The sequence below is a fragment of the Nerophis lumbriciformis genome, linkage group LG24 (genome assembly GCF_033978685.3).
Source record: "Nerophis lumbriciformis linkage group LG24, RoL_Nlum_v2.1, whole genome shotgun sequence".
Lineage (NCBI taxonomy): Eukaryota > Metazoa > Chordata > Actinopteri > Syngnathiformes > Syngnathidae > Nerophis > Nerophis lumbriciformis.
The window spans coordinates 21,856,214-21,917,500 of NC_084571.2; the positions used below are offsets into that span (position 1 = coordinate 21,856,214).

Consider the following 61,287-nt stretch of genomic DNA (forward strand, 5'->3'; position numbering starts at 1 on the left):
GTAAGATGAAGAAATACGCCTGTAAGTTCCAAGCCGCAGCTGCGATTGGACCTGGATAGCCTCCGGGAAGAAGTAGTGGACTACCAAGTGCTTGGCAGTGAAGATCTTCCTCAGGAAGCAAGGATTGACCGGGTTTGGGCCATGCTAGGAGAGATGGAAGATTCCAGACTCTAGTGCATTTGATGAAAGCACTTTTGTGCGTGCCACACAGCAATGCATCATCAGAGAGGGTGTTCAGCATGGTTATAAAAATAGTGACAGAGAATATAACAAGGATGGACAATTCAACCCTTACCTCATATATATATATATATATATATATATATATATATATATATATATATATATATATATATATATATATATATATATATATATATATATATAGCTAGAATTCACTGAAAGTCAAGTATTTCATATACAGGTATATGTATATATATGAAATACTTGAGTATTTCCTATATATATATATATATATATATATATATATATATATATGAAATACTTGACTTGGTGAATTCTAGCTGTAAATATACTTCTCCCCTCTTAACCACGCCCCCGTCCCCAACCACGCCCCCCGTGGCATTTTTATTTGGCATTATTTTGCTGTGTTTTCTTGTGAACAGTCCATAAAGCGGTGGCATATTTCCGTGCTTTAACAGTGACATATTATATATATTTTTTATTGTCCCTCACCTAAAAAACTCTGTAGCACAATACAGAGAAAAATACACAAATATTGAGTAAGAATAAAATGAACAGATGCATATAAAAGTATTAATACAACTAGAAGAGGGATGTCAAACTGGTTTTCATTAAGGGCCACATGGCAGTTATGGCTGCCATCAGAGAGCCGCTTGTAACAGTGAATAATGTATACATTTGCCTCTGGATTTCATTATTAATCATATAAATTGTCTTCTAAAGTAAGATTGGTAAATGTATATGAGGCATAACTTCCAATAAGAAATCTCCAGTGAGTGCAATCATTTCATGATATTTAATACACAATTTGGATCACCTTGGATGTGCTGCGGCATTACGCTTCTCCCTGGAGATGACGCTAGCCTGAAACACAGCTATTTATTTTATGGTAGCCGTCACTTATTCGTATTTAAAGTGCGGCCATTAATTGACTGTGTGTGAGTGTGTTCATGTTTGTGGAACTTTAGAGTCGCTGTGCCTCATGTAAAGGCCGCTAAAACAGCGCAACACTTCTCTTAAAGCGACACAGCACCACTGTTGTGTTTTTTGTTTTTTACAGAAAACGTTGGCAGCTTAGTTGCCGGAATTTTACTACTAAATATACATTGTTTTTTACAACATTTTATTGTTAATGAAAAAACAGTACACGTTCCTTTTTTTATTCTGGCAACTTAGCTGCCAGTTTTTCTACCGTAAAAACAAGTGCACCGTCTTTCCATTTACAGTAATACACCGTTAAAAACAAGATTTTACAGTAAAAATATGGCAGCTCAGTCAACAGAATTTTTATGCAAAACATTTTTAAGTTTTTTTTTAATTTACAGTAATATTACAGCCACTGGAGTTAAGGTCACAGTCGGACATTATACTTTTCTCCACAAAACTGAAAAATTGGCTTAAGGAAAATCAGAAGTGTGAGCACTAGAACTGGGTGTAGTACGGACAAATGGGGCCAATTATTTTGAATGTATTTTTATTTTGTACTTGTCTTAATCCTTTTGTAAGTGTTTTTCACTTTTCTCAACTTGTCTTTAAAAGCCTAACCAGGGACAAGGATTGCCAATTAGCCTGTGGCTAGAAGTCCTATGTACTTTGACTTCGGTTACCTATGGGTGACAATGTTTCATTGTACTGACCCTGTCAAATAAATACATAAATAAATAAATCAATCCTGTAAAGAACACCGTAAAATGTATTGTCATTTTTATTAATTTGATGGGTAGTTTGAGGTAAAGTTAAGTATTTTTATTTATTCTTATTTAGACAAAAACATGTTTGAAAAGTATGATAATACACTGTAATGTTTGTTGCAATATTGTATACTATTAAAGTTTAAAAGGTATGCAATTTCAAGCAGTACATATATTTTTTTCTGTCAAAATAAAAAAAATCTATTACATTAAGTGAAAAAAATATTAAGTACTTTATTGACATATATCATTTCCAGGTGTTTGCGGGCCAGATAAAATGATGTCGCGAGCCAGATCTGGCCCCCGGGCCTTGAGTTTGACACCTGTGAACTAGAATAACAATTACGCAATAAAAATGCTAATAAAAAAATAAATACTACCTGGTTTGTGTACGCTTTAATTACTTTATTTATCAGAACAATTAACCAGACAAGTGGATAAAAATAAATTTAAAAAAGCATTTGAAAGTAAAATTGATTGGAAAAAAAAAGTGAATCCAAACGTCGCTATGCTTTTTTTTTTAGACTCTGACTCATTTTCTGGTCCATTTACCAGTTGGGTGATGCTATATTTTCATGTGCATAAAAAAACTGCAAATCTTTGTTCATCGTTGAAATGACTTAATATTTATATTAGGAATCAGGTGTTAGGTGGGAGATCATGCGTCTTTTAATTGGTCTTTACACACATACACGCTTAAACCTCCTGGTTTAATTGAGAAAAGGACACAAGTAAAGGTTTAGTGGCAGTTCAGGACACTTTTGAGCAACTCCTGTGAAAAGTTGGCCTGCTACACTTGCATTCATCCATCCATCCATTTTCTTCTGCTTATCCGAGGACGGGTCGCAGGGGCAGCAGCCTAAGCAGGGAAGCCCAGACTTCCCTCTCCCCAGCCACTTCGTCCAGCTCCTCCCGGGGGAAGCGGTCCCAGGCCAGTCGGGAGACATAGTCTTCCCAACGTGTTTGCGTGGCATGCTGACCAGATGCCCGAACCACCTCATCTGGCTCCTCTCGATGTGGAGCAGCGGCTTTACTTTGAGCTCCTTCCGGATGATAGAGCTTCTCACCCTTTCTCTAACGGAGAGCTCTTGTCCTTTCGGTCATAACCCAAAGCTCATGACCATAGGTGAGGATGGGAACGTAGATCGACCGGTTAATTGAGAGCTTAGCATTCCGGCTCAGCTCCTTCTTCACCACAACGGATCGATACAGCGTCCGCAATACTGAAGAGGCCGCACTGATCCGCCTGTCGATCTCACGATCCACTCTTCCCTCACTTGTGAACAAGACTCCGAGGTACTTGAACTCCTCCATTTGGGGCAAGATCTCCTACCCAACCCGGAGATGGCACTCCACCACTTTCCGGGCGAGAACCATGAACTCAGACTTGGAGGTGCAGATTCCCATCCCAGTCGCTTCACACGCAGCTGCGAACCGATCCAGTGAGAGCTGAAGATCTTGGCCAGATGAAGCCATCAGGACCACATCATCTGCAAAAAACAGAGACCTAAACCTGCAGCCACCAAACCAGATACCCTCAACGCCCTGACTGTGCCTAGAAATTCTATCCATAAAAGTTATGAACAGAATCGGTGACAAAGGGCAGCCTTGGCGCAGTCCAACCCTCACTAGAAACGGGTTCGACTTACTGCCGGCAATGCGGACCAAGCTCTGACACTGATCATACAGGGAGCGGACCGCCACAATCAGACAGTCCGTTACCCCATACTCTCTGAGCACTCCCCACAGGACTTCCCGGGGTACACGGTCGAATGCCTTCTCCAAGTCCACAAAGCACATGTAGACTGGTTGGGCAAACTCCCATGCACCCTCAAAGACCCTGCCGAGAGTATAGAGCTGGTCCACAGTTCCATGACCAGGACGAAAATCACACTGTTCCTCCTGAATCCAAGGTTCGACTATCCGGTGTAGCCTCCTCTCCAGTATGCCTGAATAGACCTTACCGGGAAGGCTGAGGAGTGTGATCCCACGATAGTTGGAACACACCTTCCGGTTCACCTTCTTAAAGAGAGGAACCCCCACCCCGGTCTGCCAATCCAGAGGTACAGCCCCCGATGTCCATGCGATGTTGCAGAGTCTTGTCAACCAAGACAGCCCCACAGCATCCAGAGCCTTAACGAACTCTAGGCGGATCTCATCCACCCCCGGGGCCTTGCCACCAAGGAGCTTTTTAACTACCTCGGCAACCTCAGCCCCAGAAATAGGAGAGCCTACCACAGATTTCCCAGGCACTGCTTCCTCATAGGAAGACGTGTTGGTAGGATTGAAGAGGTGTGTCTGCCAGGTCTGTCCAGCATCCTCCCCCATCATCGCAGCCAACTCACCACCAGGTGGTGACCGGTAGAAAGCTCCGCCCCTCTCTTCACCCGACTGTCCAAAACATGAGACCGCAAATCCGATGACACAACTACAAAGTCGATCATGGAACTGCGGCGTAGGGTGTCCTGGTGCCAAGTGCACATATGGACACGTTTATGTTTGAACATGGTGTTTAATATCGACAATTTGTGACGAGCACAAAAGTCCAATAACAAAACACCACTTGGTTCAGATCCGGGCAGCCATTCTTCCCAATCACGCCTCTCCAGGTTTCACTGTCGTTTTCAATATGAGCGTTGAAGTCCCCCAGTAGAACGAGGGAATCACCCAGGGGAGCACTCTTTAGTACTCCCTCGAGTGAATCCAAAAAGGGTGGGTACTCTGTGCTGCTGTTTGGCGTGTAAGCGCAAACAACAGTCCGGACCCCACACCCCACCCGAAAGCGGAGAGAAACCACCCTCTCGTCTACTGGGTTGAACTCCAACGTACAGGCTTTGAGCCGGGGGGCAACAAGAATTGCCACCCCAGCCCGTCGTCTCTCACTGCTGGCAACGCCAGAGTGGAAGAGAGTCCAGCCCCTCTCGAGAGAACTGGTTCCAGAGCCCTTGCTGTGCGTCGAAGTGAGTCCGACTATATCTAGCCGGAACTTCTCCACCTCGCGCACTAGCTCAGGCTCCTTTCCCCCCAGCGAGGTGACATTCCACGTACCAAGAGCTAGCTTATGTAGCCGAGGATCGGACCGCCAAGTGCCCTGCCTTCGGCCTCCGCCCAGCTCACACTGCACCCGACCTCTATGGCCCCTGCTACGGGTGGTGAGCCCATTGGATGGGGGACCCACGTTGCCTCTTCGGGCTGTGCCCGGCCAGGCCCCATGGGGACAGGCCCGGCCACCAGGCGCTCGCCATCATGCCCCACCTGCGGGCCTGGCTCCAGAGTTGGGCCTCGGTGACCCGCGTCCGGGCAAGGGAAATCTGGGTCCTTCGTTTGTATTTTTCATAGAAGTATTCGATTACCTGCATGACATCCACAATCCATTAATGTCTTCTAAAGTAGGACCGGAAAATTAATACGAGGCACCACTTCCAATCAGACATCTCCGGTGAGTGCAAACATTTCATGATATTTAATAAACAATTTGGATCACCTTGTATGCAGTGCCATTTCATGATAATTCATTGACAATTTGGATCACCTTGGATGCGCTGCGGCATGACGCTTCTCCCTGGAGATGACGCTAGCCTGAAACACGGCCAATCATTTTGTGGTGGCCGTCTCTTATTCGTATTTAAAGTGCGGCCATTAATTGACTATGTGCGAGTGCGTTTATGTTTGTGGAACTTTAGAATCGCTGTGCCTCATGTAAAGGCCGCTAAAACAGCGCAGCACTACTCTTAAAGTGACAGTACTCCTGTTAAAAAATGTAATGGGTTCATGTTGAGGCCCACTCAACTGTCGGAGATATTTCAGAGAAAACAATGAGGAAACCTACTCTTAAAGGACTCATGTTTATATTGAACAACTCAAAAAGGAAGGGAAAAACTATTCTCTTAAAAGCAATTTTTTTCACTATTGTTTAATAGGCAATTATAGATTGCTTGTAGCAATGTCATTAAAAAAATATAAGGCCATACCACTGCTGCTGTAATGGCTGTCAGACACGGGCAGACCCTAAGATCCATCCATCAAGAGAGGGTTAGGGTTACAACTAACTCTAACCCTGTCCTAACAGATCTGGCCTGGGCAAATTGAGGCCCGGGGGCACATCAGCTCAGACGAGGCACCAGGCAGTGTGGGTGGGGAGCGTTTCCACAGAGTGTCAGCCTGAAATGCGTGTCAGGGACAGACGCGGAAGGAGATTTTTACAACGAAGTTCTAAAACTTAGTGATGTATCAGATATACCAGATTGTAGGTGGGTTTGTTTTTACCCTTCGCGTTCATATTTCACTGTGTTTGTTGCCTTTTTGTTGCGTGTGATGTTCATATGTTGTCAATATTCAGTGTTTTATCGTTCATAGTTAATATTGCAAATCCCACATTTCATTTTTTAGTAAAAAAAAATGTAAAACTCCATTCGGATTTTTAAGGCAGTTTGTCATAATGTTTTTATCATTCAGACTTTATTGTGAGGTTTTGTATTAGTGTTCCTAAAAAGAGATCTAGCGGCCCCCAGACACATTGTTTTCTCTAAATGTGGCCACCCAAGTCAAAATAATTGCCCAGGCTTGTAATCGATGGATCAAGGTGGTATAAGGAGTACCGGTGGCACAAGGAGTACTGGTGGCACATGTAATTGAGCAGCTGGAACTAATGTTGGCTCCAGTTACTGTTCAGCTTTGCACAAATAAACGCACTGCAGGACTGGCTGGAGATTATATCGGAAAATTTAGATTCAAGCCAGTATGAACCAATATTTGCTTCTTTTTTTTTTGGCGGATATTGGACGGATCGGAATAGCCCTAACCAAATATGAGCGTTTCATGTCGCCAAGAAACCTAAAATAACTAATGTGTTTGTTTTGTCTGTAGGTCCGGAAGTATGACATCCGTGCCAAAGTCTACAGTACGAGTAAGAAAAAATGACCTATATTGAACTGCGAGCCGCACATTGATGCGTCTTTACATAACAAAATAGCACACACGTTGTTCTGTTACGTGTGCCTCGCGCAGGAAGACAAATTGGACTGCACAATAGACTGGTGTGTAGAGTGCTTTTTTAAATGCAGTGGCCACACACTGTTAAATAGGGCTTCATAAATCCTTCTTCATGAATAAATAATATTGAATATGAGACTTCCAAGCGCAGGAGCGAACATCAAACAAAGATATGTGTAAAAGGGAATATTTAGGAAATGTGCGGAGCACTATTGAAAACATTTTTCAGACAAAGTCTAACAACTGCTGGTAAAGTTAATGTTGTCTTTTGTACAGGAGAAAAGCTCCGGAATAATACAATTGTCCCAATTATGATTTTGAAAATGAGTATGTTACATCTTGTGCAACCAGCCACTAGTGATCTGATATCAGCAATACCGATTCGAAACCGATACGTTGTTGCAAATACATCTAACGTGTCTATTGAAAAGTTGTGTATTTTAATCAACACATCTATCTAAAAAAAAAACTATACAAATGTAAGAAAAAAGAGCAAACAATCAGATTGTAATAAGAAAAGGATTCATAATAATATACTAAGGCACCTGTAACGCAAATTTTGTCTTTGAATATATATACCGTATTTTCCGGACTATAAGGCGCACTTAAAATCCTTTAATTTTCTCAAAAATCGACAGTGCGCCTTATAACTCGGTGCGCCTAGTGTACGGCATAATTCTGGTTGTGCTTACTGACCTTGAGGCAATTTTATTTGATACATGGTGTAATGATAAGTGTGCCCAGTAGATGGCAGTCACACATAAGAGAGATGTGTAGACTGCAATATGATGGCAGTAAACAACACAACTTTAAATGTTCCATTGAGAATATAGAACATTATGTGACGGTGCAGCAGAAGAAGACGGTAGTGAGACAGAAACATCTTTAGCTGTCAGCGTATGTATAAACAGCTGGGTATAATGTGTGTGTAATCCAAATATATGTAGTGTGACTATGTGTGGTAATTATATGTGAGTGGTTACCAGCGGGTGTTGAAGGTGCGTGTTGATATTGAGGCGGAAGTCCAAAGAGGGCAAAGCACGCTTGGAAGTCAAAAGACAGGCGGAAGGTCAAGGACTGAAGCGAGGCGTCGTGGTCAGTGGGCAGGCGTGAGGTCAAAGTCCGGAGAGGCAAGAGGGAGTCCAGAGGGGATCAAGGGAGACGAGACGTGGCGAACCTCATCAGTTCGTGAGGTGTGGGCGTGTGCAGAAGTGGCGCTGCCTCTGAGCAGCGACACGCAAAAGTAGTCGCTCTGTTGTTTGTCCTTTTTTCTTTTTGTTTTATTCTGTTTGTCATGTGCGATCAAGTGTTTTGTGTTATCATCATGAGCTAATGAGCGCACGGGCTTGGCTTTGCGGCCGAGCGGCTCTAATGAGAGGAGCTCTGAATGGCGTTGCCCGAGGGACAGTCACAGCTGAGAACTGACAGCGTGTGTAGCGGCCAGCAGCTCCACCCACTGCAATACAGCCGAGACTTTTTGATCCGCTGTAGAGGCTCAAAAGTCGGGACCTTACCAGCTGGCATTCCGCCGGAGATCTGCAAACCAAGAGTCCGAGACGGGAGGCGGCACGTACGAGGAATCCGCGCACGGTGCTGCGAGGAGCGGTCTCGACAAGGAAGCGAGGGCGGAGAGGAGGAGTGCGAGGGCGGAGAGGAGGAGTGCGACAGCGGTTTCACCGACTTGGATTACGCCGCTTACCCCTTCCCTCCATCATCCTCATTAACGCACAATCACTGAGAAATAAAGTAGATGAGCTTCAAGCTCATGTAAAGTGCATATCCGAATACAGGAACGCTTGTGTGATTGCACTAACAGAGACGTGGTTAAAGGATCACAACTTGAACCAGGACCTGGAAATCACTGATTTCGGGCAGCCTTTTTGGCTCGACAGAGACGCACAGCTGACAGGTAAAACACTGGAGGAGGCGTGTGCTTGTATGTGAACCCGGCCGGCCTGGTGCAAGACTGTCATGGTGCGGGAAACTATATGTTGCCCTGACTTTTAAGTGTCTCACTGCGGCCGTTTTATTTACCGCGAGAAATCCCACAGCTGTTCATGACAGTTGTCTACATCCACCCCAGAACTAATATGGGAGAGGCAACATCCACTATTGTTAAACTTGTGCACCGTCTTCAAAGTATCAGCCCCGAAGCCCCCCATTTTCTATTGGGAGATTTTAATTCATGTAGCCTTAAGAAGTCCCTAGGTCACTTTTACCAGTATGAAACCTGCCCAACTAGGCATGGAAAAATTCTGGACCTGTGCTATGGCACCATAAAAGGCGCTTACAAATCCTGCGGACTAGCACCATTAGGCTCATCTGATCACAATAGCATCATTCTGGCCCCTGTGTATAAACCGGCCCTCAAGAGAGGAAAAGTGGAGTGCAAGGAGGTGGCTGTGTGGACCGAAGGCTCTATTCGTGAACTAAATGGTTGCTATGACAGCACCAATTGGGATGTTTTTAAAGACTCTTGTAAGGACTCTTGTAAGGACTTGAACGAACTGAGTGACACTGTGACAAGTTATAATACATTTTGTGAGGAAATGACTATCCCTAGGAAGATAATTAAAGCATACCCAAATAATAAGCCATGGGTTAGCAAATCCCTTAAAAATTCCTTAAACTTAAAAAAGTTGGCTTTTTATCAGGGTGATATTGGAAAACAAAGAGAAACTCACAAGCTGGTCAAAAAAGAGAGGAAAATGGCCAAGCTACAGTATAAAGATAAGGTAGAGAATTTAAAAAATGATAGTTCACACTCTGCTTGGAGGGGAATTAAGTCCATGGTCGGAATGCAAGACTCCAGAAAAGGTCTGTCTAACCCCCACAAGCCTGATTCTGTACTAGCAGATGAGTTAAACCAGTTCTATTTGAGATTTGATTCTCATGATTTCAGTAATGAACTATCTGAATTCAAAGGTGCCCCTGTGAGCAGTCAGATTCAGATTAATGAAATGGATGTCTGGAGAACATTTGAGCAGACAAATGTGAGGAAAAGCCAGAGGCCTGACTGCATTAGTGGTAAACTACTTAAATAATGTGGTCTGTTTTTATGTGGCATTTACTCTCACATTTTCCAACTGTCTTTATCACAGAACTGTGTCCCCAAATTATGGAAGGAGTCCCTTGTAGTACCTGTTGCAAAGGTCCCATCACCAAGGGGGCTGAATGACTACCGCCTTGTGGCATTGACATCCCTGGTGATGAAAACCTTCGAGAAAATAGTGAAGCATAGTTTAATGGTCATGACCCAGGATGCAATTGACCCACTACAGTTTGCTTATCAGCCCAGGAAAGGTGTGGATGATGCCATAACAACATTACTACACTTTGTTGTCGGGCATCTAGATGGAAATAAAACACATGCACGCTTATGCTTTGTGGATTTCTCATCTGCGTTTGACTGCATGCAGCCACACATTTTGGCTCGTAGACTGCTGAATATGTCCAATATTGACTTTGGTACTATATGCTGGCTAGTGGACTTTCTCACCTCAAGATCACAGAGGACCCGTGTTAATAGTGCACTGTCTGATGTTCGCTTATGCTCCACAGGATCACCCCAGGGACGGGTCATGTCCCCCCTGCTGTTTGTAATGTACACAAATGACTGTCAGAGCACTCTTCAGTCAAGGTACATTATTAAGTTTGCCGACGACTCGGTCATAGTCAGCCTCCTGCAGGACAAAGAGTTAGACCACGGTCCTGTTCTGGAGAACTTTGTAAAATGGTGCGATGATTCGTACCTGGAGCTTAATGGCGATAAAACGAAGGAGATGTACATTGACTTTCGCCGTGATCCCCCTGCCAAAGCACCCATTCTCATTATTGGCTCTGCTGTTGAGATAGTCCGTGATTACAAGTATCTAGGCACAATTTTAGACAATAAATAGACCTTTGAAGCCAACACTGACCGTGTTTGTAAAAAGACCAATCAGAGGCTGTTTTTCTTGAGGAGACTGAGGGGCTTTCAGGTTGATAGGACACTAATGAGGAGGTTCTATTCATTTTGTATTTAATCTATTTGAACTTATTCCATCACTTCCTGGTTTGGTAACCTCAGTGTGGCCAATAAAAATAGACGGCCAACAGCTCCCTGTTGCCCGCAACATAGTTCCTTTCGGCCGGGGAGAGGTGTCTAGAAAAAAATGCACATTTGTGCAACACATTGTTCTCCCCAGATCTTTGGGACAACACAGCTCCAATACCCGAGTCTGATGCATCTACCTCCACCGTGAAAGACCTGTCTGGGTCGGGATGCACCAGTATGGGAGCGAAGCTGAAGCTCCTCTTGAGGCTCTGCAACGCTTGATCTACCTCCCTGGTCCACATGAAAGCTGTAAGAGTTGAGGTTAGTGCGTGGAGAGGTGCGGCTACCTTACTGAAGTCTAGGATGAAGCGACGGTAGAATCCCGCGAAGCCCAGGGACCTTCTGATTTCCATATGAGTAGTCGTCTGTGGCCACTCCACAACTGCTTCCACTTTCTTGGGGTCGGCCCAGATGTTACCCGTCTCAATGATGTGGCCGAGGAAGTTGACAGAAGAGGAGTGGAATTTGCACTTCTCGGCTTTGACGAATAGGCGGTTCTCGAGGAGTCGCTGGAGGACCAGGCGGACGTGCTGCTGATGTTCCTGAAGGTTGTGAGAGAAAACAAGAATGTCATCAAGGTAAACAACCACGAATCTCTCGAGGATGTCCTGCAGCACGTCGTTAACTAATGCCTGGAAAACAGCTGTGGCGTTGGTCAGGTCGAAAGGCATGAACCGGTACTCAAAGTGGCCCAGATGTGTGTTGAAGGCCGTTTCCCACTCATCCACCTCCCTAATCCAGACGAGATGGTAAGCATTGCAAAGATCCAGTTTAGTGAAGACGGTCGCTGGGGCAAGGGGCTCGAAGGAGGAGCTCATGAGAGGTAGAGGGTATCGGTTCTTGACGGTGATGAGATTGAGTAGTAGTCGATGGTAGTCGATGCAGGGCCGTAAAAACCCATCCTTTTTGTTGACGAAGAAGAATCCTGCAGCTACCGGGTACTTGGAGGGAGTGATGAGGCCAGATGCGAATGAGTCCGAGATGTAATCTGACATGGCCTGTTTCTCGTGTATGGAAATGTTCTACAAATGGCTTGAAGGAAGGACAGCGTCGGACACGAGATTGATGGCACAATCGTAGAGTCTGTGCGGAGGTAGGGATAGTGTCTGTGCTTTGCTGAATACGGATCATGGTAGACTATGGGGACTCCAGATAGGTTCGATGGGGATGACGAGCTTAGGGCTCCCCGAGATGGGTGCTGCAGCCTTGAGGCAGTTGGCATGGCAGGCCGTGCTCCAGGCTAGGATCTTTCCAGAGGTCCAAGAAATCTGGGGGTCATGCTGGCGTAGCTACGAGCGGCCGAGGACTAGGGGAGCGACGGGGGCATTGAGGATCAACTGGCTGATCTGCTCAGTATGGTTGCCCGAGAGGGTTAAGTTAAAGTTAAAGTTAAAGTACCAATGATTGTCACACACACTAGGTGTGGTGAAATGTGTCCTCTGCATTTGACCCATCCCCTTGTTCACCCCCTGGGAGGTGAGGGGAGCAGTGGGCAGCAGCGGTGGCCGCGCACAGGAATAATTTTTTGGTGATTTAATCCCCAATTCCAACCCTTGATGCTGAGTGCCTAGCAGGGAGGTAATGGGTCCCATTTTTATAATCTTTGGTATGACTCGGGCGGGGTTTGAACTCCCAACCTACCGATCTCAGGGCGGACACTCTAACCACGAGGCCACTGATAGAGTTACCAATTCTGTACGGTGGGTGATGGGTCACAGGGTATGTCCGTCCAAAGCCTGAGCTGGCAAGGAAGTGTCCAGGGGCAGAAGCTCAATCCCGGCTTGGCGTGGAAATTCTCAGTCCATGAGCAGGGCCACTTTTATGACGTTGTGGTAGGTGGCAGGACGGTCTCGCAGTAGGCCGTCCTTGATCTCATCATTGAGGCCCCGATGGTAGGCACTCAGCAAGGCCTTGTTGTCCCATCCACCGTCGGCTGCAAGGGTGCGGAACTCGAGGGTATAGTCGGCGACAGAGCAAGAGCCTTGCTAGATGGAGTGAAGATGTGAGGCGGCGTCTCCTCCATAGGCGGGGTGACCAAACACCGCCCTCTTTCAGGTCAAGAGTTAAAAAAATAAATGCGATCTTGGCCCCGTCAGACGTGTAGCGGGAGGGCTGGTAACGGAAGACCATGTCGCACTGGACCAGAAAGCCACGGCAGAGTTCAAAATCCCCTTCAAATGCTCTGGGGCTTTCAATCTCCAACTCGCAAGAAGGAGGGAATTGGCAGGGGGTAACGGCTGCGGAAGTGGCTTGTTCGAGCGCCGGCGGAGCGGAAGTGCTCGGGGAGATTGTGTCCAGCCGAATGCAGCCTCAAGTTTGTTCTCCAGTGAACAAAAACACTCTTGGTGCTGCTGGAGTACCGTGTGCATGGCCGCGACGTTGGGGGTCGTGGAGGCCCGGGAGGTGAGCGGGGGTCGCGCCATGTCACTGCTGTCTGGTTCTGTCATGGCCAGAAGTACTGTGACGGTGCAGCAGGAGAAGAAGATGGCAGTGAGATAGTGACGTCATTAGCTGTCAGCGTATTAATAGCTGGGTATGTGCGTGAGATGTGTGTGTAATCCAAATATATATGGTGTGACTATGTGTGGTAATTATATGTGAGTGGTTACCAGTACCAGCAGTACTGTTTTTCCATTTACAGTAATATACACTACATTTTGAGGTGAAATTACCATATTTGTTTTTACATTTTAGTTCTTAAAAAATCTAATAAAATGCATTAAAAAATTGTGTGATAATAGTATTCACTGAAGCGTCCCTCTGGGGCCAAACATAAATGTGATTGGCCCTCAGTGAAAACAACTTTGACACCGCTGAAATAGACCTAGGCCAGTGGTTCTCAGAAAATACTTAGAGCTCTAAATTAAAGTTAAAAGTTAAAGTGCCAATGATTGTCACACACACACTAGGTGTGGCGAAATTATTCTCTGCATTTGACCCATCACCCTTGATCACACCCTGGGAGGTGAGGGGAGCAGTGAGAAGCAGCGGTGGCCGCGCCCGGGAATCATTTTGGTGATTTAACCTCCAATTCCAACCCTTGATGTTGAGTGCCAACTCTACCATAATGACCAACACTAAAATGATATAGCATAGTAGGCCTAAACATTCATCAAAAACAAGGCAGAGGTTTTATTTAACAAGTATATTGTAACATTACACACAGTTTGAACAGTAACACTGTGTTTGAATATATAATTAAGTTATTTTAATTTTTTTAAATTGTTGGTGTCCCGCTAGATCAGGGGTGTCTAATTGCATATAAAATACATATTACAATAACAATTGGGTATATAATTAATAATGATTAAAATGTAATATTAAGAGCACACGGAAGTTCAACTTATACCATGTTTGCCTTCATGACAACGTCATTAAAGTTTTGTAATCAATCAGAAATGTCAAGCAGCTTAAATGCGCCAAACATGGATAAGTATTATATATATTTGGAGAGTTTTTTGCATGTTTTCTATCATGCCTTGCAATTGATGGGTGTCATTTAGATATATTTGTTTATGGTGGTTTTAATGGTGTTTTTTTTAAATACCCTCAAAGTTCAGTGTGCAGGTTATGTTATGTGTGGCCATGTTTTTTGACTTTTTGTGCTGGTTGAATTTTTTTCTTTCTGTGCCATGACTAGGGAAGGTTGTTCGGATTGGGTCGTATAAGTCAATACTGTGCGATCACTGGCCTGAGTCACTCACTATATGTACACAAGATGCTGATTCAAACCGTTCCAACTTCAAACTGTTCAGCCTATTCAGGAATGGCGGGCTTTCCCTTGACTAATTCCATACATTCCCAAATTTCCCAGAATTTCTAGGTTTTCCGGGACATTTTTCCCATTCAAAATGAATTGGCCATTTTTCAAACTTCCACCATTTCCACATTTTTCAACCGATTCAAACCATTCCACTTTCAACATATTCCACTCATCCTGGACATTCAAACTGTTGGTGTTTAAAGTTCCAAAACATTTCAGGATTTTCCAGAATTCCCTTTTTTCAAACCGATTTTTCACCCATCTTTCTGTCGACTACTTCTTCCACATTTTTCAACCCACTTCAGCCGTTCTACCATCAAATCATTCAGGACAAAAAGCTAAGTTGTTTTTTAAACTGGAAAAATTCCCGGTTTTCCTGAAATTCCAGTAATTCCATAATACCATTTCTCAATTAAAAATGTTACTACTCAACATTTCTCGACCAATTTCAAAAATTCCAACAACATCCATTTCAACTCATTCAGAATTGTTTAGTGTTTAAAAAAAAATGCTTTTCCCGAAATTCCCAAATTTCAGTGAAATTCCCATTGAAATGAAAGGGACATTTTTCAAAGTTCCACAATTCCCACATTTTTTATCCGATTCAAATTCAAAAATTCCCTTATTTCCTGGAATTCCCAGTTTTCAGGGACATTTCCCCCATTATAAATTAATTGGCCATTTTTCAAACTTCCACAATTCCCACATTTTTTAACTGATTCAAACTTTTCACCTTTAACACATTCAATTAATCCTGGAAATTCAAACAAACATTTACAGGATTTCCTGTTTTTTTCTAACCTTTTTTCAACCTTTTTCAGTGCGATGACTCTTTTCACATTTTTCAACCAACTTCAACCGTTCCACTGTCAAAACATACCTCTTAGTCAGCACAAAAAAACAAGTTGGTTTAAGAACTTGAAAAATTCCCGTTTTTTCTTGAAATTCCGAAATACCGTTTTTCAATTAAAAAAATTGTTAATAGTTCAACATTTCTTGCCCGATTTAAAAAATTCTAACACCAACCAATTCAGCTCATTAGGACATCCATGCTCTTAATCATTTGGGGAAAAAAAATCCCGCTTTTCCCAAACTTTCCAGGAAGTTTTCATTGAAATGAATGGGACATTTTTCCATGGCGCACAATTCCCACATTTTTCAACCTCTTCAAACCATTCCAACATCAACACATTCCACTCATCCTGACACTTTCCCAAATTACAGTTTTCCTTTTTCAATTCAATTTCAAATTCAAACTCTTCAACATTCAAACCATTCCAACATTCCATTTATTCTTACATTCATACTACATTCTGTCAGCATTTCACCTCAACTTCAGCATTGGAGCATTCACACGCAATTCCTTCAGGAATTGCCTCACCTAGTTTCTGATTATTTTTCTACTTTTAAAAACAACTATTAAATAAAAATGAAAAAAGATCATTCATAACAAGCTTTGATTTGATGCAAAAATGGTAGCTTGAAAAAAGACCAACAATGCCACGGTTGACATGAACACATGGCATGAACACATGCTGAATCAAGTTCAGTTTTTATATAAATTACTATGATTTGCACTTTGTACATACTGTATATTATTGAAAACACAAAATCAAGAACTTCTACTGAGAGGCAAAGCTTCTGTTTTGCAAAAGTGGCGTAGCTCAAATGGTAGAGCGGGCAACCCACACTGGTCGACAATGTAGCTTAAATGCAGATAATGGATTTCTCAAGGGAAAGAGCTTTTAGTCACAAGAATAAAAACACAATGTCATCCACTTCGCTTCAATAAAGCAATTCTGTCAACACAAATGTAGCGTTGCTTGCTGTATGCACATTAAAAGGAATTCCAACAAGGAGATTAAATGACTTGCAATATTTTGTCTTCAAGGTAAACTATTATGCAAAACCAGCTTTTCTTACCTATTGGCACCTTGTACATTTTCGATCTGCAAAAGTCCTGAAAATTTCAAATTAAACCATTGCGGAGATATTTATAAAACACTCTTGCCTTCTTTCATACTTCCGCCAAACAAGCCATCAATAACGTTTTTCCCAATTTGCGCTAGTCCGCTCTGGGGTCAATAAACACCTTCTTTTTATCCATCCTCTTGTTGTGGGGCAGACTGGCTCATACATGCACATGCATCCTCCGCTGTTGCCATTTCTAATACTAAGTAGCGTATAGTTAGAATGTGTATCTGTCAGTAGACTCCATGGGGAGGCGCTAAAAACTACAACATGACCAGCTCAGTGGCCTTGTGGTTAGAGTGTCCGCCCTGAGACTTGGAGGTTGTGAGTTTGAACCCCGGCCGAGTCATACCAAAGACTACAAAAAATGGGACCCATTGCCTCCCTGCATGGCACTCAGCATCAAGGGTTGGAATTGGCGTTTAAATCACCAAATGATTCTCAAGCGCGGCACAAGCTGCTGCTCACTGCTCCCCTTACCTCCCAAGGGGTGAACATGGGGATGGGTCAAATGCAGAGAATAATTTCACCACACCTAGTGTGTGCATGACAATCGTTGGGACATTAACTTTAACTTTAACATGGCTGACAGAGAGAAGACAATGTCAAAGTGGAGGCACGTAAATGACCACTTAACAAAACGCCACAACCTGAAGAAACGGTCAGAAAGCGGCTTGATGACGATTTGTAAAACATCATTTATGCAATTTTTTGACAAAGGAACCACCATTACATGTTATGTAGACCACAAGGAAGGGTTTAAATCTAGAACAAAAATTATATTATGACCCCTTCAAACATATATAGCATTGCACATTGTGTGCAAACAGATTAATAAACTACACAGTGGGATTATTAAAATGCAAACTAAAAACTTCTGTTTTAAATATAACACTTCTGTAAAGAAAAACTTACCATTGCACCTTGTATGCATATAAATAATAATTCCTGACATTGAGGTTAGTAAAATGGAAACTTAAATGTCTTGACTATAACACTTCGGTAAACATTCTTTTAGCATTGCACATTGCATGTATATAAATAGTAATCCCTGACTTTGAAATTAGTAGAATGGAAATTTAAATGTTCTGTCTTAAATAAAACAGTTATATAAACAAAATATAGCGTTGCTCATTGTGTGCAAATAGATTAATAAACTACACACTGGGATTAACAAAATGCTAACTAAAAATGTATGTTTTAAGTATAACAAAAACAAAAAACAAAAACTTTATATTGCGCATTGTTTGCATATAATTGATAATCCCTGACATTGAGATTACTAAAATGTAAATGTAAATGTTCTGTTTTAAGCATAACGCTTCTGTAAACAAACATTTAGCATTGCACATTGTATGCATATAAATAATGAACCCCAAAATGGAGATGAATAAAAGCTTCAAAGTTGGATGGACTGTGTTCACACTTGACCAAACAAGCCCCGCTAGCAGAGTAAAGTCTCTCTTCAACCTAACCAAACATGACAAGTGTTAGCTAACCACAGAGGAGCACTCTCAATGCCTATTTTTTTAATATACAAGCAGACAATATTGCAGTCATCAAACAACAGACAAATGTAGTCTACCCCTCCAATTTTTTTTTATAATAAGGGATTTTAAAAGCAGACTGTAGTTTTATATCTGGGTCAGTACAGTAAGTACAGTACATAGGTTCCATCCATCCATCCATCTTCTTCCGCTTATCCGAGGTCGGGTCGCGGGGGCAGCAGCCTAAGCAGAGAAGCCCAGACTTCCCTCTCCCCAGCCACTTCGTCCAGCTCTTCCCGGGCGTTCCCAGGCCAGCCGGGAGACATAGTCTTCCCAACGTGTCCTGGGCCTTCCCCGTGGCCTCCTACCGGTCGGACGTGCCCTAAACACCTCCCTAAAGAGGCGTTCGGGTGGCATCTTGACCAGATGCCTGAACCACCTCATCTGGCTATCTCGATGTGGAGGAGCAGCGGCTTTACTTTGAGCTCCCCCCGGATGACAGAGCTTCTCACCCTATCTCTAAGGGAGAGCCCCGCCACCCGGCGGAGGAAACTCATTTCGGCCGCTTGTACACGTGATCCTGTCCTTTTAGTCATAACCCAAAGCTCATGACCATAGGTGAGGATGGGAACGCAGATCGATCAGTAAATTTAGAGCTTTGCCTTACGGCTCAGCTCCTTCTTCACCACAACGGATCGATACAGCGTCCACATTACTGAAGACGCCGCACCGATCCGCCTGTCGATCTCACGATCCACTCTTCCCCCACTCGTGAACAAGACTCCGAGGTACTTGAACTCCTCCAATTGGGGCAAGATCTCCTCCCTAACCCGGAGATGGCACTCCACCCTTTTCCGGGCGAGAACCATGGACTCGGACTTGGAGGTGCTGATTCCCATCCCAGTCGCTTCACACTCAGCTGCGAACCGATCCAGTGAGAGCTGAAGATCCTGGCCAGATGAAGCCATCAGGACCACATCATCTGCAAAAAGCAGAGACCTAATCCTGCAGCCACCAAACCGGATCCCCTCAATGCCTTGACTGCGCCTAGAAATTCTGTCCATAAAAGTTATGAACAGAATCGGTGACAATGGGCAGCCTTGGCGGAGTCCAACCCTCACTGGAAACGTGTCCGACTTACTTCCGGCAATGCGGACCAAGCTCTGATCATACAGGGAGCAGACCGCCACAATCAGACAGTCCGATACCCCATACTCTCTGAGCACTCCCCACAGGACTTCCCGAGGGACACGGTCAAATGCCTTCTCCAAGTCCACAAAGCACATGTAGACTGGTTGGGCAAACTCCCATGCAACCTCAAGGACCCTGCCGAGAGTATAGAGCTGGTCCACAGTTCCACGACCAGGACAAAAACCACAGACGTCAGCGCAACCGGCCTGTAGTCATTAAGTCCTGTGATCCGTGCTTTCTTGGGGACGGGGACAATGGTGGAGGTCTTAAAGCAAGACGGCACGCGGCATAGCTCCAGCGAGGTGTTAAAAATGTCAGTGAAAACAGGAGCCAGCTGATCCGCGCAGTGTCTGAGAGTGGAGGGGGAGACACCATCCGGCCCGGGGGCCTTCCGCGTATTCAGCTTCAAAAACTGCCGGCGTACATTCTCCTCTCGGTTGGAGAGGGCCTTTAAAGTCCTGTGATGTTCTTGGAGTCCTGTGATGTTTTTGGAGTTCTTTAAATCCTTTAATGAAGTGCTGGCATTGGTGGGGAGGGTGATGGTGGGGGGAGCATAGCTTTGATGAGCTGAAGGCCGGTCATGACGACAGTAATGTGTGTTGAGGCCCTGAGCGAGAGTCCGGTCATTCAGGGCCTGGGGGGCTTTGGTCTTATAGTTCGTAAGGGCCCTTAGCTCTCTCCAAATGGCCGCAGAATCATTGGAGCGGAACTGTTCCTGTAGGCGGTTAGAGTACACAGATTTAGCTTTCTCCACTTCCCTGTTGAAGTGGTACTTCGCTTCTCTGTAGGTACTCCGGTCCCCACTTCGCCACGCAGCCTCCTTTTTCTTGCGCAGCTGCCGGAGCTTGGGTGTGAACCAGGGCTTGTCGTTGTTATAACAAGCCGTGGTGCGCGTTGGAATGATGCGCGCCTCATTGAACTGAATGTATGAGGTCACAGTGTCCGTATACTCGTCCAGATTGTCCGTGGCCGCTCCAATTGCCTCCCAGTCTGTCGTCTCCAAACATGCACGCAGCTCCTCCACAGCCTCGGCGGTGAAACACTTAATGGTCCTCATAACAGGTTTAGCCAGTTTCAGTCTCTGTGTCTATGAAAGGTTTAAGTGCACCATCACGTGATCTGATATTCCGAGAGCAGCGCGCGGGACTGCATTATATGCCTTGCTTATTGTAGTGTAACAGTGATCCAAAGTGTTCTCCTCTCTGGTCAGGCATTTAATAAACTATATTATACAAATATATATATATATGTGTGTGTGTGTGTGTGTGTGTGTGTGTGTGTGTGTGTGTGTGTGTGTGTGTGTGTGTGTGTGTGTGTGTGTGTGTGTGTGTGTGCGTGTATACATATATAATATTAATATAATGAATATATAATTGATAATAATAAGATGTGCAAAATAAAGATGGTAATTTAAGTTCTGAAATCATTTTCCAGTTTAGTTTTGCAATTTACTCTGCAAGTATCGTGGGAGTTCTGATGAAAAGCATATATTTTGCATATTAATGAAGACAGTGATGCAAAGTGGATTGCACGACTTATTCCGCTCACTAAACAAGCACAAACCACTTTGTTTAGTAGATCAGCTTTGCGTGTGCCATCGAGTTTGCACGTGTTTTAGTACACGCAAACATTTACCTGTGGACATCATTCTTAGGTGCAGAACTATGAAATTAGTGCCAATGTTGTCAGCAATGAAGTAGCAGTAGAGTGGAAAAACAAGTTGCCTCTATATTGAAGCTATTTTCATATATGTCTGACACCAAAAGACTTCCAAAGTTTGCAAGAAAATAGATACATCAAAATAATATCAGGGCTTCACGGTGGCAGAGGGGTTAGTGCATCTGCCTCACAATACGAAGGTCCTGAGTAGTCTTGGGTTCAATCCCGGGCTCGGGATCTTTCTGTGTGGAGTTTGCATGTCCTCCCCGTGACTGCGTGGGTTCCCTCCGGGTACTCCGGCTTCCTCCCACTTCCAAAGACATGCACCTGGGGATAAGTTGATTGGCAACACTAAATTGGCCCTAGTGTGTGGATGTGAGTGTGAATGTTGTCTGTCTATCTGTGTTGGCCCTGCGATGAGATGGCGACTTGTCCAGGGTGTACCCCGCCTTCCGCCCGATTGTAGCTGAGATAGGCTCCAGCGCCCCCCGCGACCCCAAAGGGAATAAGCGGTAGAAAATGGATGGATGGAAAATAATATCAATCTCATGGAGATTTTTGAGCCATTTTGAGATTTATTGAGCAAGCCAGTCACATGATTGCGTGACGTAGCGTTAGCAACCACAGATCCCTTCCCCGTCAACAACAATGCTAATCAAGCAGACTTTGTGAGAGCCAACAACGATTACTTTGGGAAAAATTATAATCAAGAACCTTATATTTTTGAGCCCGATCATAAAGAGGATGAGTAAAAAGTTTTAGAAGCTGCTAAACGGATGTAGCTTTGTTGTGACACTATAGCATCAGCAGCATTGCTCGGTGCTAAACATAAAAACTAATTATAATAAACCATAATAAAACACACACTTACTGTAATATTTCCACTCTCGCTGGGATGCCGACCGATGGGACGCTCACATAATCCCGTTTAGATGAAGATTCAATCGCAATCCTCACGAAGGATTAAAAGAAAAAAAAAGAAACTAGCCTCTTTTTCGCCATTTTTGGGGACGTGAAAGTGGACCAGCCTGTCGGTCCATGGCCACATGTATCTACTAGCAAGTGAGAATTACATGAATTATAATCTAGAATTTACTTTGGGCAAGTTTGAGACCAAGCAGAATCAGCCGCCGTCAACAATAGCAGCGTAAACTAGCATTAGCTCACTGCTATCAATGTGCCGCAAGAATAGGCCGTCTGCGTTAGCGCTTCAATATTGCTCATATTTGGGTAATTTTCAGGTCACAACATGTAAATGGAGTATTTTTGGCGCTTTCTGGATGTTTTAGAGGATTTTATAGGCGCAATAGAGTGATCCGATCTGTTGACTCAATTCTTAGCTATTTATTTACGATTTGTAATGCATAATAAGGGCAAGCATATGTGTGCTTGTCTTACATAAGGCTTGTGAATGATAAACAGCACATCTCTTTACATTTTTGGTGTATTTCCGGTATGACTGATCTAATAATATGGTCAAAGTGCAGAATCATTACTACTGTAATGTCAGTCTACGAAAATAGCCTTTGGTATTCGGATTTAATTTGTGGCATTTTGTGATGTTTAAACTGTGTTTCCATTGTAAATACAATTTGTTTAATGCACAGATGTCAAACTCAAGGCCCGGGGGCCAGATGAGGCACATCACTTCATTTTATTTGGCCCTCTTAGGCCTGTAAATAATATTTATCAATAAAGTACTGTAACATATCTTACTAAATGTATTCTTTTTTTCTATTTTGGGAGAAAAAAAAATGTACTCCATGTATCACAAATTAGGTTAACTTAAATATTGTTTAATTATGCATAAATATATACCAAACATTCCAACCATTTTTTAAATAGAAATAAATACTAATAATAATTATTTCAAAGCAAGTTATCCATCAAATTGTGCAATGTAAATGTAGCAATAGATTTCATGGTAAAATTGTGAAATTTACTGTGGTTTTTACAGCATTTTTCTCTAAATGGGCAGCACGGTGAAAGAGGGGTTAGTGCGTCTGCTTCACAATACGAAGGTCCTGAGTAGTCCTGGGTTCAATCCCGGTCTTGGGATCTTTCTGTGTGGAGTTTGCATGTCCTCCCCGTGACTGCGTGGGTTCCCTCCGGGTACTCCGGCTTCCTCCCACTTCCAAAAACATGCACCTGGGGATAGGTTGATTGGCAACACTAAATGGGCCCTAGTGTGTGAATTTGAGTGTGAATGTTGTCTGTCTATCTGTGTTGGCCCTGCGATGAGGTGGCGACTTGTCCAGGGTGTACCCCGCCTTCCGCCCGATTGTAGCTGAGATAGGCTCCAGCGCCCCCCGCGACCCCAAAGGGAATAAGCGGTAGAAAATGGATGGATGGATGTTGTCTGTCTATCTGTGTTGGCCCTGTGATGAAGTGAAGACTTGTCCAGGGTGTACTCCACCTTCCGCCCGAATGCAGCTGAGATAGGCTCCAGCGCCCCCCGCGACCCCGAAGGGAATAAGCGGTAGAAAATGGATGGATGGATGAAAAAAACAGTAATTTTTTTTACTGTAATAAATTGTGGTGCCGTTTTGGCATTTACAGTAATACACCAAAAAATCTACACTTGTTGATTTGCGGTAAAAAACAAAAAACAAACTGGCAGCTCAGGTGCCAAAAAGGGGGAAGGAGTATATTTATAGCAAGGATTCACTGAAATAAAAGTATTTCTTATATATATATATATATATATATATATATATATATATATATATATATATATATATATATATATATATATATAAATATATATATATATATATATATATATATATATATATATATATATATATATATAAATTATATATATATATATATATATATATATATATATATATATATATATATATATATAAATTATATATATATATATATATATATATATATATATATATATATATATATATATATATATATATATATATATATATATATATATATATATATATAGTACAGTACACAGTAATGAAAACACAGTTGTTCTACTAACTGTACTGTACTTGCTGCTTACTTAAAAAAAAAAAATAACACTTACCTTTCACTATTTGAGTAGCCTTTGTTCTGCCATTTGAGTACTGGCGAGCGATCTCTGAAACCGGGAACATATCCTTCACGGATTTGTTGAAAACATCCCCAAATGAGAACGGGGTGTTGCTTGCAAGGTGGCCCATAATACTGTGTTGCCTCCGCCTTGTGCTTCTCTAACCGTTCATGAGTGACTATATCCATTCGGCCTCCGTGTTATGGGTTATAGATAAACCTATGGATAACGGAGACATATATAATAGTCTCCTTTTCAGGTGAGAGGACGCTAAAGGCAGTGCCTTTAAGGCACGCCCCCAATATTGTTTGTCCGGCTGGAAATTTTGGACATTACTTCTTGCCGTAGTTTGAAGCAATGCATGATGGAAATCCGGATGTTGTTTGTCAGTGTATTAACGTGCCGGCTGGAATAAACACACGCTGAGAAATAGCTCCGTGCCTACCTGCTTTATGGGTTATAGATAAACCTATGGATAACGGAGACATATATAATAGTCTCCTTTTCAGGTGAGAGACGACGCTAAAGGCAGTGCCTTTAAGGCATGCCCCCAATATAGTTGTTCGGCTGGAAATCGGGAGAAATTTGGGAGAATGGTTGTCCCGGGAGATTTTCAAGAGAGGCACTGAAATTCGGGAGTCTCCCGGAAAATTCGGGAGGGTTGGCAAGTATGGATGTGGCCCTCAGTGAAAATGACGTTGACACCTCTGTACTAGACCTAGGCCAGTGGTTCTCAGAAAACGCGCTAAATGCCACCATAATGACCAACACTAAAATTATATAGCATAGTAGGCCTAAACATTCATCAAAAACAAGGCAAAAGTTTTTTATTTAACAAGTATATTGTAACATTACACACAGTCTTACTATTATGTTGGATCCACTATGGACTGGACTCTCACAATATTATGTCAGACCCACTCGACATCCATTGCATTCGATCTCCCCTAGAGGGGGGGGGTTACCCACATATGCGGCCCTCTCCAAGGTTTCTCATAGTCATTCACATCTCCCTCCCACTGGGGTGAGTTTTTCCTTGCCCTTATGTGGGCTCTGTATCGAGGATGTCGTGGCTTGTGCAGCCCTTTGAGACACTTGTGATTTAGGGCTATATAAATAAACATCGATTGATTGATTGAGTTTGAACAGTAACACTGTGTTTGAATATATTAAGTTTTTTTTTTTTTTTTTGGTAAACCGCTAGATCAGGGGTGTCTAAATACATATAAAATACATATTATAATAACATTTGGGTATATAATTAATAATTATTAAAAGTGAATATTAAGAGCACATGGAAGTTCATTTCCTACCACGTTTGCCTTCATGACAACTTCATTAAAGTTTTGTAATCAATCAGTAATATCAAGCAGCTTAAATGCGGCAAACATGGATGAGTATGTGGAGAGTTTTTTTTGCATGATAGAATGGGTGTAATTTAGATTTTTTTATGGTGGTTGGCTGTTTTGTTTTTTTTATAATATCCACAAAGTTCAGTGAGCAGGTTGTGTTGTGTGCCCATGTTTGTTGACTTTTTGTGCTGGTTGAATTTTTAGTTTTTCTGTGCCATGACTAGGGAAGGTTGTTCGGATTGAGTCAATACTGTGCGATCACTGGCCTGTGTCACTCACATTGTCCACAAGATGCCGATTCAAACCATTCCAACTTCAAACTGTTCAGCCTATCTACTAATAAAATGCATTGAAAAATTAATAATAGTACTCACTGTGAGAAGCGGCCCTCTGGGGCCAAACATAACTGCGATGTGGCCCTCAGTAAAAACAACTTTGACACCTCTGCTTTAATGGATACAACAAATAAGCATATTAAGTCAACTTGTTTTTCCACTCTACTGGTACTTTAAAAGGGACCCTTTTAATAAGTACACTAAAACAAGGCGGCGTGACAGAAGCGGTGCCTGATATCTGCGATGGGCGCCCGTATCGGCTGACAGACGAGAACAAATCCAATCGGCGAGACAAAGCCGTGTTCATCATCCTTTGTCTCTCCATGGTTTCTCCCTCTCTCTCCCTGACGTGAAAAGGGAGAGAATATCAAGGTCAGGCCGGCGAGCGCGTGACTGAGCGGGAGAGTGAATTTCCAAAGACTTTCTCTCGACTCGGTGACAGACTGGAGGAATGTAGCCTTGTCAAGCCAGCTGATGTATGACCGGCGAAGGCACGTCGCATGTATTTGTGCTGCCATTTTTTTTTTGTCCCCCTGACACTTGCGTCTTCAAAAGGAGTCGACGTGGTGTTTAATTCATGAGCCGAGAGTCCACGGTCCGCGGTTTAGAGCCTAATCAGGACTGCAAATAGATGGAAGTGAGCAGAGTGTGCGAGCACCTGAGCGAATCAGCACAATTATAGCTCTAATGCAAACAAGTTCTCATTGTCTTTACTCCAATGGGTTAATGAGGTTGCAGACTGGGGGGACCAAAATCCCATCATGCCCTCTGAGGAAAACGAGCTGTCACCCGACCTTAATGGAGACAGGGTTCCAACCTGACTCCCACACCTAACGAACTGGAGGCGGGAAAGCAGCAGGAACCTTTTTGTCCTGCACATCGGGGAGAGAAAAGGCTCGTATTGCGACATCGCTAATGTCCGCCTCCCAAGGGCAATTAGTGAATTTGTAAAATCGTATTTGCTCGTTTTGTGTTCTGCAAATAAAAACAACTTCATTGGGTTTTCGTTTTGCACGGTCTGTCCTCCGTTGTGGAAAAGATGAAAACAGAAACTGTGGGAACAGAACGTGAAACTTAGCACACGTTCATTAAGGAAATCATCACAAATCCCTTCACCATCAACAACAATGCTAAATCAAGCAGACTTTGTGAGAGCCAACAACGATATCAATGCACCGCTAAAATAAGCCGTCTGCGTTAGCGCTTATAATAACAATATCACTCATATTTGGTTAATTTTCAAGTCATCTTACTGGAATATTGTTGGCACTTTCCGGATGTTATTACAGGATTGTATAGGCGCAATAGAGTACCTTTGATCTGTTGACTCAATTGTTGGCTATTTATTTACGATTTCTAATGCATAAATAAGACAAGCATATGTGTTCTTGTCTTACATAAGGATTGTGAATGATAAACAGCACATATCTTTACATTTTTGGCGTATTTCCAGTATGACTGATCTAATATATGTTCAGAGGGCAATTAGTAAATTAATAATATCTTATTTGCTTTTGTTGTGTTCTGCAAATAAAAACAACTTTGTTGGGTTTTCGTTTTGCACGGACTGTCCTCCGTTGTGGAAAAGATGAAAACAGAAACAGTGGGAACATAACGTGAAACTTAGCACATGTTCATTAAGGAAATCATCACAGATCTCTTCCCCATCAACAACAATGCTAATCAATCAGACTTTGTGAGAGCCAACAACGATTACTTTGGGAAAAATTATAATCAAGAACCTTATATTTTTGAGCCGGAAAACAAAGAGGATAACCAATAAGTTGTAGCTTTTTTGTGACACTATTTAGCATCAGCAGCATTGCGAGATGCTAAACATACAAACTAACCATGATAAAACATAATAAAACAAACACTGTAGTATTTCCACTCTCGCTGGGATGCCGACCGACGGGACGCTCACATACTCCCGTTTAGATGAAGGGTTAAAAGAAAATAATTACACTTGCTTCTTTTTCGCCATCTCGGGGGATGTGGAAGTGGACCAGCCTGTCGGTCCATGGCTACATTTGTCTACGACCAGGTGAGATATGCATGAACTATAATCTAGAATTTATTTTTGGCAAGTTTGGCAGCGCAACGTAGTTAGCTTACTGCTACCAATGCGCCGCTAAAATAGGCCGTCTGTGTTAGCGCTGATAATAACAATATTGATCACATTTGGTTAATTTTTATGTCACAACATCTAAATGGAGTTATTTTGGCGCTTTCTGGATGTTTTTAGAGGATTTCATAGGCGCAATAGAGGACTTTTGAGCTGTTGACTCAATTTTTAGCTATTTATTTACAATTTCTATTGCATAAAAAATGTAAGCATATGTGTTTTTGTCTTACATAACATGAAACTTAGCACACGTTCATTAAGGAAATCATTTAAAGAGGATTAATGGAGAGGATAGCAGGTGCCCATGGATCATTTCTGCAGAGGTACCCGTCTGGAAGAGGCACTAGCTGTCCCAAGTCGTGACCCGGGGTGGCCCACTCCCCTATGCATCAGAGGTGTTGTCATGTCGTTGAATTGTCTACATGGAAAAAGATGGCTCGATGACTGATGGACTGCACCAGTGGTCCCCAAACTACGGCCCGCCAGCGTCCAAAATCCAGCGTAGTGTAGTTCCAAGGACAACTTTTTTCTTGCCCGAATGTGGGTTCAGATCGGGGACGCCGTTGTGGTTTGTGAAGCCCTTTGAAGAACTTGTGATTGAGGGCTAAACAAACTTCGAATAACTGTTGTTTGATTGATTAAAAAAAAAAAAAGCTAAAAATAAGCAAAACTGTCCCAACCATTCGAGAATTTTTTTTTTTAACCTGAAAACCAAAATGGCCAGTTCCAGTTCCACTGTTCCTAGTTGGAATTTCAACTGGAGGTGGAAATGTCAACACAACCATCGAAGACATTTAAAGAATGTGAAGTAAATTCTAAAATCATATCGAAAACTTAAAAGTAAGCTCTTAAAATTAATATGTAGGAAATGCTTCATAATGTGTTACAAACTAGTGCAAAGTGTGAAATTGTGAACATAGAAAAACTTAAGAAGAACTATTTTCTGCAGGTTTAGTGCCACGGCTGTGCTCTAAAGGGTGAGCAGGGCTATTACCGGTTTTGGTGAGGACGAGCGCCTTGCATTATTTACAGACCATATTGGTCTGTTTTTAAAAAAAATCAAAAAAACTGTCAAGGTGACTTTTCTTGTTTTATCGACAATTTCTTCTCTCATTGTTACTTTCTCTTCTCACTCAAAAATCAACCGCCAGGCAGCAAGATTGCGCAACCAAACGTGATAGTTGACACTGTTACCTGATTGGCTGTTAGCGTCTCACCCCGACCGATCGCTGACTTCCGCTTTCTTCCGACAAAGACCTCAAAAGAAAAACATCAAATGTGTATCAAACGCGTTTTTTTATTGTTGTCTTGATTACATGTCCATCCAGTTCGGATTTCCTACTCGGAGAGTCGGAGCATTTTCACCACCCCCCTAGTTGGCTTCAAAGATGGCTGTTCTGAATGTAAACAATAATATAGTTAAAAGTCCCAACGATGGTCACACACACACTAGGTGTGGTATAATTACCCTCTGCATTTGACCCATCCCTTTGTTCCACCCCCTGGGAGGTGAGGGGAGCAGTGAGCAGCAGCGGTGGCCACGCCCAGGAATCAGTTGGTGATTTAACCATAATATAATATACACTATATTGCCAAAAGTATTTGGCCACCTGCCTTTACTCACATATGAACTTGAAGTGCCATCCCATGGAATTGTCCAAAATGTTTTGGTATTCTGGAGCATTCAAAGTTTCTTTCACTGGAACTAAGGGGCTAAGCCCAACTCCTGAAAAACAACCACGCATCATAATTCCTCCTCCACCCACATTCACACTCGGCACAATGCAGTCCGAAATGTAGCGTTCTCCTGGCAACCTCCAAACCCAGACTGGTCCATCAGATTGCCAGATGGAAAAGCATGACTCATCAGTCCAGAGAAGGCGTCTCCACTGCTCTAGAGTCCAGTGGCAACACGCTTTGCATTGGACTTGGTGATGTATGGCTTAGATATGCTGCTCGGCCATGGAAACCCATTCCATGAAGCTCTCTGCGTACTATACGTGGGATAATTGGAAGGTCACATGAAGTTTGGAGCTCTGTAGCAACTGACTGTGCAGAAAGTCTTTGCACTATGCACTTCAGCATCCGCTGACCCCTCTCTGTCAGTTTACGTGGCCTACCACTTGGTGTCTGAGTTGCTGTTGTTCCCAAACTCTTCACTTTTCTTATAATAAAGTTGACTTTGGAATATTTAGGAGCGAGGAAATTTCACGACTGGATTTGTAGCACAGGTGGCATCCTATGACAGTTCCACGCTGGAAATCACTGAGAGCGGCCCATTCTTTCACAAATGTTTGTAGAAACAGTCTCCATGCATAAGTGCTTGATTTTTTACACCGGGCCAAGTGATTAGGGCACCTGATTCTCATCATTTGGATGGGTGGCCAAATACTTTTGGCAATATAGTGTCATATATTTAATTTAATATAATGCCTAAGGCCCCGTTTTGCGTGGAAAAAGCACATGTAAAATGTCAACCAACAAATGACAGGGCGCTTTGCCGCAAACATTTTCTTTTATTTTGGGCTGTCAAATAAAACGAGTTAGCAGACGCGATTAATCACAAGAAATGATCGCATTAATCATGTATGAACGCAGATTAATCAGACAATTTGGACGACACATGCTCCTTGACCTTAATGGTGCCATATCTGGTAATGTGGCCAGAAATGGTACTGCAGTCACGGTCAAAATTCTGTAGTCCCCACCCCCTCTCCTGGACTGAGGTTGCCAGATACCAATCCGAATCCTACTCCAAGTAACTTCAAATGGCAATGGACGAGTCCTACGCTGTAGGTTTATCTTGTTGATGCTTTTTGCAAGATGGTTGACTAAGTAATTATGCCACATTTTACTGATGTTGATTAGCCAGATGTATTTGTAAAGTTACCCAGCAAAATTTTAGTCGGGAGTAGGGACACATTGTTGGCATTACCCTGCTAAAATGTCTAGTTTGACTGCACGGACCACCATAGAAATAATTATACAAAACCAGTGAAGTTGGCACGTTGTGTAAATGGTAAATAAAAACAGAATAAAATGATTTGCAAATCCTTTTCAACTTATATTCAATTGAATAGACTGCAAAGACAAGATACTTAACGTTCGAACTGGAAACATTTGTTATTTTTTGCAATTATTAGCTCATTTGGAATTTGAAGCCTGCAACATGTTTCAAAAAAGCTGGCACAAGTGGCAAATAAGACTGAGAAAGTTGAGGAATGCTCATCAAACACTTATTTGGAACATCCCACAGGTGAACAGGCTAATTGGGAACAAGTGGGTGCCATGATTGGGTATAAAAGCAGCTTCCATGAAATGCTCAGTCATTCACAGACAAGGGTGAGGCGAGGGTCACCTGGGGCATGGGCAAATTGTCGAACAGTTTAAGAACAACATTTCTCAATGAGCTATTGCAAGGAATTTAGGGATTTCACCATCTACGGTCCGTAATATCATCAAAAGGTTCAAAGAATCTGGAGAAATCACTGCATCTAAGCGATGATATTACGGACCTTCGATTCCTGCATCAAAAAGCGACATTAGTGTGTAAAGGATATCACCACATGGTCTCAGGAACACTTCAGAAAACCACTGTCAGTCTCTACAGTTTGTCGCTACATTTGTGAGTGGAAGTTAAAACTCTGCTATGCAAAGCCAAAGCCATTTATCAACAACACCCAGAAATGCCGCTGGCTGCGCTGGGCCCGGGCTTATCTAAGATGGACTGATGCAAAGTGGAAAAATGTTCTGTGGTCTGACGAGTCCACATTTGAAATTGTTTTTGGAAACTGTGGACGTCGTGTCCTCCGGAACAAAGAGAAAAAGATACATCCGGATTGTTATAGGTGCTAAGTTGAAAAGCCAGCATCTGTGATGGTATGGGGGTGTATTAGTGCCCAAGGCATGGGTAACTTACACATCTGTGAAGGCACCATTAATGCTGAAAGATACATACAGGTTTTGGAGCAACATATGTAGCCATCCAAGCAACGTTATCATTACGCACCTGCTTATTTCAGCAAGACAATGCCAAGCCACGTGTTACAACAGCGTGGCTTCATAGTAAAAGAGTGCGGGTACTAGACTGGTCTGCCTGCAGTCCAGACCTGTCTCCCATTGAAAATGTGTGGCGCAATATGAAGTGTAAAATACCACAACTGAGACCCCGGACTGTTGAACAACTTAAGCTGAAGGGGAAAGAATTCCACCTGAAAAGCTTCAAAAATGTGTCTCCTCAGTTCCCAAACGTTTACGGAGTGTTGTTAAAAGGAAAGGCCATGTAACACAGTGGTAAAAATGCCCCTGTGACAACTTTTATGCAATGCGTTGCTGTCATTAAATTCTAAGTTAATGATTATTTGCAAAAAAAAGTTATGTTTCTCAGTTTGAACATTACATTTCTTGTATTTGCAGTCTATTCAATTGAATATAAGTTGAAAAGGATTTGCAAATCATTGTATTCTGTTTTTATTTACCATTTATACAACGTGCCAACTTCACTGGTTGTGGGTTTTGTATATAATAATATATATCCATCTATCCATCCATTTTCTACCGCTTGTCCCGTTCGGGGTCGCGGGGAGGGCTGGAGCCTTTCTCTGCTGCATTCGGGCGGAAGGCAGAGTACACCCTGGACAAGTCGCCACCTCATCGCAGGGCCAACACAGATAGACAGACAGACAACATTCACACACACATTCACACACTAGGGCCAATTTAGTGTTGCCAATCAACCTATCCCCAGGTGCATGTCTTTGGAGGTGGGAGGAAGCCGGAGTACCCGGAGGGAACCCGCGCAGTCACGGAGAGAACATGCAAACTCCACACAGAAAGTTCCCGAGCGCAGGATCGAACCCAGGACCTTCGTATTGTGAGGCAGACGCACTAACCCCTCTTTCACCGTGCTACCATAATAATATATAATATATTATAGATGGCATAGGCTTGCTTTGATGGCAAGCCAAGGCCAACAATAAAATTACCGTCACATTTTGTTCAGCATAGCCCCATGTTGCATCCAACCTGACGCACTTAGACAAATTTTATTGATCCAGAAAAGAAATTGTTCAAAAACTCCGCTCCTTCATCTTTGTGCCTGCACGGCATCCCCGGCGCTTTTTCCGTAGTTCCACAGGAATGTCCGGCCACGATCCCCATAGCGCTGGGGGCAAGGAGAGAGCAAACAGCTCCTTGCGTGTGTAAACAAAGGGCCGGCTGCTCAACTGATCAAAGCCAAACACAAAACGGCCCCAAAAGAAAAAGAAAAGTAACGAAAACAAACCTAAGCGCCCAAGAACCCTAATCAGTGGTTTATGGAAAAAGAGAAGTGATAAAAAAAAATCAAGAAAAGTTGAGAAGAATACCAAAAAAAAAAGTAAAATGAAGGAAGTCAAAGGAGCTACTGTGATGTGTTGCCACTCTTTCAGTTGCATCAAAAAAAAAAAACTATTATAAAAATTCCCCGAAAGGGATAAGCGGTAGAAAAATGGATGGATGGATCTTCCATGTACGCACATCACCATCTTTCAGTGCAGAGTGCGATTCTATGAGCCAACCCACGTTACGAAAAAACCACTTTATGCATAAATCATATAGCCTACTAGCATGTCAATACACAAAGTAGAAAATCATTACATGTAATGCATTATATTGTGCCAAGCAAATACCACCCCATATGTGCCTGATGCACATACAGTATCAGAAACCGCAATTAGCCGTGCTAATGTTGGAACCCATTTCCTCAGCGTATCAGCATAATGAGAGGGAAATAGGCACTGACAATACCCACATCCACATAGGTTTTATTTTTCCAAAATATATTTTGCCCTGTCAGTTGGATGACACATTGACATACAGGCTAACGGGCATAGGCACAAGTAATACCTTTTGTTTATGGTGTTCTTTGTTTATTAAAAAAAAAAAAGAAGAATCTATTTAAAGGTGTCATATGTAATAATGTGGCCAGAAATGGTACTGCAATCCTGTTCAAAATTCTGTAGTCCCCTCCCTCTCTCTCTGACTGAGGTTGCCAGATACGCAGCAGAATCCAGCTGGATGGACTGGGCTACTCCAGGGAACTTCAAACTTCCACTGCCTCTTACTAGGGGTTGAGGTGCTGGGACCATAATAGCTGAATAGACAAGCATTTTGTCAATAACAATTATCAAACCAACACACTTTACACAGAAATGAGGCTATTTTCAGGAAGAAGTAGGTCATGCCTGCATACAATATCACAACAAATGGCAAGCATATGGTTATTGTCAGTACTATCAGAAAACAAAGACTAAAACCAACTACAACCAACGCTAGCAATGGTCATACTGGTAAAAATAGGTGGAGCATGCTTAGCAGCCGAATATAGGCCCAAAACTAAAGAGGAGACATTTTATAGGTATGCCTATAGGCTACACCAATGAATGATTTGGTTGTCTCCATACATTTCCCATTGCCATGATGACTAATGTTGGAACTCATTTCCTCAGCGTATCAGCTTATTGAGAACGAAATAGGCACTGACACTACCCATATCCACATACTGTAGGTTTTATTTGTCGAAAACATATTTTGCCCTGTCAGTTGGATGACACATGGACATACAGGCTAACGGGCATATATTTCCCCCGTTAGCCTGTATGTCCATGTGTCATTGACCAGGCTAGCATGCTAAGCATTACACTAGGAGCTAAGCACCATCACACCAAGCATTCTTTGCAGGAACATACTGGCTTTGTTAGACAAGATCATAGACTGTATTGGACAACATAGTTTACACAGCAAATGTCCATTTCCATTTATTACAAGTAATAAGAAAATGTAAATGCCTGACTTACCTATCAAGGAGGAAATTAGCAAGTTTTACGTCAGATGAAAAAAATCTTCTCTGCATTCAATGGTCTCCATCTTTCAAAGGCATCCCCGATACAAATCCTGGTTTTGTTCCTGGCTTTGTCATGAATAAGTTGAGAATGGTAACTTTTAGATTGACTGAGGTCTGACATGTTTAGTAACTTTACCAGTGGCAGTAGCCAAACGAAAGTGGCGGTGCGTAACTGACAACCTGGATGTGACACACTCACGGACTTTCTAATTGGTCAATAGGTGGATGACGGGGCATCAAAAAGAAAACAATAACAAGATTTTGAGCGTTGTAAACTATTGGTGGTGAACCCCAAGATGCAGAGATCGCCGCAGGAAAACGTGACATTAATATGATAACAAGAGACAGGAACCAGGAGACAGGAAACAGGAAACAGGATACCATGAAACCAATCATCGAGCACTGACTGGAGGGCGAGGCAGGCATAAATAGCAGCCAGCTGATTGACAACAGGTGTGGCCAGGCTGCCAATCAGCAGCAGGTGAGGGGAAACAGTGTTTAGGGAGACAGAAAGGAAAAGGAACCAAAATAAGAGCACTGAGGGGAAATATACACCAACCAAGTAGCTTTGGAAGTTTGTAAAATCCAATGCAATATGAATTTTAGAGGGTAAAATATTTGGTAAAAATTAGTGCTGCTAAACGATTATGATGTTTATCAGATTAATCAATTTTATCTTTATTTTGATGCAATATTAATCACAGTAAATTAGTTACTTGCATAATATAAATGATCTTAAAAGGGCCTTATTATGCAAAACCAACTATTCTCCACTATTGCTACAGTAAGAATACATTTTTAGAGTCGTGGTGAATGGAGAATCGATTTTAAAATCGAAAAGTCGCTCCAAAAATTGGAATCTAATGGAATGGTAAATTGTTGTAAGATTCATACAACATTATTATCCACTGGCTTTACAAGCAATTTAGACAATAATGACTTTGTTTTGTGAGTAATTCCCATCAAATAACTCAAGTATGGACGAGGGATGTGAACCTTACTACAACTCATGATTTAATATGATTAAGATTCTTGGGGTGACAATTTAATACAGAAACAATTCTCGATTCTGCAAAATTCCAGATTTAGACTGGTTCTGACAATATACTATTTGGTATATAAACTATAAAAACTAGTGGTTAAAGTGTCCGCCCTGAGATCGGTAGGTTGCGAGTTCAAACCCATTACCTCCCTGCTTGGCACTCAGCATCAAGGGTTGGAATTGGGGGTTAAATCACCAAAAATGTTTCCCGGACACGGCCACCGCTGCTGCCCACTGCTCCCCTCACCTCCCAGGGGGTGAACAAGGGGATGGGTCAAATGCAGAGGACACATTTCACCACACCCAGTGTCAGAATAATTGTATATAAGTTATCACACAACTTGTTTTCCAATGAGTTCAGGTTGCCCTGCGAGAGGACAAAAGCTGTCTTTGAGCTTTTCAAGCAAAAGGCCTATCGCTTGTAAAACTCCAATGTGTGCGATGGAATGCGACGTGGAGGTGTCGGTTTCTTTGATCTATTGGACAGCCACAGGAAGACCCGAAATCTACAAAGCAGAGAGGGGGCAAACCTGGCACCGCTCCAAGCATCTTTTTGTTTAAACTGTTTATGACCCAGCGCAGCAGCTGTTTATGACCCCTCCCCTTAGAAGCAGCTGCAGCTATGTAATCAGAAAATGCCCAAATAAAAGTGGAGGCGTGGAACCCTTTCCTCACAGCGTGGGGCGACATTGTACGAGGGGGCAAGTGCACGCGGTCTCCTCATGAGCTAAACTGAATCCTATCTCTATTTGATTCCTTGCTTCTTGTCTTTGTTTAATAGATAGTTCGGTGTTTGAACCTGACACCCAGTGTGTGTGACAATCATCGGTACTTTAACTTTAACAAAAGCAAAACAGTTTACAGGTACAGTAGGGCTGGGCAATATGGCTGAGAACTGTATCAGGATGTAAGTGTTTTTTTATATTGGTCAATATCAATCATTGATATGTATTATGATCCAAGGCAAGTAAGAACCAGGGGGAAAATATATTCAATGTAAAAAAAAATTATTTTAAATGTTTCCTTCCTCTGATTTCAATCCCCTCAGCTATCAAGGCAGAAAGGAAATGCGAGCATTGAAAACATTTAAAGAATGTAAACAAAATGATGAAATCACATTGAAGACATAACAATAAACTGGGAAATACGACCCGACGTGAATGTGACAGGTCGTCACATCGGGGCTGTAAATCTCATTTTGAAAGGAGCACATCCTGGCTGACTACTGTTATCAGTCATAGAGGTATTGGAAAACAACATGATTTATTAATGCATTTTGACATATCAGGGCCATTTAATGATGACTTGACATGAAAGCATATGCGTGAATGCTCCAACATTCACACATATGCTTTTTTACACCAAAATTCATCTGTTTATTCTTCTTCTTCGTCTCCAGATTTTCGTGCGCTCGACCTTCCATAGTTTTCATCTGACTCAAACCGTTCTAACTTCAAACTGTTCAACATATTCGGGAATCGCAGGCTTTTCCATGACAAATTCCCAAAATTCCCAGATTTCCCAGAATTCCAGGTTTTCCGGGACATTCTTCCTATTCAAAATGAATTGGCCATTTTTCAAAAATCCACCATTTCCACATTTTTCAACAGATTAAAACCATTCTACCTTCAACACATATCACTCATCCTAGAAATTATAATTATATTTTTTTCAAGTTAAAAAAAATTCCAGGAATTTACAGAATTCCCTTTTTTTCCAAACCCTTGTTTGACCCTTTTTTCTGGCGACTACCTTTTCCACATTTTTCAACCCACCTTAAACGTTCTACCGTCAAAACACTCCTCTTAATCAGGACAAAAAACTAAGCTGTTTTTAAACTGGAAAAATTCCCGGTTTTCTCGAAATTTTAGGAATTCCTTAATATCATTTGTCAATTAAAAATGTTACTACTTCAACATTTCTCGATCGATTTGAAAAATTCAAACACCAACCCATTCAGGACATTAAAGTTTTTTACAATTAAAAAAAAAAAATCCCCCTCTTCCCGAAATTCCCAAATTTCCATGAAATTCCCATTGAAATGAATGGGACATTTTTCAAAGTTCCACAATTCCCACATTTTTAATCCGATTAAAACCGTTCCAACTCCAAAATATTCAGCTTGTTTTAAAATTGCGTGCTTTCTTTCATTATTATTTAAAAATTCCCGAATTTCCAAGAATTCCCAGTTTTCAGGGACATGTTCCCCATTCAAAATGAATTGTCTATGTTTTAAACTTCCACAATTCGCAAATATGTCAACCTATTCAAACCATTCTAACATCAACACATTCCACTCATCTTGGACATTCAGATTATAATTTTCTCAAGTTAAAAATAATTCCAGGAATTTACAGAATTCCCTTTTTTTTCCAAACCCTTGTTTGACCCTTTTTTCTGGCGACTACCTTTTCCACATTTTTCAACCCACTTTAACCGTTCTGCCGTCAAAACACTCTTCTTAATCAGGACAAAAAACTAAGCTGTTTTTTAAACTGGAAAAATTCCGGGTTTTCCCGAAATTCTAGGAATTCCTTAATATCATTTGTCAATTAAAAATGTTACTACTTCAACATTTCTTGATCGATATGAAAAATTCCAACACCAACCATTCAGGACATTTAAGTTTTTTACAATAAAAAAAAAAAAATCCCGCTCTTCCCGAAATTCCCAAATGTCCATGAAATTCCCATTGAAATGAATGGGACATTTTTCAAAGTTCCACAATTCCCACATTTTTAATCCGATTAAAACCGTTCCAACTCCAAAATATTCAGCTTGTTTGAAAATTGCGTGCTTCCTTTCATCATTTTTTTTTTTTAATTCCCGAATTTCCAAGAATTCCCAGTTTTCAGGGACATGTTCCCCATTCAAAATGAATTGTCCATGTTTTAAACTTCCACAATTCGCAAATATTTCAACCTATTCAAACCATTCCAACATCAACACATTCCACTCATCTTGGACATTCAAATTATAATTTTTTCAAGTTAAAAATAATTCCAGTAATTTACAGAATTCCCTTTTTTTCCAAACTCTTGTTTGACCCTTTTTTCTGGCGACTACCTTTTCCACATTTTTCAACCCACTTTAAACATTCCACCGTCAAAACACTCCTCTTAATCAGGACAAAAAACAAAGTTGTTTTTTTAAACTGGAAAAATTCCCGGTTTTCCCGAAATTCCAGGAATTCCTTAATATCATTTGTCAATTAAAAATGTTACTACTTCAACATTTCTCGATCGATTTGAAAAATTCGAACACCAACCATTTAGGACATTCAAGTTTTTTACAATTAAAAATAAAAAATTCCCGCTTTTCCCGTAAACCCCAAATTTCCATGAAATTCTCATTGAAATGAATGTGACATTTTTGAAAATTCCACAATTCCCACATTTTTCATCCGATTCAAACCGTTCCAACTTCAAAATATTCAGCCTGTTTGAAAATTGTGTGCTCAAATTGAATTGTCCATTTATTTAAATTTCCACAATTCGCACATTTTTCAACCTATTCAAACCATTCCAACATCAACACATTCCACTCATCCTGGAAATTCAAATGAACAATTTTCCAAGTTCCAAACCAAATTCCGGTTTTCCTGGAAATTCAAACTCTTCAACATTCAAACCATTCAAACTATTCTTACATTCATACTACATTCTGTCAGCATTATACTTCAACTTCAGGATTGGAGCATTCACACACAATTCCTTCAGGAATTGCCTCATCTAGTTAAATATGGTTCCTTAACTGCGGATTGATTAGTAAACATGTGATGTAAAGTATCATTCACCAAACACCTTCTCATCATGTGACCTGATATGAAAATACTCCTCTTAGTGTCCCCAACTCATTAACTCCAATTAAGGCTAATCCCGCTGTAATGGCGACCGCCCTAACATTCCAATTAACGGAGGAAGTCACTTAGGGCCTTTCTGATCCATGCAGGATGAAAAGAGCGGTTCCTCAGGCTGGGGAGTCAAAGCCTTCTGAGAGCCGACAGCTTGACTCATTTCATTACTGTCAGGAATTAAAGATCTTCAATCTTCCGTTGGCATGACAATAATCCCCGCCCGGGTTCATTTACAGTCGCGGCTTGTCCCCCCGGCCCCCAGCCTCAAAGCACCTGTGACAATTTACCTGCCTGTCCTTTTTCCACTTTCTGCTGCATATGATGGTGACACACCACAATTGAATACGCTAAAATTCAGGTACCTGCTCTATTTTAACACCTTTGTTCGGTATTGGATGGAACCCTGGTGGTTTCTGAAGGAGGGATTCCAAAGTGTGAGGCAGCATCTAATAATTATTGGTGTCCTCGTCTTATAATCCATCTTTCCTGTTTGTTTTTGCCCTGATGATTTTTGAAAATTATTCTCAAAAAAAGAGGAGAACTATAATCTTAGAGAACATTTGTGCGCACGTACAACACTTAAGACCTTCAGTATACAGTATCTGTATGTGGAATTCAATGATGGAATGGAGTAAGCAAAGCAATCAAACAATGTACTAATATGATCCACTTCAAGAAACTCTTCAAACTTAAAGTGTTTACAAAGTACAAAGAAGAAGAACCATGACAAACATTCTGAATTTATTTCATCCATCCATTAATTTTCAAAATAATCTTACTCATCTCACTATACACCTACTCAGTGGCCTAGTGGTTAGAGTGTCCGCCCTGAGATCGGTAGGTTGTGAGTTCAAACCCCGGCCGAGTCATACCAAAGACTATAAAAATGGGACCCATTACCTTCCTGCTTGGCACTCAGCATCAAGGGTTGGAATTGGGGGTTAAATCACCAAAATGATTCCCGGGCGCGGCCACCGCTGCTGCCCACTGCTCCCCTCACCTCCCAGGGGGTGATCAAGGGTGGTGGGTCAAATGCAGAGAATAATCTCGCCACACCTAGTGTGTGTGTGACAATCATTGGTACTTTAACTTGGTACTTTAACTTTAACTTTAACTTTATATGAAATGTAACTTACTTCACCGAGTATTATTTATTTATTTATTTTTATTGGGATTACTTATGGATTATATTGTGAATAAATTGAGAACGGGAAGTGAACGAAAGTTTTAGCGACTGTTATGTAAAGAAAAAGGGGTAGGATTAAATAAGCTCTGCTTCTTCCTACTCCTTTTCGAACTTGTTGAAAAGAGAAACTGGAAATTGTGATGTATCATGTTGTATGCATGCATGTTCGAAATAAACTCAAACTCAACTCAACTCAACTCAACCCGGAGAAAGCAAACCACAAGGTTTTAGTAAATAATGGTTGAGAAAGAGCCTTAGATGGACATTGGCATGTGGACTGGAATTAGCTCTCTCACAAGAAGGAGCAATAAAACCAGGCTTCGGAATGCAAAAGTGATAGCTCTATCCTGGAGGAGAGATTCCATGTTTATCTTAAACGTCAAACCTACAAGTTATGGTATACATCTGTTGTTTTCCAGTCACTACACGCGGAAACCTCCTTACATGATCAGGTTGTACTCTCCCACACACCCAGAGACAGAGAAAGAAGGAATATATAACCAGAGGTGGGTAGTAACGCGCTACATTTACTCCGTTAAATCTACTTGAGTAACTTTTGGGATAAATTGGACTTCTAAGAGTAGTTTTAATGCAACATACTTTTACTTTTACTTCAGTATATTTATAGAGAAAAAACGCTACTTTTACTCCGCTCCATTTATCTACATTCAGCTCGCTACTCGCTACTGATTTTTATCGATCTGTTTATGCACGCTTTGTTTGTTTTGGTTTGTCAGACAGACCTTCAAAGTAGGATCTATCACATGCCTGCGTTTCACCAATCAGATGCAGTCACTGGTGACGTTTGACTTCGTTTCACCAATCAAACAGAGCCAGGCGATCACATGACCGTCACACGTGGACCCCGACTTAAACAAGTTGAAAAACTTATTTGGGTGTTACCATTTAGTGGTCAATTGTACATAATATGTACTGTACTGTGCAATCTACTAATAAAAGTTTCAATCAATCAATCAAAAGTGTGAAGGAAAAAATACACTTTTTTTATTTCAACCGTACCTCCCATCAAAAGTCTAAAGACTGACCGCACAGTTCCTGTCTTCACAATAAAAGTGCTGCTCCATCGCGCCTGCGCTAACAAAATAAGAGTCTCCGAAAGCCAGCGCAAACAAGCTAGCAAGCTACGGAGTTTGCCGCCAATGTATTTCTTATAAAGTGTATAAAAACGAATATGGAAGCTGGACAAATAAGATGCCAAAAACCAACCACTTCCATGTGGTATTACACAGAAGGAGGAACTTTTTTTCTCCTCCATTTGAAAACGTGGACGTTATCATCACTACTGTCTGATTCCAATCAATGCAAGTCATTAGAATCAGGTAATACACCAACTTATATTCTTGTCTTCATGAAAGAAAGGAATCTATATGTTAAACATGCATGTATATTCATTAAAACACTTTTAACATGTGAACAAAAACGGCAAAATAAATAAATATAAATTATATACTATATATAGGGCAGCACGGTGGAAGAGGGGTTAGTGCGTCGTCCTCACAATACGAAGGTCCTGAGCAGTCCTGGGTTCAATCCCGGGCTTGGGATCTTTCTGTGTGGAGTTTGCATGTTCTCCCCATGACTGCGTGGGTTCCCTCCGGGTACTCCGGCTTCCTCCCACCTCCAAAAACATGCACCTGGGGATAGGTTGATTGGCAACACTAAATTGGCCCTAGTGTGTGAATGTGAGTGTGAATGTTGTCTGTCTATCTGTGTTGGCCCTGTGATGAGGTGGCGACTTGTCCAGGGTGCACCCCGCCTTCCGCCCGATTGTAGCTGAGATAGGCTCCAGCGCCCCCCGCGACCCCGAAGGGATTAAGCGGTAGAAAATGGATGGATGGATGGATACTATATATATACATATAAATTATATACTATATATATATATATATATATATATATATATATATATATATATATATATATATATATATATACATACTGTATATATATATATATATATATATATATAAATGATATGTGTGTGTATATATGTGTTTATATGAGGTAGATCACCTCGACTTGGTCATTTAAAAAGTAGCTCGCCTGCTGAAAAAGTGTGGGCACCCCTGGCTTACATGAACTCAACTTCAAATTTGAGGAAGCACCTCACGGTAAGTAACGTTAGTAGATGTTTTGGCTGTCACCGTAGGCTGATGTTAGCTTCCCTGCTATGAATCACTGTCAAATGTACATCGTGTGGAAACATTTATTAACGCACTACAGACTCACACACACACACACACACACACACACACACACACACACACACACACACACACACACACACACACACACACACACACACACACACACACACACACACACACGCATGCATAGAAACACCAATCAGAAGTGCACAGTGTGTTTACCATGAATTGATTAACGTTGAAAAACTTATTGGGATGTTACCATTTAGTGGTCAATTGTACGGAATATGTACTGTACTGTGCAATCTACTAATAAAAGTTTCAATCAATCAATCAATGAATGCCTACTGAGCCTATGGTGCTGTTAACTTATTGTGGCTCAACTTGCCTTAATTTTTGTTATTTTAATGTATTATCATATAATATATATTATTGTTTTCGTTGCTTAAGAGATATTCCTGGCTCTGAATTTGCTCATTGCTATTTTTATGTTTTTGTGCATTATTTGTTGCCCTCATCATTTACTCAGTACTTGAGTAATTTTTTCACAACATACTTTTTACTTTTACTCAAGTAAATATTTGGGTGACTACTCCTTACTTTTACTTGAGTAATAAATCTCTAAAGTAACAGTACTCTTACTTGAGTACAATTTCTGGCTACTCTACCCACCTCTGTATATAACTGATGGTTTGGCTTCTCCAAGGCAGGAGTCCTTCATATTTGACCTGACATCCTTCCAGGAATTGCAGACCTCTGTAATGACGCTCGCTTGTAATAAAGCAACTTTTGGTTAAGTACAGCGTCTCCGACATCTCTTTTGATCCAGCCGCACTGCCGTGTCGCCCTTCTGCCCGGGAGACGACGACAAGAACAGAAATACACTTCACGACAAACAGTGCATCCGGGAAGAAGTCACAACGCTGCACTTTTTTCCATATTTTGTTATGTTACAGCCTTATTCCAAAATTAAATAAAATATGTTTTTTTCCTGAAAAATTCTACACACCATCCATCCATCCATCCATCTTCTTCCGCTTATCCGAGGTCGGGTCGCGGGGGCAGCAGCCTAAGCAGGGAAGCCCAGACTTCCCTCTCCCCAGCCACTTCATCCAGCTCCTCCCGGGGGACCCCGAGGCGTTCCCAGGCCAGCCGGGAGACATAGTCTTCCCAACGTGTCCTGGGTCTTCCCCGCGGCCTCCTACCGGTTGGACGTGCCCTAAACACCTCCCTAGGGAGGCGTTCGGGTGGCATCCTGACCAGATGCCCGAACCACCTCATCTGGCTCCTCTCGATGTGGAGGAGCAGCGGCTTTACTTTGAGCTCCTCCCGGATGGCAGAGCTTCTCACCCTATCTCTAAGGGAGAGCCCCGCCACCCGGCGGAGGAAACTCATTTCGGCCGCTTGTACCCGTGATCTTGTCCTTTCGGTCATAACCCAAAGCTCATGACCATAGGTGAGGATGGGAACGTAGATCGACCGGTAAATTGAGAGCTTTGCCTTCCGGCTCAGCTCCTTCTTCACCACAACGGACCGATACAGCGTCCGCATTACTGAAGACGCCGCACCGATCCGCCTGTCGATCTCACGATCCACTCTTCCCTCACTCGTGAACAAGACTCCGAGGTACTTGAACTCCTCCACTTGGGGCAAGATCTCCTCCCCAACCCGGAGATGGCACTCCACCCTTTTCCGGGCGAGAACCATGGACTCGGACTTGGAGGTGCTGATTCTCCTCCCAGTCGCTTCACACTCAGCTGCGAACCGATCCAGTGAGAGCTGAAGATCCTGGCCAGATGAAGCCATCAGGACCACATCATCTGCAAAAAGCAGAGACCTAATCCTGCAGCCACCAAACCAGATCCCCTCAACGCCTTGACTGCGCCTAGAAATTCTGTCCATAAAAGTTATGAACAGAATCGGTGACAAAGGGCAGCCTTGGCGGAGTCCAACCCTCACTGGAAACGTGTCCGACTTACTACCGGCAATGCGGACCAAGCTCTGGCACTGATCATACAGGGAGCGGACTGCCACAATCAGACAGTCCGATACCCCATACTCTCTGAGCACTCCCCACAGGACTTCCCGAGGGACACGGTCGAATGCCTTCTCCAAGTCCACAAAACACATGTAGACTGGTTGGGCAAACTCCCATGCACCCTCAAGGACCCTGCCGAGAGTATAGAGTTGGTTCACAGTTCCACGACCAGGACGAAAACCACACTGTTCCTCCTGAATCCGAGGTTCGACTATCCGGCGTAGCCTCCTCTCCAGTACACCTGAATAGACCTTACCGGGAAGGCTGAGGAGTGTGATCCCACGATAGTTAGAACACACCCTCCGGTTCCCCTTCTTAAAGAGAGGAACCACCACCCCGGTCTGCCAATCCAGTGGTACCGCCCCCGATGTCCACGCGACATCGGGGGCAATTCTACACACAATACCCCATAATGACGATGTGAAAGAGTTTTTGTTAGCATTTTTTTTTAAACTGATTTAAAATTAAAAAAAAAAAAATCTAATGTACACACTACACAATGGGGAGGGGGGGTGTAAAAAAATTATATTTGTAACGTTTTTTATCCGATTAAAAAAAATCTAAAATCTTTTTTTTTTTTTTCGATAGCAGTGTTTATCTATTAACTCAACAAAGTGCTTGATGCAACAGAAAACACGGAACACGTATAAAAATCATCCGTGAAGTAAAGCAGATTACTAAATTTTAAGTTTCAAAACGCCGATTAAGATATCTAATAACACACCCACTGTAGGATGGCTATTATATAGTTACATGTATCTTATAGAGGTAATACATTCAGGCATATTTAGTAGGGGTGCACAAAAAAAATCGATTCACATCCAAATCGCGATTCTTTCTCATCCCGATTTTAAATTGATTCAAAATTTTTTTAAAACACACGCACACACACACACACACAAAAATTTAAATTATATAGCCCTAAAAAACTCACAACCCAGTGGGATGTCAATGTGAATGACTATGAGAAACCTTGGAGAGGACTACATATATATATATATATATATATATATATATATATATATATATATATATATATATATATATATATATATATATATATATATATATATATATATATATACATACATACATATATATATATATATATATATATATATATATATATATAAATAGTCAGACGTACTGTGCTGCAACATACGGGTATTATTTTGATGTGTGTATAAGGACATTATTTGGCGTTTTGTTTCGCAATATTATGCAAAATCTACTTTTCGTAGCTATTGGTACCTGCTGTTGTGTATTTGGAATATGCATAAGTCCTGAAAATTTGCACGCATAGTCTGCGCCGTAGTCAATAAGCTCCTTCTTTTCCTTTATTTTGTGTTGGGGCATTCATCCTCCGATGTTGCCATTTCTTATTTAAAGTAGCATACAGCGCTAACCTACATCTGTCAGTAGACTCGCTATGGAAGCGTTATAAACTACAACAAAAATGGCGGGGAAAAGACTTTGTCGAAGTGGAGGTACGTAAATAAGAGACGGTCAGAAAGCCACTTGAAGATGGTCTGTAGAACATAATCTGTGCAACATTTTGACCAAAAAAACACCATTACATGTTATGTAGACCACAAAAAAGAGTTTTTTATGTAGGAAAAAATATATATTTTTATGACCTAAGGAAAATAAAAAGCAGGGGGAAATATATTAAATGTAAACATTTTTATTTCAAATGTTACCTTCCTCTGATTTCTGTGCCCTCAGCTATCAAGGCAGAAAGGAAATGTCAACACAAAACATGTAAAGAATGTAAACAAAATAGTAAAATCACATTGAAGACTTAACAATAAACTTTTAAAATGAAGGTGCAAAAATAAAGAATATGTAAGAAATGCTTCATAAAGTGTAAAACAATAATGAAAATGTAAACATAGAGAAACCTGAGAATAACTGTTTTCTGCAGGTTTAGTGTCAGGAAGTCACAGCTGTGCTCTAAAGGGTGAGCACGGCTAAAGTGGCTGTTTTACAAAAAGTCCCAAAAATGTTCCTGTTTTATCGACAATTTTTTCGCGCAGTTTTACTTTCGCTTCTCAGTCCAAAATCAACCGCAAGGTAACAAGATGGCGCAACCAAACGTGACAGTTGACACTGTTAGCGTCTCACCCCCACCGATCAGTCATCACTTCCTGCTTTGCTCAGTCACCAGTGAGCGAGTGCCTTTGTTCATGCAACCAACCTTGCTAGGCAACTTCCGCCTTCTTCCGACAAAGACCTAAAAAAAAACATTTATCGAATGCGTTTTTTATTGTTATCGATTATGTGTCTATTGTTATATATATTGATATTGTTTTATCGCCTAGCCCTAGCTACAGGTTGCAAAAACGCAAGTAAGTGCAGACATTTCCTCAGGAGCTTCTTTTTATTTAAAAAAAAAAAGTTTTCGGAACCCTGACCATTGGGAAGACATACTGTATTAAAAATGGTTGCGGAAATGTGTTGGTTGTACTTTCTTCATCGTCTTTTTCTTCGACCATTCAATGCTTCCAGCCATGTGGGGGAAAAAAATGTAGAAGAAAGTGAGGTATTTACTTTTCTGTTCCAACATGCCATTTAACCATGACCTCTGACCTCACAACGGGACTGACACACCACCACATCTTGTAGAACGTCTCCTCAAAAGAGTAAAAGATGAGTAAAAAAATAGGGAGATCAATTCCAGATTTTCCTCCGCTTTTCACTTTGTGTAAGAGTCAAGGCCGGGTGTCCAAATAGTTTTGTCCTTGGGTGTTTAGTCGTATTGACGAATCAAATCAAACAATTTATTTTGCATTTTTCATACACAGGCAAGTGGCAAACACAAAGGGCTGTACAAATAAAAATTGAAGAAAACACACAAACACACACACACACACACACACACAATCTTGTATTTCTTACCTTCTTGAGACTTCTGAAAAATGCCTACCTCTTTAGGACCACCCTTTCTAGACGTATGTAGATTTGTGTTTACAACATTATTCATATAAACATACTATGCCAATATGAATAAGCTTGTTGTGAAAAATTAGTTGGAATTTCACAAGAAAAAGGTCACAATTTCACAAGAAAAACTTTGAATTTTGGCAGTATTATAATAAAAGTCGTCATTTTACTCAACGCAAGTCAAAATTTGACAAGAAAAACTGAACATTAGTGTGATATTATGATAATCGTTGGAATTTTACTCAATAACAGTCACAAATTTACAAGAAAAGCTTAAAATGTTGGCAAATTTATGAAAAAGAGTCATAAATTTACTCAACAAAAGCCCCAATTTTATCAGAAAATTTGTACATTTTGGCAATATTATAATAGTAATCGGAATTTCAATTGGCAAAATTATGACAGAAGTCATAATCTTACTCAAAAAAGGTCACTGTTTTACAAGAACAACAAAAAAATTGGCAATATTGTGATAAAAGTCAAGAATTTGATATGACAAATGTCACCATTTTGCATTAAAAAGTAATAATTTTACATACAAAGTAATAATTTTACGAGAAAATATTGCAATATTCCAGAAACAGAAAGAATATGAGAAATTCTTCCCAATTTTATAATAAGAAAAAAGTCGACACATTGTGAGAAAAGACTGCTTTTAGTTGTTTTTTTTGTTTGTTTGTTTGTAATTGGTTTTTTATTATTTTTATATTATTATTTTTATTATTTTTATTATTTATTATTACAGTTTGTCTCCATATAAACATTTATTTTTTTTTTTTAATTAATTTTGGCCAAAGAGGGCGCATTTCAATTTCTTACACACAATTGTTATTACATATGTTGGCCAGAGGGGGAGCACTTCAAATTTTTGCACACACTTGTTATTTCATCTGTTGACCAGAGGGGGAGCACTTTTAAAAGCGACACACAGTCCATCCATCCATCCATTTTCTACCGCTTAGTCCCTTCGGGGTCGCGGGGGGCGCTGGAGCCTATCTCAGCTACAATCGGGCGGAAGGCGGGGTACACCCTGGACAAGTCGCCACCTCACCGCAGGGCCAACACAGATAGACAGACAACATTCACACTCACATTCACTCACTAGGGCCAATTTAGTATTGCCAATCAACCTATCCCCAGGTGCATGTCTTTGGAGGTGGGAGGAAGCCGGAGTACCCGGAGGGAACCCATGCAGTCACAGGGAGAACATGCAAACTCCAAACAGAAAGATCCCGAGGCCGGGATTGAACTCACGACTACTCAGGACCTTCGTATTGTGAGGCAGACGCACTAACCCCTCCACCGTGCTGCCCGCGACACACAGTCAATTTGAAAAATCCCTCCTTTTTGCATCCACCCTAATTTTGATAGATTTCACCACCAGGGGTGAAAATAAGACATTCTCTATTAGATGCAATGGTTTTTCGTGTTGGGACCATGATTTATGTCCTAACTTGTTCACTCCTATATGACTCACATGTGTCTTTAGTGTTTAGAAGACTCCTGAAAATCCATCCATCCATCAATCTTCTTCCGCTTATCCGAGGTCGGGTCGCGGGGGCAGCAGCCTAAGCAGGGAAGCCCAGACTTCCCTCTCCCCAGCCACTTCGTCCAGCTCCTCCCGGGGGATCCCGAGGCGTTCCAGGCCAGCCGGGAGACATAGTCTTGCCAACGTGACCTGGGTCTACCTCGTGGCCTCCTACCGGTTGGACGTGCCCTAAACACCTCCCTAGGGAGGCGCTCGGGTGGCATCCTGACCAGATGCCCGAACCACCTCATCTGGCTCCTCTCGATGTGGAGGAGCAGCGGCTTTACTTTGAGCTCCCCCCGGATGACAGAGCTTCTCACCCTATCTCTAAGGGAGAGCCCCGCCACCCGGCGGAGGAAACTCATTTCGGCCGCTTGTACCCGTGATCTTGTCCTTTCGGTCATAACCCAAAGCTCATGACCATAGGTGAGGATGGGAACGTAGATCGACCGGTAAATTGAGAACTTTGCCTTCCCGCTCAGCTCCTTCTTCACCACAACGGATCGATACAGCGTCCGCATTACTGAAGACGCCGCACCGATCCGCCTGTCGATCTCACGATCCACTCTTCCCTCACTCGTGAACAAGACTCCGAGGTACTTGAACTCCTCCACTTGGGGCAAGATCTCCTCCCCAACCCGGAGATGGCACTCCACTCTTTTCCGGGCGAGAACCATGGACTCGGACTTGGAGGTGCTGATTCTCATCCCAGTCGCTTCACACTCAGCTGCGAACCGATCCAGTGAGAGCTGAAGATCCTGGCTAGATGAAGCCATCAGGACCACATCATCTGCAAAAAGCAGAGATCTAATCCTGCAGCCACCAAACCGAATCCCCTCAACGCCTTGACTGTGCCTAGAAATTCTGTCCTGAACATATGATTGTGTATTCACCGGTCTTTGTAAATCACGTTCAATTTCCAAGACAAGAGGAGTGCAGAATATGAATTGACAAAGTGTGATTTATGCGTCTTTGTAATCATTCTAAGCCACCCTGGATCTGGTCCAATGGGGGAGGGGTTGGGTTGGATTGTTCTCACCTCTTGTCTCCTTTCGGAGCCGGTGGGAACAATTTGGCAGCACGGAGTAATATTAATGCCATTAATCATCTCTGGCTGGCACATCTGTCCGTCTTTGCACACCGACACGTGTAAATATCCTGGAGTGAATCATGTCCGATTAAGCTGTGAATGTGTGGCCAGCTGCTGGGGATTCTGACACACACGAAAAAAAACCTTGAACAAACATTCCTAGGGACAACTTATTGTATTCAGCTTTTTTTTCATTTTTTTTTTTTTTCATTCCATTTTGGATGAAAATAACACAGCCTTCAAATATTGCAGCTTCACTACATTGCAGATTTGTTTATGTTTTTTTAAAACACATCCTTTATATTATTGGTCTACATTATTAATTATTATAATTAATTATATAAATATCATTATTATTATTAATCATATTAGATTGCACTGCTCTATGAGCTGCCCCCACTAAAGTTTAAGAGGAAAAAAATATTTTCCATATATAAGCCGCACCGGACTATAAGCCCGAGCCACGTACAGTATATACATACACATGCATACCAGTGACGTGCGGTGAGGTTCATGGCTGGTGAGGCACTGACTTCATCACAGTCAGATTTACAAACATATGAACCCTAAAGAGTATCTTATTCACCATTTGATTGGCAGCAGTTAACGGGTTATGTTTAAAAGCTCATACCAGCATTCTTCCCTGCTTGGCACTCAACATCAAGGGTTGGAATTGGGGGTTAAATCACCAAAAATTATTCCCGGGCGCGGCGCCGCTGCTGCCCACTGCTCCCCTCACCTCCCAGGGGGTGATCAAGGGATGGGTCAAATGCAGAGGACAAATTCCACCGCACCTAGTGTGTGTGTGACAATCATTGGTACTTTAACTTAACTTTAACTTTACACATACAAACTGTAGCACACCAAAAAGCACATTTAATTAAAAAAACGTTATTATGGTCTTACCTTTACTTATAAGTGCGGGAACAGTGGTGTTCGTGTTGGAGGAGTTGTGAATGAATGAAATATGAAATCCGTGCTGTAGTCTGCAGGTGTACCTAATGTTGTGTCCCTGCAGTCGTTCACGGCTCCTCCGGCGCGAGCATTGTTGTTTTTGCACTTTTTGGCTTCTTGTTAAGTGACTTTTTTTGGGTGGATTCGGTCTTGCATGTGGAGGGTTTGGGTGTGGGCTTTGGTTGGTGTGGCGCTCCCGTCGGGGGGTGAATTCTGCGACGGGGGTGCATTAACCGGCACCAGGAGGCGGGATTACTGCGAGCCTCTCACAGTGCGTCTTCGCAGCAGTTTTATGATTGCTCAGCACAAGAAATACTTTACACACATACAGTTGTTGACAAAATACACTGTACATTATATACCTCAGCTAACTAAACTATGGAAATGTATAATATAGTTCATATAGCAATACGGTCTCACTGCACAGCAGGCCAGCAGTTAGCCGAGTCCGCAATCCATGTTGAGGCACAACTTAGTGACCTGCCTCAACTGGCTGCTGATCACCGCACCGTCTCTTCTCAGTATTTGAACGGCAAATGTGAAAATTCAGCGATTTTGAATAAAAATAATCTAAAACTGGTGAAGTTAAATGGAAAATAACTTAATAGTATAATCACTGAATTCATATAACAATTTAATTAATTTTTTTTCTTTTTAATTTTTTTTTCTTTCCATGACCCCACGTCACTGATGCATACACATATATATACATATATATATATATATATATATATATATATATATATATATATATATATATATATATATACATATTTTTATACTTTTATATATATATATATATATACATATTTTTATACTTTTATATATATATATATATACATACATACATACATATACATACATGTATATATATATATATATATATATATATATATATATATATATATATATACACACATATATATATATATATATGTATATATACATATTTATGTATATATATATATATATATATATATATATTTATATATATATATATATATATATATATATATATATATATATATATATATATATATATATATACACACATACATACATATGCATACATATATATATACATATATATTATAAAATATGTCACAGACAATTATATTTGTCGACAATAGTCGTGAAGTCATCATTCGTATTCAAACAACATACTGTATAAAGTGTGAGAACTTTTCCCCTTAACACCTAAAAATATTTTTTTTCATTTTGCAAAGTGGACCTTGTTTTTATGGCAGTACATCTGTGATACACCAGCAATTAATGCAGAGACTTGATGTCGGACATTTGATCGAAGGATGCGGTCAGTATAAGTGTTAGCTTCTTCCTTCGGTGGTCACTCGAACGAGTATGACGATCCTCCTGGTAGGGGTGTATTGTGGCAAATGCAAGAAACACAGCGTTGTTTCTCTCAGGTCTTTATTGTAATACTGCCAACATGAGAATCAACAATAATACACAATATGCACAGTGTGCCCAAGCAGACACGCAAAGCACACCCATTCTGCTGAATGTGAGCATGGTCCTAGTGCCCGCCACACAGCCCCCCGAACACCCAGACAGCAAGTTATGGGGAAAACTAAAACCTCTCAGGGGGCCTCACTCGCCTGCCGTAACGGCTACAATGTCCATCCCGCGGAGGAGCAAGTGTACCTTGTGGGGCAGAAGAGATATCAGGGCCCGGTGGAGGCGAAGGACATTCAACCCAAACAGATCTTGGAGGGCGACCTCGGCGGGGGACTTGGCCTGGCAGTATTTCTTCACCTGCAACACAATGCGCCGGTTTAAGCCTGTCCAGAGAAACGCATTCCCTGCGCCCGCCCATCTCCAGCACAAAGTTTTTAGGACCGCGTTCCAGCAGCCTAAATGGGCCATCGTAAGGGGGTTGGAGGGGTGAACGGTGAGCGTCATGACGTACAAAGACAAAACGGGCAGACTTAAGCTCCGACGGCACAAACGACTTAGGGAAACAGTGGTGGACCGGGCCAGGAGCCAAGGACCCCTGGACAAAAAGGGAAAAGGTCGCGGGGTGCAACCCTCAGGTAAAAATTCCCCTGGGACGCAAAGTGGCTGACCGAACACCAATTCAGCGGGGGCCGCTGCGAGATCCTCTTTAGGGGCTGAGCGCAACCCGAGCATAACCCAAGGTAAACCGTCAACCCAATTGCTATCAACGAGCGCCGCACGCAATGCTGCCTTAAGCGACCGGTGAAAACGTTCACATAAGCCGTTAGCTTGGGGATGGTAGGCTGTAGTACGGTGCACCTGCACATCCAAGGACTGTGCCAACGCTGACCAAAGCTCCAACACAAACTGGGATCCCCTGTCCGAAGTTATATCAGACGGCGTGCCAAAACGCGCAACCCAGGCTGACAGAAATGCGCGAGCAACGTCTAAAGAGGCAGTGGAGGAAAGAGGAACTGCTTCTGGCCATCTGGTAGTACGATCTACCATCGTGAGCAAGTGAGTATAACCTTGCGACGGAGGGAGCGGGCCAACTAAGTCCACGTGCACGTGGTCAAACCGCCTGACCGGAATCGGAAATGGTTCGAGGGCCGTCTTAGTGTGCTGGTGGACCTTGGCGCGCTGACATGCCACGCATGCGGCTACCCACTGCCTAACATCCTTCCTAAAGCCAGGCCAAACAAACTTGGCACCAACCAACTTGACGGAAGCCCGAACGCCAGGGTGCGACAGGGAGTGATTGCGTCAAAAACCCGGCGGCGCCAGTCTACTGGGACAACCGGCCAAGGGCGGCCAATGGAAACATCGCATAGGAGGGCGGGACTGCCATCCTGAACCACCACCTCCTCGAGCACGAGCGCCGTACCTTCAGTTTTTATTGCACGGATGTCGGGGTCGTCGGGCTGGTCAGCGGCCATTCCCGAAAAATCTAAACTGAGCTGCACGGGACACACGAGTACGCGTGAGAGACAGTCAGCCACAGGGTTGGCCTTACCGGCCACATGCTGAATGTCCGTAGTGAACTCAGAGATGGCCGACAAGTGACGCTGCTGACGGGCTGACCAAGGCTCTGTGACCTTTGACATGGAAAACGTCAGGGGTTTGTGGTCAACAAAAGCCGTGAAGGACCGACCTTCCAACAGAAAACGAAAATGGCGTGTTGCAAGATACAGTGCCAACAACTCTCGGTCAAATACACTGTACTTCCACTCGTTATCTCGCAGTTTACGACTGAAGAACGCAAGGGGCTGCCATACATTCGCCACCCGCTGCTCAACCACAGCGCCCACGGCGACATCAGACGCGTCCGTTGTCAAAGCCACGGGTGCCGCGGAAACAGGGTGGGCGAGGAGAGCAGCCTCTGCGAGTGCGGATTTAGCCCTATGAAAAGCTTGGACTCGCTGAGGAGTCCATTCGAGGGAATCGCTAGCCTTTTTGTTCTGTAGGGCACCATAAAGAGGCTGCAGGAGGTGGGCAGCGCGAGGAAGGAATCGATTATAAAAATGAATCATGCCCAAAAATTCCTGCAGAGCTTTGACAGTGGAGGGGCGAGGAAAATCTGCCACCACTTGCACTTTCGAAGGCAAAGGGATCGCACCCAGTGACGAAATACGGTGACCTAAAAAATCGATCTCTGACAGCCCAAACTGACTTTTAGAAGGATTGACGATCAGGCCGTGCTCGTCTAGACGCGTGAACACTTGTGTTAGGTGTGCCTGGTGCTCCTCGGCTGAAGGACTCGCCACCAAAAATGTCGTCGCGATAAACAAACACAAAATTGAGGTCGCGCAAAACTGAGTCCATTAATCTCTGAAAGGTTTGTGCTGCCCCCTTCAGGCCAAAAGGCATACGCAGGAACTCAAAAAGCCCAAACGGGGTTATTACTGCGGTCTTGGGCATGTCCTCGGCACGCACCGGCACCTGGTGATAACCACGAACTAAGTCTACCTTCGAGAAAATGGCGGCGCCAGCCAGGCGCGTCGAAAAGTCCTGGATGTGCAGAATAGGGTAGCGGTCGTGCGTTGTGATGTTGTTAAGGCGGCGAAAATCCCCACACGGCCGCCAGGAACCGTCTGACTTAGGCACCATGTGCAAGGGCGAGGCCCACGGGCTATTAGAACGCCTAACGATGCCTAAACGCTGCACAGTAGCAAACTCCTCTTTAGCAATGGTCGATTTAGCTGCGTCAAGACGGCGCGCGCGCGCGCAAAAACTGGCGGGCCCACCGTGGGAATGAAATGTTCAACACCGTGTTTAGTGTCCGCGGTAGAAAAAGCGGGAGTGATTAATGACGGAAAATCCGCCAGCAAACGCTGAAAAACGTCACCAGATACCAAATAATTAGCGTGTGTTAACGGTCCAAGTCCCCCCGCCCTACATGTAAAAGTTGAAAAAGACACAGCGTCAATCAATCGGCGGTTAGCAACATCAACAAGCAGTCCATTAGCACACAGAAAATCTGCGCCAATAACGGGGACCGTGATGGCGGCGATGACAGAATCCCACTGGAATTTGCGTCCTTGGAAGCACACAGTCACCAACCTGGAGCCGAAGGTGTCGATTGACGAGCCGTTGGCGGCATTCAGCAGCGGCCCACAGCCACCTGTCGCCTTGTCTGCGTCCGTGGCAGGTAACAGGCTGACTTGCGAACCGGAGTCCACCAGGAAATGTCTCCTTGACGATGAGTCAGCGATGAAGAGCAGCTCGCTTGCTTCACCGGCGCCCACAGCCACTACTGAACGCCGGCGTTGGAGTTTCCCGGGGTCGTGAAGGAGCATGGAGGAACACACCGTCCCGCTTTGGCGCCAAAACGTTGATGGAAGAAGCACTGGTTCGCTTTGCGCCTTTTCCGGGTACCGACTCCCGCCACTACCGCTGGGTCCGCGTTCTCCATTGTCTGCAGGGGGGGCGCTTCTACGCTCTGCACGACAAACCGTCTGGAAGCCAGAAGCACACGGTCAGCTTCTTCAGCCAAGCCCCGGTAATCGCCGGAGGCCAAAGAAGTGGAGTTAGCTAGCACCGCACGGGCCGCAGGTGGTAGCTGCCGCAAGAAAAGATGCGGGAAAATGAACCCGCCCTCCTCGGAGCCCAGCAGCGACAGCATACTGTCGATTAAATCCACGGCGGTGCTACCGCCCAAACCCGGCAGGGAAAGAAGTCTATCTGCCCTCTCAGCGTCAGTTAGAGTAAATCTCCGAAACAGAAGATTCTTGAGTGCAGCGTACTCGCCGCGCTGTGGAGGCGTTCGCAACAGCTGCATTGCGCGGCGAGTGGTCACCTGGTCGAGGGCTGTTACGACCAAGTAATACCGGTAGTCGTCGCCGGCGATTCCTCGCAGGTGGAAAAGTGCCTCGATGTTCTGGAACCATGATGCCAGATCGCTCTGCCAGAACTCCAGAAGTTCTGTCCCCGCGGGTAATGCAGGTTGCTGGAGTTGGGGCGACATGGCCGATGAAGACACAGCTTCCTCTTCTGCGTGAAACATTGCCGGGGTCACCAATGTGGCAAATGCAAGAAACACAGCGTTGTTTCTCTCAGGTCTTTATTGTAAGACTGCCAACATGAGAATCAACAATAATACACAATATGCACTTTAACAGTGTGCCCAAGAAGACACACAAACCACACCCATTCTGCTGAGTGTGAGCATGGTCCTAGTGCCCGCCACAGTATCCCTTTATGGAGGATGCCTGTGCATGACTTTGTTTAACGTGGGGAGACTGGTGCACAGACAGTCACCACACGATCCTTGACAGAATCGGGTCAGGGTCCAGTGGCATGGAGTCCAAGATGACTGGGGACCCTTTTCTGCTGCAGCCTTTTTTCCGCCATCGCCGCCGTCGTGGTAGTTCTTACATCGACCGTCTTCCGCCTGCTCCGCCGTTGAGGTCTTCACCGTATCCCTGGCTATGGGGCAGTCAGGTACTAGGCCTTTGCCAAGGGCCACCTGGGGTAACAGTAGTAAAGGGGTTAACCTCCTAGTGCCCCAAGACCCCATAAAGGAGCCTCCACTGCCGGATGCACTTTAACGTCATGCCCAGTACACACACACAAACACACACACACACACACACACACACACACACACACACACACACACACACACACACACACACACACGCACACACACACACACACACACACACAGAGACAGGCACCAATGTGGAGGTATCATAAAATTAAACATAAAATCTATTAAATAGCCAACATTTTCAATCAATCAAAGTTAATCCATCCATCCATCCATCCATTTACTACCGCTTATACCCTTCGGGGTCACGGGGGGCGCTGGAGCCTATCTATCAATCAATAATCAATATATCAGTGTGCAGCTTTTTAATTACCACTAAATGCTTTTCTTTTTAAGGAAGTTAGATTTTGTGTTTTGTTATTGTTTTCATTGCTTTTTTTATACATTAACATTGTAAAATGTTTTTTGAGCACTTTACCTTTTGTTTCTTTTTAATGGACAACATTTTAACAGTTACTTTATTTTTCTCCCAGCTGAATGAGCAGCACAGTTACAGTATAAATAAATATTTATGAAGGAATTGGTCATCTTTGTTGTTCGTAAGCACATGTCTCAAATACCTTAAGTTGCATTTAAAAGTCGAGGGGAAAAATTAGAGCCAGTTAATATGTATACGCTTAATTATCCGAATAGTCGACTAATTGTTAAAATAGTCGTTGACTAATCAACTATCAAAACAATCATTAGTTGCAGCCCCTTAAAGAGCAGGGAAAACCTGTGAAACAGGCTTGTAGGGATGATAAAGCCTCTGTGTTTTTTCCTGACCTAACGTATATCCCGCTCTACCCCGGTATTGAGCTTGCCGATAGCAGCCATAAAAATTTCCCCCGCAGAAAAAAGTAGAGTTCTATACCTTGTCTATAGCGGCCACCTGTTTAATGTGGCCAGCAATCATTCACTTTTGCATCCCAAAACAGTTTTTTGACTCCGTATAGTGGCCACCAATATCAAAATTTGCTATACCACAGTTTGTGAAATGTCATTTCTCAAGTGGGATTTGCGGCGGCCGCAGCGGGCTCTCAACTGGGGGATCGGCTATTCCCCAAAAGTTTGGTATTAATGGAGAACAGCATACTATTCACTATTTTCATTTTGTTTGGGAATTTGACTGTTTGAAAAGATCCATTGTTGGTATACATGTTATCGCTTTCATATCAATTCCGTGACGTCTTTGGTTTGAATGACTTTACAATTTTGGTTGTTTCCTCTTTTGTCACAATAACAAGTATCATCGAGTTGGGATTTTTGTCTGTAGAATCATTCCAGTCTTCCACTTACCCGGTAGCTGGAATGATTTGCTTTGGGTTGGTTCCTGTGGAGGGATATGTGGCCAGCGTTGCCTGCAGGAGCAAAGGTCACCGCCTCTGTCCATGGTGCTGAGGACAGAGCACCATCAGACAAGGGCGTGGCAGTGCTGACGGCAAGACACAGCTGGCAGGTGATTAGATTCACAGGTGGTACGTGTTAATCTAATCATCTGTTGTCTTTAACAGTAAGCGGCCGGGAGCAGGAGAGGAGAGAGGACACAGACGTGGCTGAAAAGTCGTGTCCTTCAGGAGAGAAAACTTTTGTTACAAACCAATGTTTATTAAAACCTTGTTAAAACCTGCACGCTTGGCTCCTGTGCCGTGTCTGACAGTGGAGCTGCTCTGAGGCAACCTCCACAGTTCTAAAATTTACAAAGTGCTCCACTACTTTGTTCATAGTGTCATTTTTTTTACGTTTCCGTCTATAAAGTATTTAGGATAATCCTTCTTAGCGCTGTTTTTAATGATACTATTTAGTATGCCCCATGTAGCACTAATTTTATTTTTTTTCTTGTCTAATAAATGACGATAATATTATTTTCTACATGTTCGTAGTATGCCAGTTAGCTTATTCGTATACTTTATGTACCCATTTTCTGCCTCCATAGATCTTTGTGGTATAAATGTTTTACACTTTGCATCAGTCCATCTTAGATGAGCTCGGGCCCAGCAAAGCCGGCGGCGTTTCTGGGTGTTGTTGATAAATGGCTTTCTCTTTGCATAGTAGAGTTTTATCCTGCACTTACAGATGTAGCGACAAACTGTACTGACAGTGGTTTTCTGAAGTGTTCCTGAGCCCATGTGGTGATATCACACTGATGTCAGTTTTTAATGTAGTACCGCCTGAGGGATCGAAGGTCATGGGCATTCAATGTTGGTTTTTGGCCTTTCTCCAGATGGTCTGAACCTTTTGATGATATTACAGACAATAGATGGTGAAATCCTTAAATTACTTGCAATAGCTTGTTGAGAAATGTTGTTCTTAAACTTGTTGGACAATTTGCTCAGGCATTTGTTGACAAAGTGGTGACCCTCGCCCCATCCTTGTTTGTGAATGACTGAGCTTTTCATGGAAGCTGCTTTTATACCCAATCATGGCACCCACCTGTTCCCAATTAGCCTGTTCACCTGGGGGATGTTCCAAATAAGTGTTTGATGAGCATTCCGCAACTTTCTCAGTCTTTTTTGCTACTTGTGCCAGCTTTTTTGAAACATGTTACAGGCATCAAATTCCAAATGAGCTAATATTTGCAAAAAATAAAAAAAAATTCCGGGGATAGGTTGATTGGCAACACTAAATTGGCCCTAGTGTGTGAATGTGAGTGTGAATGTTGCCTGTCTATTTGTGTTGGCCCTGCGATGAGATGGAGACTTGTCCAGGGTGTACGTCACCTTCCGCGCGAATGCAGCTGAGATAGGCTCCAGCACCCCCCCCTGCGACCCCAAAAGGGACAAGCGGTAGAAAATGGATGGATGGAACACATTTTTCCAGTTTGAACGCTAAATATCATGTCTTTGCAGTCTATTCAATTGAATATAGGTTGAAAAGGATTTGCAAATCATTGTAATTTTTTTTTATTTACCATTTACACAACGTGACAACTTCACTGGTTTTGGGGTTTGTACATTCCAAACTATTATCAGTGGTAAATGACATGTTTTTGACCACATGGTATTGCAAGTCCTTCATCACGTACACAGCCACTCCTCCGTTCTTGTTGGTTCTGTTGATGTAGTTTAGTTCATATCCTTCTTGAGTCTATTACTTTTTTTGATCTTCAATCCGAGCGTCTGAGATAGCGATCACTTTGAATGGATCGTTGGTTTGATCCAAGAAATGTTTGATGTTGGTGTCGTTTGCATACAAGCTTGTGCCGTTAAATGAATAGTTGACAGTTTGTTGTCTGACTCAATGCTGTTATTATATTGTTCGTCTGTATAGTAAAAACAATTATTACTGATGTGGGAGAAAAAATTGGTGTCTGAAACAATATTATTCTCCAATTCCAGATTGTTATATTCCATTTTTCTAAGGGTTTCAAATTCCATAGATTTAGTGCTGCCGGTGTGTGTAAGATGATGTTATCTTTTACAGTCCGGTTCCTTTTGTCCACGGATATGTTTCCAACTCCTCCAACTTATCAGGTTATTCTTGAAGTGTGTCTGTCCAAGTCTTCAATTTTTTTCACTAACAAAACTTTCGCTTCCTCTTGTGAGCCATTTAACTTAATGATTTCTTTACAGTTTGTGACCTGAGTGATATATATATATATATATATATATATATATATATATATACATATATGTATATATATAGTATGTATGTATGTGTGTGTATATATATATATACATATACATATATATATA

General features: G+C 42.5%; 1 pseudogene; it reads right to left on the reverse strand.

Annotated features, from left to right (window-relative positions):
- Nucleotides 1-12,779: 12,779 nt before the first annotated feature.
- LOC133620540 (uncharacterized) lies at nucleotides 12,780-57,067 on the reverse strand (annotated as a pseudogene).
- Between the last annotated feature and the right edge of the window lie 4,220 nt (nucleotides 57,068-61,287).